This window comes from Chenopodium quinoa, unplaced genomic scaffold (assembly GCF_001683475.1).
Source record: "Chenopodium quinoa cultivar QQ74 unplaced genomic scaffold, ASM168347v1, whole genome shotgun sequence".
NCBI lineage: Eukaryota > Viridiplantae > Streptophyta > Magnoliopsida > Caryophyllales > Amaranthaceae > Chenopodium > Chenopodium quinoa.
In genome coordinates this window covers 3,814,761-3,867,992 of record NW_018743946.1, presented here as the reverse complement: position 1 = coordinate 3,867,992, position 53,232 = coordinate 3,814,761, and the positions used below count along the sequence as shown (strand labels likewise).

Below are 53,232 nucleotides of genomic sequence, written 5' to 3'. Positions count from 1 at the left end.
CCTCCCGTGGGAACCAATACATACTTGTGGCTGTGGATTACGTGTCTAAGTGGGTGGAAGCAATTGCCTCCCCTACAAATGATCACAAGGTGGTGGTGAAACTCTTCAAGAAGATTATATTTCCAAGGTTCGGGGTTCCTAGGGCGGTTATAAGTGACAACGGGTCACACTTTGTGCATGGGGCCTTTCAAAGGATGCTTCGAAATAATGGAGTACATCAAAGGTTCGGGACAACCTATCACCCTCAATCTAGTGGGCAAGCGGAAGTCTCCAATCGACAGATAAAGTCCATCCTTGAGAAGACAGTGGCGAAGAATAGGAAAGATTGGTCCGATAAGCTTGATGATGCACTTTGGGCATACCGGACTGCTTTCAAGACCCCAATAGGCACCACCCCATACCGCTTGGTCTACGGGAAAGCATGTCACCTCCCGGTCGAACTAGAGCACCGCGCTCAGTGGGCTATCAAGAAGATAAATTTTGATCTAGCAAGCGCGGGAGAGCAACGGATGTTGGACCTTCATGAATTGGAGGAGTTTCGGATGGACGCATATGACAGTGCGAACCTATACAAGTCCCGATCTAAGGAGTTCCATGACCGGAAGATAGAGCGGAAGGTGTTCAATGTTGGTGACAAAGTCCTCTTATATAACTCTAGGATGAAGCTCTTCCCCGGTAAGTTGATGTCAAGATGGAGGGGTCCATTCACTGTCAAAGATGTTTTCCCTTCCGGTGCGGTTGAGCTTTATGATTCTAGTGGGTTGCAATCCTTCGTGGTTAATGGGCAAAGGTTGAAGACATACTATGAGGGAGCCCATGTTGGTGTGATAGATGTGTTCGAATGCGGTCACAAGAGTTGAATGTGACCACGTCAAGCTATCGACGTTAAACTTAGCGCTTCCGGGAGGCAACCCGATTTTCTTGCTTTTACTAGAGTAGTTTCTTTTGTTTTGTAGTTGGTTTAGCTCCTAATTTGTGTGAGTTTTGTGTGCTCTTGTGTGTTTTTGTGCAGGTAGAAGATTGGTTAGAAGTCGGAATGAAGAGAGTGATGCGTGCCTTGAAGGAAAAGAAAACCTGCAGACTGCAGCAGACAGCACGGTCGTGCCATCAGACAGCACGGCCGTGCCAGAATCCAGCACGGCCGTGCCACAATTTGCACGGCCGTGCCAAACCTCAAAAGCCCACTGACATTCTATCACGGCCGTGCCATTTTCAGCACGGCCGTGTCAAGTAATAGCACGGCCGTGCTAATTCTAGCACGGCCGTGCCATCTGAAATTCAATTTCGCAAAAAGCCTGCCAAGCCAACACGGCCGTGCCAAATTCGGCACGGCCGTGCCAAACCTCAGCACGGCCGTGCCAGTTATAGCACGGCCGTGCAACGCGGGTTCCGGATAGTTTTTCGTGTTTTTTAAACACGATTTCACTCAAACTCTCTCATTATTCCCCAACTCTCTAACACTCTTGCCTACCCTTTTTCTCTCTAAACTAACCTAAACCCCCAACCTCCTCCCTCAATTCCTCAAATCAAACCCTAATTCCCCATATTCTTCTTTCAAGATCTCGGCACCCTCCTTGCATTGGAGCATTTTTCAAGTGATTGGACGCAAAATTCGGCCCTCTTTGAGCTCGCCACAACTCCACTTCGTGGAGTCCTCGGTGAATTCGTTCTTAAACTCATTGATTTTCGCAATTTTTGTCCAATTTCATTAGTTTTATTGAATATTTGTTGTTGAATTGTGCTTTATTGTTGCAAGTTTGGGTGAACTAGTAGTGTTAGGGTAGTACATTACATGCTAGGATAGTTTCTTGCTTGTTAATTGGTATATTTTTCTTAATTTCTTGAATCAAACATGCCTAGAACAAAGACATCGACTAGGAGACCGGGGTCGGGACAATGCATCCTCATCCATGGTTCCACCCACGGTGGACACCATGGGTATTGTTTTTAATAACCCGTCCTTTTTGGACAAATTTGTAGGATTATCCCACCGACCGATCCGGCCTACCAAGTTCTACGACCCTTTAGCCGCTAGGGCTCTAGGGATCGAAAGCGACATGGTTCAACTATTTTCATTTACCAACTTTGATTCTTTCCTTACCATGCATGCTCTCACTTACAAGAGGCTTACCCTTGAATTTTTGTCTTCTTTGTACGTGCATCGGGATGAGAATAACTCACCCCGGTACTTGTCCTTTCAACTAATGAACTCGGGCACCATTCAAATGTCGGTGGCCCAAGTTAATGCCGCCTTTGGGTGGACATCCGACCTGAAATATGGTCCTAAGGATGGCCACTCAAAACACTACAACTCCGGGTTGTTTTGGCGGCAAATCACGGGGAAAATGGATCGAGATCCCCGTAGGGATAAGGCGACTTCCATTGTCAATCCCGCCTTTCGGTTGTCCCACAGGACCTTCTCCTCTACTATCTTTGCTAGAGGAGATAGTTCGGGTGTAGTCTCCATTAGGGAGTTACAGTTTATTTGGCACCTCACCCGTGGGGACGGGCGTCTAGACATGGGAGCGTGGTTACTAGACCACCTCGACGGTGTAGCCCGGGGTAGGGGTGATATTACTATCGGTGGCATGATCACCATTCTTGCGCAATATAATGGGATTGATTTTTCTGAATTGCAGGCTATCCCAGGCACTACGAGGCTTGATATGCGCACCTTGAGAGCCATGCAGTGGCTTGAAGGGACATCCCAGCCGGATTGCTATTTGTGGCTCGTAGCAGGCAAGCCATACGCCTACTTGCCCGATCCGGAGAGGACGGTGGTTTACAACAAAGACAACTGGATCTTCGACCCCGACTTTGCCTGGCACGGGAACGGAGGCACGGAGTATGTAGACCGCAGTCCCCAGCCTCACCAGGGGGATGAGCAGGCCCACGGGGGCCAAGGAGGTGACGATGCTGATGATGATGATGATGACGAGGAGGGTGGCCCGGATGCGGCCCAGCAGATCCCGGCGCAAGACTTCGCCTGGCTCCGCCAAGGAATGGAAGATTTGAAGCTCGAGGTAGAGGATTTGCGCCGGTCGAACGAGGATATGACCTCCGCCTTCAGAGACCTGAAGAGGAGTGTTGATGATATGGCCTCCCGTTTCCCTTATGGCCCGGGCGGGCCTAGCTCGTGATCCCTTTCCCTTTCCCTTTAGTTACCTCCCTCTCCTTACTATTGTAAGTCCTTGATGTATAAACATTGAGGACAATGTTTGATTCTAGCTTGGGGGGGGGGTCTTACTTGTATTCATTCTAAAAAAAAAAAAAAAAAAAAAAAAGATTTACTGCTTTCCTAGACTAACCTTAACTTGTTTGCTAGTATGTCTTTCCTTTTTGCAGATTGGGAACATTCGAGACACGGCATGAGTTTGAAGAACGATGCTATGGCCGTTAATTGGAGCTCCCGGGAAGCAAATTTGGTGAGATCTTTTCCTTTTTTTTTTGTGCTTAGGATAGTTTAGTTTAGGAAGAAGTTGAATGGTTCGAGGATGTTTGATCGGTTCTAAGGAACCTGGGATCGTTGATGTTGATATCATTCGATCACTTGTTTGTCGATTGGGATTTTATGTGATTTTTATGCCTCGTTATGTGCCTTTCAACTTATTCAGTTGGCTTAGTTGTACATATGTTTGTGTTAGATAGGAAAAGCTTCTGCTATGAGGATGTGCGGTTTAGCTTATATGATATGCCTCGTAGTCTTTTCCTATGTTTTTGGATCATAATAAACTTGTCTAATTGCAAAATTTTGGAATATTGTTCATGTTGGATTCGAAATGTGAATGAATGTGTATGGAATGTCTATTTCCACTTAAGCTAGTGATGAATATACAGTTCGAGTCTATTGTTGATCAATGTAGACGAGTCTAGGCGAAGGGTAGAAATAGAACACTTTTGTCATGTGAAACTCTATGCCTTTGGGCTGTGGTAAGATGGAGTCGCTTCCCATTTGTGGATTTGATCCCCTTAATTGGTAGTTGCTTTGTTTTTGAATCCCGTGAGGTTTTATTGTTCTAGCCTTCATCATTCTTCTTGAGTGGCATATTTGGATCCTTGATTACACATGTTTCGATCTTTGTGTTGACTTGTAGCTCCCAAGACCGACTTGACACTTTTAAGGGAGGAAGAGGGCACCTTTTTCATTTTTCTTATTCTTGTTCCTTTTGTTTTGTTACAAATTAATTTTCTTTTTACATCATCTTACTTGCTAACCATGTTGAGCCTTTAATTCCATTCTTGGTTACCCATGTTACAAACCCGATGGCCGATGTTTTACCAACCCTTAGTTGTGAAGCGTTTACCTCGCAAGGTTTGTTTGAGCTTATTGTGTATAAATCAAGAATAATGATCGATAGTTGGTTTGAGCAAGTTTGAAAGTGAGCTTAATTGTAAAGATGTAATATGAAAATTTGTTTTTGAAAAAAAAGAAAAAAAAAGAAAAGAAAATAAAAAAAAAGGAGAAAAGCCGTCTGAATTGTGAAAAAGGCGAGGACATATGAATAAAAGCTTTGAAGTTTGAAAAAGGTGATTTGAGTGTGTATAACATAGAGAGTTTGGGATGTGTAAAAGTGTGATCAATGTTTATTGTGGAATGTGAATTTCATCTTTTGAACTATTGTTTTTGAGAATTGTGATTCTTGTGCTTCATATAGGAATTAACCCCATTTTTTAAATTGTTTTCACCTACCTTACCCATTGCCAATACATTACAACCCTTTAAGACCCTTAGACTTTAGAGGTGTTCGGTTCTCAAACGGTGGAGGGAGATACCTTTCAACCCTATGGAAAGATTATGCGTAATCGAGATGTCGGGATACCTTTGTTATTTCCTCAAAATATCACTTTTTCCGGTTCCTTCGAGGAATCATGAGGGGCCAATTAGGGTGGTGATTTGAAGCAAAAGGGGAGGACGTGGCCGGTTTGGTTGGGTTTAGAGGGAAGCATGATTTCTTTGTTCTCTATGCTTGGTTTAGGTCTTGTTCGCATTTGATCAACGATATCTTGGATTGTGTGTCTCGTTGCTTGTTTGAGTGAGTTTTCATTCCGTGCATGGTTGTTCTAAGTAGGATCCATTGATTTCATTCCGTGCTTAATTTGATTTGTTCTCAATGGCATAGTTTATTTGATCTTGTGTGTGTTTCCCTTGGTTTTTGCTCGAGGACTAGCAAAAGTGTAGCTTGGGGGGTTTTGACAAGCGCACTTTATGGCGCGCTTTAGAGCATATTTTAGGATGATTTTGGATGTATTTGGGGCCATTTTGGCCGATTATTACCTTGTTATGCTTACGTTCCCCATATTACGTGCTTCACGGGTTTTCGGTTTGTTTTTTATGTGTTTTCAGGTAATATCAATCGAGTTTAATCGGATCCTGAGCCCTTGATGCGTAACGGAGCTAGCCTTGACCGAAGTCCGAGGAGTTAAGGAAGTTCAAGTGCCGTGCATTGATTACATAGCACAGGCAGCACGACCGTGTTACCATAGGCACACCCGTGCTGGCCTATAAGCAAGCAACCCCAGGCAAGGCAGCACGGCCGTGCAAGCCAATAGCACGGCCGTGTCAGTATCCACGCAGCAGCACGGCCGTGCAGGCCATTAGCACGGCCGTGCCAGATGTTGCCCGTGCCAAATTCAGCACGGCCGTGCTGATCCAAGGTTAATTGCGCGCTTGACTTCTCCGAATTAGAAGACGTATATAAGGCCCGACTTTAAGAGGATTCCAGAGACAGTTTTTTAGAGATAGTTTTGAGAGCCTTTGTAGAGAGTTATTGGAGAACGTTCTTAGTATTAGAGATTCATTAGTTTTCTTAGAGATATTTCTAGAGATTTTAGTTTTCTTGGATTGATTTGAAGCAAGATTTGCGAAGATTCTTTGTATTATTCATTGACGACGGATGTCAAAGTTCTGAACTTTTCCATTGATTCGCATCAATACAATTGGTATTATTCATTCTTGTTTATTAATCAAGCTTTATTATTCCTTAATCAGAATTCATGTTTATATCTATTATGCTTTTGGAATTCATTATTGCTTTGATTATGAATATGTGTGAGTAGTCTCCTAGCTAGGGTTTCGGGATGAAACCCGGCCTAGGTAATCTATGTAATTGAGGGTTGATTTTGATAAACGGATTGTGATTAAATTGATTATATGCGATTGCATGTTAATTCATTATAATAGGAGTAGCTAACCTAGAATCTTGAATTTGATTGCATGATATTCTTGATTTGAACAAGAGATTGTGAATTGAGTATTTCATTATTGAATGTGGTTTGATTATGTATCGAGTAATGTTAAGTCATGAGAAATCCAAGCTTAGTATTGCCCGTTGTCTTCCTATCACATGATATTGATCAAACTTATAGTCTTTGCATATCCCGTTTGTCTATGTGATTCCTTGTTGCTTAGTTACCAATGGTTAGGCGGATTCCCGTTCTCCCTAGTGTCTTAGTTTATTGATTTATTCCATCTTATTAGTAGTATTTTAGAACACCATTTTCCATTGATTTCGAACTAGCTTAGGTTTAAGATTGATTTGCAATTACTCTCGTTCCTCGTGGACCGAACCTTTATTTGCCATTGTACTTGGTTATAGGGTGTTCGTATAAGTATTGTTTGATTGAGAGTTAGATTGTAGCGACCGATTTAACCCTTGTCATCTGCGTACAAAGCGGCCCAAGTGATCTTCATACGGGCGTCATTGTCAGCATCACTTTCAGCAACCAGGCGGTTTTGCTCCGCCTCCAGGGTTGCTGCAAAGTTTGTCTGAGCCTGAGCAGCCTCCTTCTCCAGTCTCTCAACCTTGGTCTTCATTTTGGTGTTCTCTTCAGAAACACCTTGAAGTGTGCCAAGGTCCGTCAGGGCCTTCTTGAGCGCCTCATTAGCCTTCTTGAGGCTCTCACCCACCTTTTTCTGGGCCTCCTCCGCTTTCTTCTGGGCCGTCTCAGCATCGCCTGCCCGTTGGTTGGCCGTCTTCAGATTCGCCTCCAGCTGCTGGATTTTTGACGCCTGTGTCATTATGATTGCTTTAGTTTCAAGTTCATTTACGATAGTTGAGTATAAAGCAACATTATCAGCGTCTATGGCGGACTTCTTGGCCCTTTTTACCTCTTCCCGTTTGCGGGAATAAGGACGCTTGAGCCCGTCTACCCGCAGCATAGCCTGCAAAAAAGCAAGCGGTATGAGTATTGCAGGCGGGGTAAAACACTTGGAAAAAATAAAATTGTCAAGTCTCTTACCTCAGCCAGAAGGGATAGAATGAGTTCTAGATTGAACGTCTCTATCCCAGGGATGTTGTCCTTATCCCTCTTCCGGACGGCGTCAAGCATGGCCTTGGCATGCTTTTGGACGTCTGGCCAGCGGGGAGATTGATCTGCACCATAATCAATACGTGATGAGTGCGAAACTAAGGAAGCACCTATCTGTTGCCGACTGTTTGAAGATGACGTCTGTTGAGAGTGGGATTTCACCCGCAAAGGCCACCCCAGCTCAAGCGGGGATTCAAAAGGGTTCTTACCTTCAGAGTCGGCCAAGCGAGAACCGCTTGCAGGCGTGGTGAACCCCCTAGTCGCTGATACGGGGTTGACGAGGTCGAGGCCCAGGCTGCCGCCTACCCTCTCGTTCCGCCCCGCTATCCGCATTTGTTGATTCCCGGCGGAGGCGCCAGGAGTTGAGGCGGAGGTGGATTTTTTGGTTTTGTTGAGAATGGAGGGGGTTTCCTCCCTAGCCCGTTTGAGATTTTTCTCAAACGTCTTTCCAACCTCTCCCCCCTGCGAAAATAACCAAGTTAAAGTTAGCATTCGGGGAAAATAAGCTTTGAGACAATATAAGAAAGGGTCAGGCGTTTTTACCTTGGCCTTGAGTGCGACCGCAGCTTTTTCCGCAAGCTCCTAGCGGATGACTGCAGAGGACCGGTTGGGAGTCTTCTCCGTCTGCAACATATCTAAAGCTTCTTCTGCAAAAAAGAGAAAGATTGGTCAATATCATAAATCAATTCCGATACGAAAGCACTACAGGCCGATATAAATTCAGGCGCATACATCTGGTAAACATGTGTCCTAGCCCACATGCGGCTAGGAAACACTCATCCCTGAGCCAGGCGCTCTTGGGGATCCAGTTCTTGGGAACTTTTATTGTTTCTCCGGTTTACAAGGTTGCGTCTGTGAGGCCGAAAAAGTCCGCCTCAATGATCTTGTCAAAATCCTCCTCTGGGATCCGGGGAAGAGCGCACTTCCTGCCCATCAGGTCGGGCTTCTTATTGTACTGACGGAATTCATAATTCTCCCGCCTGCTGGGAGCTGACATCAGGTATAACCTGTGCTTCCAGCCGTCGAATTTAGAGACCTTGTCCAAGGTCATCATGTATTGGGGATGCGTGGTTAGAGTGTACCACGCCCTCCAGCCGCCTGGGCTTCTGCTAAGATAATGCATACTAGCAAAAGCCTCCCAGCCGGGGTTAAGCCCCTAGAACTTGCAGGCGGAAACATACCCTAAAATGTTTGCCCAAGAATTGGGGGTAAGTTGCCAGACTCCAAGGCCGTAGCCTCTCAATATTGCCTTCACCGCCTGATGAAGGGGGAAGCGAAGACCAGCCTTGAACGCCGCCTCATAACAGCCGAAGTAGCTGTTGGCGTTCTCTTGATCATCCTCCCAGGCGATGGTGCCGTTCTCAGGTGGCACCCGGATTCTATACCCGTCTCCTAACGGGTGCATTTGCGTAAAGTTCTTTAAGTTCTCCTCCATTTGGATCCGGTCCTTGGCGGAGACGTGGATGTTGAAGGGATCGTCCTTCTCGTTCCACTTCTTCCTCTTTTCCTCCTCGCTACCCTCAAGCGGGGGTAGATCGTCGCTGCTCTCAGAGGTGGAGGCGGAGCTGTCGCTCTCCGTCTCCTCCTCATTTTGGGTCAAAGGGGCTGAGACGGCCTCATCGCCGCCTTGGTCGCACTCTTCCAAAAAGGAATCAGCGGGAGTTGAAGGGGCGTCAGGAGGGGATCTCTCCAGAGCCGTCTGGTCTCCCTGACCAGACGTTTCTCCCTCAGGCGTTTGGCCGCCTGAGCCTTCACTTTTGTAGTTCGGATCGGTGGCCGTCTGCATAGTCCGAGCCATTGTGTCTTGCACAGACACACAAATGGTCGGAATCCAAGGAAAAGGGTGGTCCCAAAACCCCGAGACGGCACTCCCAGTCCTAGACTCAGCCGTCCCAAGTGACCGGCTGGACTCTAACCTAGGCTGTGCCGTGTGTGTTGGTGATGCATCCATTTATTGCAAGAAATATGTACAAGCGGTGAAACAAGAAAAAGAGCTGAGAGAGGCAGAGACGGTACCTTTGGATTTGATATCTGAAAACGGACGGGTCCGGCTGGGTTGATGGAGTACGAGCTTCCTTGCTTGCGTCTGACTCAAACGGACGACTTCTGCTCTCTCAAAGTTCTTCCTCTAGAATTTTTTTTTGTAAACGTGCGAAATGATGAGGGTGAACGGCTATTTATAGAGGGTAAATACAGGGGAATTCCCGTAATTTACTCGGAAGGTGAACGATTACTTCTTGATGGTAAAATTACCACCAATCGGAGCGTGACACGTGTCACAGATGCCACGTGGCGTGCCACGTCACATCTGTGAGGGGAAAATGTTTAGGGTAATTTTACCCCGCCACATGGTCCAACCAGAGGACGACACGTGTCAGCTTCAGGTTGGCCCAAAGTGGACCAATATCTGTCTGACACGTGTCACTCCAGAAATTAGGGGGAAAAAGGCGGCATTCAGGCCCAAATCCCGAGAAAGCTGCAAAGCGGCGCAGCCCACCAATGATTAGGGCTCAGTGACCTAATCAGGGGCACAAATCCCAAAGACCCTATAAATAGGGAGATGTCCCTCTTTTTGAGAGGAGGTTTTTACCATTTATTACAAACAGTCCCTGTGATAGAGACATCTAAGTTTGGAATCCGAGCAGATACCCACCTAAATTTTCGCGTCGGAGGCGGAGCACCACCCAACCGGTGTCTCCGTTTGTTATGCAGGTACAGCTCCCGCCGGATTAGTCTTCGTGTTGTAACTCTCCCGAGAGACAAAAACACCCAAAACAAAAAGACTACGATTTTATTTTGGTGTAATTGAAATACTTAATTTCCTTACTTAAATTGCAAGTTACATAATGCATAAAGACATGAACTTTATTTTTTGATAAAGAATGTGGCATGTGGCATATGAGTAATGTGTGGTTTGTGTTTTTAAATACTAAGTATAGATAGATAGATAGATGTGTGATAGATGAAATTGCGCTAGAATCTACAAAACAACAACGAAAAATGACAAAAATGACGATTCTGGAGACATGTAAGTGTTATTTACTCGATTTGAAAGTATTTATTTGATTTGTCATTTGCATTATGGAGTTATGTAATTGTTAATTGATTGTTTTTTAAAAAAAAAAAACAAAAAAACATAACTTGTGTATGAACAGAGATGATGATTATATTTTTATTCAATCAAGAGTGGATACAATACAAAAAGAGCGCTAAGTTAATTAAATCTCATGTAGTTGATCCTCAACTTTTAAAAGCTTTTAAAAAAGACATGTCTGTAATTGCAAAGTAAAATGATCATTTATAATAGACTGTATGTTCATTATTACATGACTTTATTCTTAATTGCCATGTTGAAACCCTATTGAAACACTTGAAAATTGCTTGGAACACTTGGATGACATTGAACATATCTTGGCAAACTCATAGAAACTTGATCAGTTCTTAGAGCACTTGAAGGAACTGGACTTTTCATAGATCACTTGGAGGAAGTTGATTATTTGTTGCAATAATTTGAACACCTTGAACATTTTTTTTAAAAAATGTTCATTAATATAATACAAAATGATCAAATATAAAACATTGACATACATGTTCAATATCTATCATCATAAATGATCATTTATCATTACGTATTTGATCATAATTATTAAAATGAATAACTTAACATTATTAATGAACATGTAGCATCATAAAATTATTCATTTATCATTATCGTTTTGCTTTATGAATATTCATTTATCACGAATAAAACTGAACATTTATCGATTAAAAATTTTCATTTAAAAGTAATAAATTTGATCTAAAAGTATTATGAAGGATCATTTAGCATTATAAATTGATCACAACACAACTATAAAAATAAATGATTGTTTTGCATTTTTATTATTATTTTTTTTTTGAAAAACTTGATCGATCTTTCATTGTACATGATAATCAAGTAAGGATGTTGAAGGCAACATATATATTGTGCTCAAATTGTAATTTTCATCGAAAACACACAAGTATTTGATTAGAGTTGCAACAAGGAGGATATATACATACACACACTTTATTATATTAAATATAACAAATAATGTTTATTTAGCAAGACACATATTATATGTAAATTTTTTGGTTCAATTTCATGTTTATGGAACAATTACATTTAATAGTATAGCTGTATAGAAATGCGTAATCACTGTAATTAAAAAAATTATTTTATGTTGAAAATTATTTGTTAACAACGTTTTATTTAAATAAATTGATATCTAAGACGTATGTATTGACATACATCTAACTATGAAACTTACACATAACTCTTGAAATGAACATTTGGTTATACAAAAATGAACTTCTGTTGTAACACGGATAAACAAAAATGAACATTGAGTGATGCAATATTTATTATAATAAAAATGATTTGAATGCAGTAATCCTTATAAATAAATTTGCTCTCATTTTTATTTATAGAAAATTCTTAAAATTCAATTCAAAATATATATTAATTTGAACAAAAAACTCCTTGTAATAAAAATGAACATTTTATTATACACAAATGAACATTTACCAATACATTAATGAACATTTTATAAACATTTGTAGGTAATGTTCCCTGCCGTGGGTTGTAGGTAAAAATTGGTAAAAATATACTATGTATTTAGTTTCTATGCGATAACTTTGTCGTTATGACCCGTTAACAAATTCCCATAGTGGAGCCCACTCTCCACTCAACAACTTTTTATTGATTTGCGTGTTGGAAATTGTTCCATTAAAGGTTTTGGTGGCTATTTTGGTTCTTAAGAAACCAAATTGAGCTTATATTTGACAAAAAAAAAATTGACGCTAATGTCTCATTTTGCGTATTAAATACGTAAACACGCAAATCGAGACATTTCTTAATACGCAAAACGAGGCATTTATGTTATTTTTTGAGTAGTGCCCAGTTACTCTCGGTGAATTTTTTTTTGTGTTTCTCTCACGTGCCACGTAGCACCAGTTTATATTTTGTGAATGTTGGGGTTAGTGGGGGAAGTATCGACATCAAGTCTTCCTCCCCCCCCCCCCCCCGTCCCCAACTTTGTCGCTCCTCTTCATTCTCTCTTTCACTTTCGCTCCTCTTCACTTGTTCCTCTTTCTTCATTTCATCTTTGGTTGTTGAGCTCGTAGAATCGCCATTTTGCCATGGCTTAGATCGCCATGGATCTGCAGCTGCTGTTAATGGTCGCTTCGAAGGTTAGGTCAAATTATACTAAACTTTAAGTTGTTGAGTAATGAACTATAAATTGTTTCATTTCAGTTACTTGCAAATTTGTGTTTTGAGCTTAATTTCAGTTACTTGCAAATTTGTGTTTTGAGCTTGAATCATAATCAATATGTAGGTTAAATTACCTTTAATAGCCGCATAATATGGTTAAATTGTTGTTATATAGTGTTTTTGATTGTCTGGTGAAATGAGTGTTATATAGTGTTTCGACCGCTTGATTTGTGTATGAAATTAACTGTAGGCTTAAATATACTTTTTTTTTTAATTTCGCTTCTAATTTCTAATATAGCCTTAACGTTTGAACATGTGACAGTAGCACGTTAGTAATTCTCTTACATTTTGTTCAGGGTACTCACAGGTTTAAAGAGAGAATTATTGGGGTGTTACAAAGTGGTATCATAGCCTAAACGTTCCTGGAGTTTACACAGGGATCCTCATATCCCTGCGAGCCTTGGTTTAGGAATGAACCTATTAATTAAGAGTAGGATTAAAATTAACATAGGCTAAACTATTTCAAGAGTGTTTCTCTCTGTATGCTTGTGCTTGTTATGTGTTTTTTATGTCACTAACTTTGAGTTCGGGGACAAACTCTATTTTAAGGGGGATAGTATGTAATACCCCTAATATCTCTTTACTCTATTTATATATATTTTATAAATAAAAGATTGGTTTAGTGTTACTTTCTCTCAAATTTACATGTAAGTTATTTTTCTATTTTAAGTATCGAAGACGAAACTTGTTTTAAGGAGGGTAGATTGTAATACCCATTTATTTTATTATTTATTAAAATATTATTTTATGAGTTTCGTATATTTAAACCTATTTTATTGATAGTATAACTCTTTTATTTTAATCATGTGTATATTTATATATTCATTAATGTAATCCCCCGTATTTTTAAATAATTTATAAATGAAATTTATTTTATTTATAATATTTATTTATATTTTTTTGGAATTTAATTTCAAAAGTTTCAAACTTATTAATTTGGGTCGAAAATTATTTTGTTACAAATTATTTTATGCACTTTCATTCTACAATTTATGTCCAAACAAACAAAGCCTAGTCAATTGTTATTCACTTAATTGGCCCATTAATTTCATAAGGCCCAATCTTCCTACTAGTTCTACAACTCTCTCTCCTATAAATACCCCATACATCCCAAAAATTTTCCTCACACAAAAGTTTAGTCTTTATTTCTTTTCCTCTTATTTTCTCTTATTTTTCCTTTTTTCTTTTTCTTTTCTTTTTCCCTTTTCCTTTATTTTTTTTCTTTTTCCTCTTATTCCTCCTTGCGTGGGACTTCTCACGTTGCTTCTGGTGCTGCTACTGTTCACCACCAGGTGTTGCCGATCGCCAGCACGCCACCACCTGATCTCGGCGCCGCTGCCACCCTGCCGGCAGCCGCCTTTTTTGTCCTCCCTCTGTTGTCTTAATTTGCTTAATATGTATAAAATTATTTTGGATTTGATTTTAATTGTTTGAAATAAGTTTTATTATTATGAAAATTTATATTTTTGTTGTTTAAATTTATAATTTCAGATTATATACATTTTATAAATTTTCAGATTTTGTGATTTTAAAACCTAGGGTTTTAATTTATTTAATTTGGGATTTTAGGGTTCTAATGAGTAATTAATTTGGGGCTTTTGTTCCTACTGAATTTCTACTGATTAATTAAGCATAAAAACATGTTTTTGAGGAAGTTATAATGACTTTTAGATCAGTTATATTGCTGTAAATTTGGTTGTTTGGGTATTGTAGGGAATATTTCAAGCGTTAAGCCCCTAGCTTGAACCCCACTGTGATCATACACTAAAGTATGGTGGCGTCCAAAAGGGAAGAAGATAGAGCAAAAGAGTCGCCAACAAGTTTTTTTTAGGAACTTGTAAACCGTTCACGAGGTTGAAGGTTACGCCTCTTAACGATCCAAGGGATCGTCTACTCCATAAGGTCTTGAACCAAATAGGGTTCGGGGATGAAGGTACAAATCCAACCTAAAAGAGATTGAACCTGCCCTAATAATAGGCCTCTACTTTATTCTGATCGTATTCATGTGCGCTTTTTGACTAACATGCAATCAATAGGTTTAACCCTAGACCTGATTATCTATGTTGGTTGAATTTTAATGCACAAATAAATCTATTATTGGCGATCACTTGAATTATAATCATATTAACCCTAACAAGATTATTAATTATCTTATTAAGCGTGATTGCAAGTACAAATTCCCTTTAAACATGCATAAAAGGCGTGATCAAGCAATAAAAATATATATCAAGCAACATAATAATAATAATCAATAATTATAATAATAACCATAATCATCAATCATAAAAATAATCATAAATCATGTTAAAGCATAATAAAAATAGCAAGATTCTAGGCATGATACTAACAAGATTAATAACAAACCCTAGCATGTCACTAAGCAATAAAAATCATATATTTAGCCCTAACATGATACTAACAAATATAAATATTGGGAAAAACATAAAAGGCATCATACTTTTAATCATAATTGATATTAAAGTTACCTTAGACATGATACTAGGAATCATAATAACAATCTAAGCATGAACTCTATATCATAGCATCAATAAAAACCATTAAAGTACTTACTTGGATGCCTCGTACCTCTTTCTAATAACAAAATACACGTGTTAGTAACTTCAAGGAAAATAATAAAATCAAAACAATTAAATTAAATAATTGAAATAGAGATTTGGGACCAAACCCTCAGAAATTAAACCTTTCACGTCTAGGGCGAAGGCAACTTCGAATATGGCTAGGTGTATATAAATCTAATGAATGCGGAATTTTTATATTTGAGAGAAGCTAGTTTAGAAAAGAGAGAAAGAGTAATCAAGAGAATCTTGATGAGAGTTGGTGAATGAAAACGGAGTTTTTAGTACGTTATTTATAGAGAAAATCAGCCAAAAAGATAAAATATCAAAACAGAGTTCTGACGCACATAAAACTGAATTAGTGCCAACGCTGGCTATTGGCGCCAGGCGCCAACATTAGTGTCAGGCGCCAAGCGTAGCGCCAGGCGCTACAGCTGGCGTTTGGCGCTGATTTGGAAATTCATGCGTTTTCTTAAAATCAGATAAAATTTGCCGTACAGGAAGATAAAATCGTATTTTTCCTCAAAAAATGCTCTTTGATTTTAATTAAAACTCTGAAAAGTCAACAAAAGTCAATTTATCAATGCTAATTGAATTAGGAATGAAAAGAACCTTCTAGAAAAATCTAGAAGACTAAACCATTCCTAATTTCATTAGGAATGATAAATCTATATTAGGCCCTCCTCTAGATCATTGGGCCGCATATAAGGCTCAAACCGGGCCCAGTTTAGTAAATTGGCCATAACTTCCTCAATATTCATCGGAATTGGGCTTATAATATATCGTTGGAAAGCTCTTGTCAAGCCCCATACAACTACATTACTATTGGACCCATATCATGGACCAACCAAACTGGATTGGCTATTTTCTTAAAAATAAGTTTTCAAAACCAGAGAGAAGAGAAAAGAAATTAAAACTATCCGCAACACTAGACTTTCCACACTTTCACTTCATTCGATTATGATTCAACGCGAAAGGTACTCATCACTGGGTTTGGTTTTGGGGAGACACAAATGGGTGTCTACAGGTATTGATTATTGTTTTGTTGTTTGGTTTAGGAGAGGACCTCATAGAAGGTGTTTTTAGTTGGAAAAGCGGTTTACCAATTTGTTTATTCAAGGTACGTACGAGTCACGAAACTTTGCTTTTAGATGCATGTTTAGGGATGTAGTGAGAACATAGTATCATGTATAGAGAAGACTGGGCTTAATTGTTTGGTTATACATTGTGATTTCTGTATATTGTGTATGAAGCATGTTTGAGATATAAGTATATGACTACGGTTGTGGGTGATGTATAAGTGATTATCTTATCAATTGGATATGTTATGATTAATTGAAGGTTATGGATTCTTGGTTGTCTATAAGTGGAATGAATTTTGATAATTGTTCCACGAGGTTAATTTTAAATACTCTTTCTTGAATTAATTATGATTTGAGTAGAGGGAATTTATTAAAGTCTTTTAAGACGAGGTTCGGGATTTGAAGTGCCCTATGAACTTAAGGTGTTTATACACCGAGGTAGTTAAAGGATTCAATACTAAATATTGTTTGCCACTAAGAAATAAAGATTGGATTCAATTAAAAATTTGGATTGCTTGGAATGATGTGATATTTGATTGATTGTATTGTTTTGTATACGAGTCATAACCAGTCTAAACTTGTAAATCACGTAAAGTAGGGGTGGCAATTCAGGTCAGTGGGTCAGGTTCGGGTCAGATTTCGGGTCGATTTTGGGTTATACTTAAAAACAATCAAAAATAGTGTTAAACTAAATATTATTACGAAATATGAAATTTTGGTCAAATCGGGTCGAATTCGGGTTATTCGGGTTCGGGTCGGGACGTGTTCGGGTTTCTCTTAGTAACTTCAGGTCGGGTTCGTTCGGGTTATCGGGTCGGGTCAGGGATTGCCAGCCCTAACGTAAAGTGCAAGATGGATGAGCAATAAAACTCTGGATTGGTGCACATCTAGAGTAATGACAATCAGGTGTTGGGGTACACGGGGTATTATCCGTGCACTTTTTTAGAGGTCGTCTTATGTACGAGTCTCTTATTTCAAATACTCTTCAAAAACTAGGAGTTAGATGAGATTTCATACTAGCTATGGTCACGGAGTCGTGCCCGTGGTCGTTGGATGTTTTATTGATGTTTGCAAAAGGAGGCATGGGGTTTTTTCTTTTATTGATGTTCCAAATAGAGCATGGGATGGAAAACCTTGTCTATTGATTAAACTGAAGACTAAAATGAAATGATATAACTATTATTAACTAATGAAGTCTTAGTGAAGTTGTCAAACGAGTCGTGTGTTGAATCTATAATTTAATTGTGTGCGATGATTGAATGTTAGTAGCCTTAATAGTATTTGGGGCCGAAGGCGAAACCCATTGACGAGAATTAAACAACAACCCCAATTCAGCTAGAACCGAATCAAACCCATAAGCAGAAACCACCAAACAACCCTTATCAAATGCCTGATCATGATATTGAACCTCCATTTTTTTCATAAACTCAAGCTCCCCACAAATTTCCAAGTAATCGGTGCGAGTCTCGAGGCAAGCTCGAACCACTAGATCGCCATGAAGGCGGAAGGGTCCTACACAATTGAGGATGAGTTTAGTTAAGGAAGAAATGTGAAGGAGCGAATCAAAGTTTAAAGTATCTGCAGTGAGGATTGTGATGTTGGGAGGTGGGTTTGGGTGGGATTCCCATGAAAGAGATTGAGCGAGTTTTGTGGGGTTTCGACCTGCGATTGCGAGGGATTTGAGAGGAGAAGAAGGTGAAGAAGAGTTGAGGAATTTGAGGGATTCTTTGAGGACGTATTTGCTTGTAAAACCTGATGCGCCGAGGATGATGATGTTGTATGGCGGTGGTGGGGTTGAGAGGTGGGTTTCTTCCGCCATTGTTGAAGAATTGTCAAGGAAAAAGATGAAGGAATTGTTTTTGTGATTAGTTATTTTTGTAATTGGTTTTTGTGCACGCGTGCGCGCGCACCTTTATGTTGATCCAAATTAGGATTTAGTAAAGTACTAAATAAATATATTTGAATTAGTTATTATTATTTTGTGATTGAATTCAACACCATTTTTTAATCTAAATTAGGGAGCTATTAGTGAATATAAATCTGTTTGGTAAAGTTTTTGTTATTTTGTTCATGAATTCGTAGTTGTATGGAGTATAATTATTGAAATGAGTGTGTAAGATATAATTACTTCATATCAAAATATATTAATGGTAGCAATTGTTTATATCACAAACAATTATAAGCATTGACACTTATGTTGATATGGAGTATAGAAAATTATAAAGGTTAATATCATTGCTTGGATTGGATCACATGTTTGAGCTTTGTCTTGCTTTGTGTTAATTATTTCTCTGTCAGGGGTTACTTGAGTTGCTGCGGTTACTCAAGTTACTCGGTCAAGAATTACTTGAGTTACTTTTTATCGAGTAACTTCTCAAGTAACCTCTGGCCGAGTAACCCCTCGAGTAATCCATGACTGAACCCCTCAAGTAAACCCTCCCCTTCAAGTAACCCCTAATTGAATAACCCCTTACCGAACCCTCAAACAACCCCCGACCAAACTCCTTAAATAACCCCTAACCGAGTTACTCGAGTAACCACTGACCGAGTAGCTCGAGTAACTCATGACTTAGTAACCCTTGGTTGATTAACCCCTAACCGAGTAACCCCTCAAATAACCCTTGACCAAGTGAACCCCTCGAATGACCCCTGTCGGAACCCCTCATGTAAACCCCGATCGAGTAACCCCTCAAGTAACCCTTGACCGACTGAACTCCTCGAGTAACCCTTGTCCCAAACCCTCAAGTAACCTTTGATCGAGTAACTCAAGTAACCCCTAACTGAATAACTTGGGTAACCCATAACAAAATAACTCAAGTAACCCTTGCCACAGTCTGTTTCATAATAATTTCAACACTACTTTCTTTGGTAAGAGTCCACAACTATTTTATTATTTCTATCAAACCAACCCCATTACACCTTTTTTTTTTTTAATAATTATTTCTTATTCCTACGAACAAATAAATATATCCCACTAACTATACTTTATATTATAAAATCACAAATTTTTGTAAGTAGCCTGTTGTACCGAGCAACAAGGGTCACTCGAGTTGCTCAGTATGGGATTACTCCAAGTTGTCAGGATTACTCGAGTTTCTCGGTTAGGGGTTACTTATGATGATGGGGTTACTCAACCCCTGATCGAGTAAACTCTCAAGTAACTCTTGACCAAGTGAACCGCTCGAGTAACCCCTATCCGAACCCCTCAAGTAACAGCTGATCGAGTAACCCCTCAAGTAACCCTTGACCGAGTAAACCCTTTGAATAAACCTTGTCCCAACCCCTCAAGTAACCCTAACCGAGTAACTTGAGTAACCCCTGACTGAATAACTTGGGTCACCCTAACAAAATAACTCAGGTAACCTTTGCCACAGTCCATTTCATAATAATTACCATACTACTTTCTTTGGTAAGAGTCCACAACTGTTTTATATTTCTCTCTAGCCAGCCCCATTTACACCTTTTTTTTTTTTTATTATGTCTCTCTCCTACGAACAAATAAATATATCCCACTAACTATACTTTACATTATAAAATCACAAATTTTGGTATGTTGTCGTTGTACCGTGTAGCAAGGGTTACTCGAGTTTCTTGGTATGGGATTACTCGAGTTTCTTGGTGTGGGATTACTCGAGTTTCTTGTTAAGGGGTTACTCAAGTTTCTAGGGTTACTTAAATTATTTGGTCAGGGGTTACTTGAGTTACTCCTTATCGAGTAACCCCTTGATTGACTGAACCCCTCGAGTAACCCTTACCCTCTAGTAACATCTGACTGAGTAACTCGAATAACCCCTGACCGAGTAGCGTGAGTAACCCATTACCGAATAACCCCTCGAGTAACCCTTGACTAAGTAACTCGAGTAACCGCTGCCCGAGTAACCTCTCAAGTAACCCTTGACCAAGTGAACCCCTTGAGTAACCTGTCCGAACCCCTCAAGTAACCCTTGTCCCAACCCCTCAAGTAACCCCTGCCTTAGTAACTCGATTAACCCCTGACTGAATAATCCGGGTAACCCGTAACAAAATAACTCAGGTAACCCTGCCACAATCCGATTCATAATAATTGCAACACTACTTTCTTTGGTAAGATTCCATAACTATTTTATTATCTCTCTCCGACCAACCCCATTTACACTATTTTTTTATTATTTTTCTCTCCTATGAACAAATAAATATATCCAATTAACTATACTTTATAATATTGCACAAGGAAGACAAAGATAAGAAATTTTTTCCTAATTAACAGAAATGTAGCCTCTAAATGAAGATTAAACACGACTAACAAAAAGAATTTATCAACACAACTATGAGATTATAAGGATTAGAGATGCAAGCACAATCTCATGTTGAGGTGATCGAAAAGATGACAAAATGTGTTTGATTATCAAATCAAATAATCCTACAATTGTCTAAGTTATATGTTATTACTATGTACATTGTCTAAACTATGTACATTGTCTTAGTATCGGCCCACACGATCGTTTTGTGTTTCGATTGTTCTTGTACGTTGAGAAATCGTTAAGTGAATCTAACTGTTTTTTTTTATTGCGTAAAGTGAATCAAAGTAGTGTACTAATTATTACCGTAGTTAGTAATAAAAGGTGATTTTTTTTTAGTGTCCTAATCGGTTCACCCTTTGGACTAATTCAAATTCGGGATCAGTTCAAAGTGGTTAGGTTCCAGTCCCCTAGGTGAATTTATTTATAAGAGTGTTATTGATGTAATATGTAACATATACTTGATACAATTCCCGCTTATTGTTTTTCATTACGACAGTTTTTGTGTAGTAAAAAACTATTGATCTTTGATTAGATAAAAAAAGTAAGCATATTATGATTGGGTCAATTGGAAAGTTATTTTAAGTTGTACAATATATTACTTTGCATGCATAAAATCCTAATTGTTCTGATATTTGGAAAAAAAAAAGTTTCATAGTCTTTCACATTTCACATGCACTGTCAATCTGCCAGGTGAACCATTTTAATGCATTGAGTCTAATTTTGCAGCTCCTATATGATAGAGCCATAAAATCCTTGACATGCTCTTCCTGCACTATCTTCATGCTCATTCCTTTACATGATCCCAATAATACCTCAAACCATATCATTTTTACAATAACATCTAGTGTACCCACTAAACAAATAATTTGAAACACCTTCACAATGTCATATAATCTATAGAGGAGACACTTGTAAACTAAATAGACTAGAAGCCTTGTTTTCATTGATAAGAAAAGCACAATTGTTGTGTTCTAAAGATGTTTATATAGCAATCAAATAAAGCAACAATGTCAAAAATGAATATAACTGAAGAAAAAGAGAGAAATACGCATCGAGATTCAAGAGACGCAAGAAGGATCGATCAACATATGCAATCACAAGGAAGATTCCATTCAATAAAAAATGGACCAAAATAACCAAAGCAAAAATTATGAATTAAAACAAAGTCTAAAATTACAAAATGAAATTAAGACGGCAAATTACCTGAAATTGCAAGAGGATTGAAAAGAAAGAAAATGACAAAGTGTAATCAGTCACCGATCGAAAGATAGAACCCCCAAAAACGATATCATGGAAACCCTAGGAGAGAAATTTTATGGATCAAAATTAGAATCAAATAATATATTTAACGTCAAAACTCAAGGAATAAATATTTCTATTATCATTACAAATAGCAGCTTCACAATTATGACAATTTGTGTATAATTTCTCAACAATAGTATCTCTCCTAACTCTAAGCTCATCTCCATAATAAAGATTGGGACTTGTTATTCATCGCCCGCAAATCTCTACATAAAGCCCACATTTTATAATTTTTTGACAAATTTGCCCTTTTTATAATTTTAACCGAAGATAAATTTTTCGCACTAAAAAAATGTGGAGCAGCACCGGATCGCCGAGGATCACCGGAGAATCGCCGTCGTCATCGGAAAACGAGGTTCGTAACGCATCGTAAGGACGAAATGGTGGCTGGCGCCTAGCCAAAAGGCCATGCCGTGGTTGTGGCGCCTAGCCAGGACGCCGCCACCGTGGTAACGGCGCCTGGTGGAGAAGCCTCGACCATGGTAGTGGCGCGTGGCCAGGACGCCGGAGCCACGGCCAGGGCGCCTGGCCAAGACGCCGCCACCATGGCAGCGGCGTCCTGACCAGGCGCCCCGGCCGTGGCTCCGGCGTCCTGACCAGGCGCCCGGGCCGTGGCTCCGGCGTCCTGGCCAGGCGCCACTAGGGGAATATATTTTTTTTTTTTTTATTTTTTAATTTAATCCCCTTTTTTTTTTTTTTGTTTTGTTTTTGTTTTTTTTTTTATTTGTTTGTTTGTTTTTATTTTTGTTTGTTTTTTTTTTTTTTTTTTTTTTTTTTTTTTAATTTAATCCCCTTTTTTTTTTTTGGTTTTTTTGTTTTGTTTTTGTTTTTTTTTATTTGTTTGTTTGTTTTTATTTTTGTTTGTTTGTTTGTTTTGTTTTTGTTTTTTTTTATTTGTTTGTTTGTTTTTTTTTTGTTTGTTTGTTTTGTTTTTGTTTTTTTTTTGATTTGTTTGTTTGTTTTTTTTTGTTTGGTTTTGTTTTGTTTTTGTTTTTTTTTTGATTTGTTTTGTTTTTTTTGTTTATTTGTTTTGATTTGTTTTTGATTTTTTTTTGCTTGTGGTGTTTTATTTTGTTTTGTTTTTTTTTTTTGGAATTTTTTTGTTTTTGTTTGCTTGTGTTGTTTTATTTCCTTTTAATTTTTTTTGGAGGGAATTAATTTTTTTTTTTAATTAAGTTTTTTTAATGCATCTTTTATTTTGTGTTTGTTTTTGTTTTATTTTGTTTTATTTTGTTTTGTATTTGTTTATTTTTTTTTATTATGGTTTTTTTTGTTTGTTTATTTATGTTTGATAAATTTGAAATGAAATGTGTGTTATTATTTTGTTTTTTAAATGTATTATGCGTTAAATATAAAAATGATATTTAGAAATTTAAAATTTAGAAATTGCGTTTGTGATAATTTTGTGTTAAGTGTATTAATTTAATCTTAATGTAATTATATTTATACGTTATATGTTATTGTTACAGGATTATGGTGGAGACGGAAATGATTACAGTGGGATTTTTGTACATGATGGCCTGTTCGAAGATGCTCAACAAGCGATTGATTGGGCAAAACAGGTTGCAATTAGATCAGGCTTTTGTTTAGTAGTAGCAACTCATAAATCTCAACGGGATGGTAGAATGGATCGCATTTTGAGATGCGACCGTTATCGCAAAAGAGAAGAACGAGATTTCAGTAAAGCGATTCGGTTTGACTCAAAGCGGAAAGGTTGTGGGTGTCAGTTCCGAGTTAAGGTTCGACAATATCAAAGGCGTGACGGTTGGGAAGTGAAGGGTTACGGCAAATGGGGATATCACAACCATGAGCTGATAGCATACAAAGTGGGGCATCGGCAGTTAAGCGGCCTAAGTCCAGCTGCGAAACTAGTTGTAAAAGAAATGAGTGATGCTCAAGTGAAGCCCGCTAAAATATTAGCGTCTGTGTTAGAGAAATTCCCCGAAGACCAGCCAAACCGAAGACACATCTACAACGTCAGACAGAAATTGAGGTTTGAACGGTCAGAGGGAAGGAACCCTATACAGCAGCTTCTGCACCAGGCACAAGCACGTGGTTACCTTTACTGGTTTGAATCTGACGAAGACACATCGGAGGTAACTCATTTGTTCCTTGTCCATCCTGATTGTGCTGATATGATTTCGTCTTGGCCATCTGTGATTTTGATCGATTCAACGTACAAAACAAACAAGTACAAGTTCCCACTGGTTGAGATGGTTGGGATGGCTCCAACGAACCAGAACTTTCTGATTGGTTATGCAGTCATGAAGGATGAGACGGCTGCGAGTTACCGTTGGGTGTTGGAAAAGTTGAGAAACTACATCGGCCCAAATGTACAGCCATCGGCCATCGTAAGTGATTGTGAGGGAGGTCTTTTTGCCCCTATAGCGGAGCTGTTTCCGGAGTCGAGCCATTTACTGTGCACATGGCACATCAACAACTGCGTGAAAGTCAAAGCCTACAATCTTTTCAACAAGAATTTAGTAACAGCAGAGACATTGGTAAATGGTAAGTGGCGGAAGATCATGCAAGCTACCACAGAGGCAGAGTACGATCGAGCCTTGGAAAACTTCAAGGATGCGTACAAGTGGTGCCCGCCAATCGTAGACTATGTGATGCACCAGTGGGTACCTCAGAGGGAAAAGTTTGTCAAATATTGGACGAACCAAGTTCTTCATTTTGGGAACACTACGACATGCAGAGTCGAGAGCGCTCATAGAGCTTTGAAGGACTGGATTGATTCTTCCACGGCTGCTCTGGATACACTGTTCGAGAGAATAAACAAGGCTATTGATACTTAGAGGAACGGCATCAAGAACTATCTCGAGGACTCCAGACGACGACATGGCATGTTGTATGGCCATTTCATATTTAAGATTCTCCACGGTCGTGTGTCACACCACTGTTTGGGGTTGATTCTGAGCGAGTATACCAGGATGAGGGAGTTGGGAGATGAAGTGGCTATTCGGTGCGGATGTGCTATATCAGTGACTCATGGATTACCTTGTGCATGCACCATTCACCGCGTAATTACGCAAGACAGGGCGTCGTTACATGTCGATCAGGTTCATCCATTCTGGCGGACGCTCGTTATCGGAGAGCATGCTGTTCCGCATACGGTTCACCGTGAACAGGAGGAGTTGGAGCAGTTTCAGTTGATGTTTGACCAAGTGTCCTCCAGTCACCCTTCGATCATTCGTAGTGCTACACATATACTTCATGACATGTTCAATACATCGTGTTTGGATACCGAGGAACCGGAAGGGGTCGAGCGACCTAGGGGTCGACAACCACGGCGGAACAAGAGTGCGTTTGAGTACATTCGCGGTCGTGGCCGTGGCCGTGGCCGTGGTCGTACATCCTCATCAAGTGGCAGCCAATCATCGTCGTCGGTGAATATGCCCGGCACCGGTAAGACATTCGACTTCAATTTCTTTTGTTGACTGTTTGATTAGTTTACTGTTGACTTGTTTATTGTGTTTATTGATGTGTGTAACAGGGAGAATGGACATTGAACATTTTCCATATAAGGACAGGATCCCTAATATCATGATGCCATTCTTGGACGGGTGGAATGATGTCATTGCAGATGGTAACTGCGGATTTCGGGTTGTGGCGGATGTGTTTCAAATGGGTGAAGACAACTACGGTTTAGTGCGGCAGTTGATGTACAGTGAAATCGCATCAAACCGAGATGTGTATGGCCATGTGTACGGCGAGGACTTGGATAGGTCTCTGCAGCGTATCCGGTGGGGAGGGGGACCTTGCGATCAAAATCATTGGTTCGATGCGCCACTTGATCTCTTTGCCGTTGCAAACATCTACAAGTGTGCAGTCATGCATTTCGGCCTTGGTTTACATAGTCGAGCCTATTATCCATGTACAACGGTTCTGCCCTGGTGTTCGCGCGAGACCGTCACCAGACCGGTAAGGGACGTTGCTATTGGATTTCTTGGGCCGTCATACAGACATTTTATCCGATTAGACATGTCACCCGATTTTCCGGTCCCACATATCATACCGAAGTGGTATGAAATTCGTAGAGCAAGCGTGGAGGGTTGGGATGCTTTGTACCATGCTCGCGTGCAACAGTGGAACAATTTAATTGCCATGTAGTTTTTGTTGATGTACACCTACCTTTTACTATGAGGCCTTGTATTGTCAATACTATGTCATTTCTATGTGTTCATTTTTAAAAGATAATGTTTCATTTTAAAAACTAACAACAATAATTTCACAATATTACAAACTAAAAAGATAATATTGAATTTTAAAAACTAAGAACAATAATTTCAAATATTACAAACTAAAAAGATAATGTCTAATTTCAAATATCAGTAATCCCTCTGTGACGCCCACTGCCACTGCTCAAGGGTCCGTTCCAGATCGTCAATAACAGCTCTGCCTGATGCACTCGTCATGCAGTCCCTTTCCTCAAAAAGTCGGTGTCCTAACTGCATAATCTTGCCCATCCACTACACAAAACAAAAAACATGAAACGACGTATTATACATATATATATTAAAATAAGAGAACAACAAATAAAAGATGAGACGTACCGCATAAGAGGCAGTGGCAGGTGGCACATCGTCATCATCTGCGTCGTCGATGTCTTTGATCAACCTCGGGTGCGAGTGCCGGATGTACCATTCCATGTAGTGCTGGTCACACATGGCAGTCACCCCACTTGGCGGCCGCTGCAGCTCCGCCGTCCATAGGCGGGCAACCATCGGAAACTGCTCCCACATGGATATCATGTTTGCCGGCCATTGGACGACGTACTCCTTCGACGACGCAGATCGTACCGCCTTACTGGGCCATGCCGGTGGAGGTGGGACAACTTGGACAAATCCAAGCTGCGGCATGTACGCCTCTACGATCTCGCGATACTGAATCAGTCCGGTGTAGAGGGTCCTGGGTACCCTATTACTAGGGTTCTGGCCGAAAGGCATCCAGTTCACCTGCACATTATTTAAAATCAGTAACAGTCATAAAATAAAGCATCAGATTGTAAAAGTAGAAATAATTTAATCACTGCACCTCTAAGGGGGACATCCTGTCAAGCGATAACCGTATGGAGCGCAGGCGGTCAACGGGCTTCTTCTCGACACGCGGACTCCACGCACAGGCACGTGGCTGGCCATCACCAATGGGAACCGGGTCGCGGTGTGGTCGAAACGCAGGAAAATACTCGTATGTCCAGGTCTGTAACAACGTCAGACATCCAGTGATACCTGCTGCATCAGCCCGGCTCGAGAATCCTAACTGGCGATACAGATACGCCAGCGTAGCCGACCCCCAAGAAAACTGGCCTACTCTGTCGGGCTCACACGCGTCAACTATGTCGCGTGGCCTGAGCTTGTTCCCGCTCTTATCCGGAAACAAGGTACACCCGAGAAGAAGAAAAACATATGCAGCCAGCTGTGTGTCCTGCGTCCTACGTGCCGTAGGGTGCAAACATCGCTGCAAGACGGCTGCGATCTTAACGCCGCCGTGATCCCACACACCAAGTGCCGATGTGTACAGCGCAGCCCTATCCACCGCCAACAGCTCCGCTAGTAAATCTGCCTGATCCGCATCAGTGACGACAGATGCTCGGTTTCCCTCCACGGGAATCCCAAGGATGGCCTCGACGTCATGCAACATGATCGTCATCTCACCGAACGGAAGGTGGAACGAGTTCGTATCCGGCTGCCATCGCTCAACGAAAGCCGTGATCAGCGTCCAGTCAATCCTGTCGTGCATGGTGGCAGGAAGGTGACTCACTCTAGTGCCCCTCAATCGCCCGACCATCTCGCTCTCCTCCGGCCAAGCATCAGCCCAGCTGCACAAAAACCTACAAGTCTTTTCCCGGGTTTGGCATTTCAAAATGCCTGTATCCAAAGCCCTCTCCTGGTCCTCCCAAATACGGGTAGCGATGTGTCCTAAAAAGCTAGGAATCACACTTCCGTCTATAGGTCCCCCGGCCACCTCACCCCTCACCATCCAAGAATCATTAACGGCCCTCGACCGTTTTCTGCTACCCGCAGACACAGTGGACGCAGATGATGTGCCAGATCTACTAACAAACCTACCATCTCGACCCTTACGCACATCTACCCTATGCGTCTCATACGTATCATCAAGCCTCTGACTGAATGGACCGTAATCATCATATGGTCCACTCTGATCGTCGACATCCTCATCTGCATCATCCTCGTCCTCGACCTCCTCCTCCTCGACCTCCTCCTCCTCCTCCTCATCATCATCATCATCATCTTGATCGTCCGCAGAACAGTGCACCCGTTCTCTGCGGGCCGAGGCCGAAATACCACGGGATCTAACGTGTCTGGGCCCGAGCTCTCCATTGAGTAGATCGTACTCCTCACGACGTCAATACTCTTCCCCGCACCAGGTCCGAATTGCGATGCCTAACTCCAAGTAAATAACGAAACATAATAACGAAAACAAATTAAAAAAAGTCGAAAATAAACACAAAAGCAAATAAACAAGTCACGGAAATAAAATTATAAACATAAAAAATATAAATATATACAAGACAATATACATATAAACATAAGAAATATAAACATAAACATATACCAAAAACAAAAAATATAAACTACAAACAAAAAAAAACAAACATAAACAAAAACAAAAACAAAAAATATTACCAAAAACAAAAAATATAAATACAAAAAAGGACGAAAATAAACACAAAAGCAAATAAACAAGTAACGGAAATAAAATTATAAACATAAAAAATAAAAATATAAACAACACAATATAAATAAAAACATAAAAAATATAAATATAAACATAAAAAAATATAAATATGAACAAAACAATATACCAAAAACAAAATATATAACCAAAAACAAAAAATATAAACAACAAACTAAAAAATGAAAAACATAAACAAAAACAAAAAATCAAAAATGCAAAGAAAAAACAAAAAACAAAAAACTAACAAAACTTAAAAAATTTAAAATTGCAAAAACTTAAAAAAAGAAGAACATCAAAATTTTAAAGAAAATTTATAAAAAAAAAAGGGAACTTATAATTTTTTTACATACAAAAATATAATTCAAAAAAAAAAAAAAAATACATAGGAACATAAAATTAAAAATTAAAACCAGAAACAATTTTTTTTTTAAAAAAAAAATAGAACATAAAATTAAAACAAATAAAAAAACAAAATTTAAAAAAAAAAAGATAAAAAAAAAAGGGAACATACAATTTAAAAAAAAGAAAAACAAATTTTTAAAAAAAAAAAAAAAAAAAATTCGAAAATAAAATTTAAAATTAAAAAAAAACAAAAAAAAAATTTAAAAAAAAAAAGAGAAGGAGGCGCCTAGGCAAGACGCCCGTACGGTGGTGGCGGCGCCTAGCCCAGACGCCACTACCACGGCCGTGGCGCCTAGCCTATGCGCCGCCGCCGTGGTAGTGGCGTCTGGGCTAGGCGCCGCCACCACCGTATGGGCGTCTTGCCTAGGCGCTTCCTCCGTGGTGGTGGCGTCTCGCCTTGGCGCCCCACCGTCGCCGGAGGTTTTTTTTTTAAAAAAAAAATTACAAAAATTTAAAAAATTACCTTCTGGCCGGCAAACCGCCTTCCGCCCACCGCCGGTGCCGCCACTTCCTTGCCGGGCCGCCTCGACATAGCTCTGGAAATAATTTAGAGAGAGAAAGTGGAAGTAGAGAGTAGAGAGGAAATTGTGTTTTTTAGTTTGAGGGCAAAAGTGTCATTTCACTCTTATTTTGTGGGCTTTATGTAGGAATTTGCGGGCGATATTTAACAGTTCACTAAAGGTTCTACCTTTAGTGCAGTTCTATAATCCCCAAGTACCTAACCCTAAATTTCTCAATTTTGAAATCATCCAAATCCATCTTTACCCCACAACCACCACCCTATTTGCAACTAACACCCACCAACAATATTGGATTATTCTGCAATACTTAGTAATATATAATTAGAAAAAAAAAAAACAATATAAAAAATAATTGGAGGAGCATGGCGAAATACTTCCAAGAGTAACAATTCTCGCCATATCTACACTCGTCCAAAACATCGAACAAATTGCCGCCTTTGAGAAGAAATCTCGAATCCTACTCCCACAACAGCTCATTAGGAAAATACTGACTTGCGATCCCAAATGCTCATCCAACTGTTGCTGCTTCTTCATCCTCGACCTTTGGGCAGATTCACGGTTCGGAAGAATCTATTTTTGCTTTCGTTCATCCTTAAAAAAATTGACAAAAATTAGGAATTAACAAAATTATGAAATTAAAAATATGAGCTTGAAGCTCTTGACAAACCCACATACAATGCTATTGAAGCTTAGATTGTCAATTTTCGAAAACAAACTATTGACGAAGACATTAGAATGGGGGGGGGGGGGGGACCAAAACAAACCAGAGGATCAAAACACAAGCTGCCGTTATAAACGTTAGGACATGCGAAGTAAAAATATCAGATCTATCAAGCAAACACTATTCATGCTAATATCTTAGCACGCTTGCCACAGAATTTAAAGTTCACAGTGTCAATTGAGTTGAAGTACAACATGCTGGACTAAAAACAAGACAAAGGTTAAGCTATAAACCAAATTAAGAGACATCACACTATCTACAGTAAAATGCGTACACAGTTTCACAATATTATTCTAGTTTCTTCGTAAGAATAATAATTTAGTCCGGCTTCTGAAAAACAAAATGAATGCAAAACTTTTACAAGGAAAGATCAGCTATTTGAATGAAGAAGTCATGAACAAAATGTTATAGTTGAAAGGTGACAATTCACAAAATCTATGACAATATTGATCAGATATTGAGCACAATGGTTAATTAGGAAGAAATCCATATAGAGATTTTGAGAGGGGTGGGTGGGGATAAAGTTGAATGCACCTTAATTTGTGCCCTTTGTAAGTGTAGGTGATGTGCACCGATCCATCGCTTGCCTGGATGACAGCTGGATAAGAGAATTCCATGTCTGAAGTATCCTCAAGTGTCAAAACATCAATCCATGAGTCATCATCATCACACGACACATCAACCTTGAGTAATCCCCGCGTTTCAATGTTGTAAGCAAGCACAAGACGACCATCCTTCAACTTCACCCCATCAATTCCTAATAGATAAAAATATGTGGTTTAGGTCAGCAGAAAGGTAGACATACTACCTGAATTCTTAACAAGAGAGTGTTTTTTTTGTTATATGGCCTAAATAAAGTTACAAGTGCAAATATAGATGGAAATTGAGTTAAGAATTTTTAGTTCAATAAGTTCAACTAAACTAAAAAATCTTCTACAAAATGCATGGTGTTATCTTGTTACTGCGTAGATAATTTTTAGCGAACATGTGTCGTGGAGGGCGAGAAGGAATAACAAGGGACTCTGAAGAGTGCTGAATCGCAACTCTCTCACCTAGGTATACCACAGCGTTGTATGTCCCCTGAAAATACCGACACTAGGTGGTGTACTGAACGACTAATGTAGGGAAATCAAAATCAGCCAATGGCCAAAACTGAACATTAGGCTCTCCTACACAACAAACATCCATGAGATCAAATCCTACTAAGGGGTAACACAAATACGAGAGTTAAGAAAACATACCGAGAGAACCAACTCTCGAACACGAGCAATAGCAGTCTGGTCACTATAGCGACCTCCCCAACTGGCATCATTTGGGAGCCCTCAAGGCGAAGGCCTCGCTTGTGAAAAAGACGGAAAATACTCGTAGAACCAGGCCTATGAAACAGAGAAGCGTCAACGAATGCTAGCACAAAAAAACTAGGACAAACTTTGGTTAAAGGCAATAGAGTATACCTCTACGAGTCTCTAGAAACTGGAAAGCGTGACCTCCTCATCAAACCTGCGATGGCGATAAGAGAGTCGCAATCCAAGCAGGAAGTTAGCATAGGCCAAGCTGGCCCAGTCATATGATCCGAGTATCTGACCATACAAAGGTCGTGAAGAGCAGGCAGATAGTAGAGTAGCACTCGGCTACCCCTGTCAGGGGAGAAGGTCCCAGACAAAAGAATTAGAGAAAAGATGCGCACTCGCTGCTCCGGGGTAGTTACACCATCCTGAAAGGCCTCCGCCAGCATGATCCGATGAATACACCGGGCGCAAATCTACGTTGGCCGAGCCTCGCTACGAGCTAGAACAACAATGGGGTTAATCAGTTCTTCTAACTCCGGAGAGAAAACCGTGATGTCGCTGCCAAATGGAACTGCAGCTGACCGAAACTGCAGTCTGGTGATGAGAGTGAAGTCAATAGGAGTGACAGTCATCTCACCCCAAGGAAAATGAAAGGTGTTGGTGGTGTCCCAAAAGAACTCCACCAAAGCTCAAACCAGAGAACGGCTCGACGCAAAAGAGTATAGAGCTCAAAGCAAAGGAGCCATACCACAAGACTCCCATAACTCGCGCTACTCATTGTTGTTGCGAAAGTGAAGGTCGTATAGCTGATTAATGGCCTCGTTGCCTGAGCCGTCCGGTCATCTCGAGTCGCACCCGCTCTAAGATGTGAAACTCAGGCGCAAAGTATAGGGTACGCTCGTCCCACTCGGGGAACTCCCCTAGATTGGTGGAAGACCCCTCGCCTGCGTCAATAGGCTCGTCCTCCCGGTGAGCCTCGGGAGAACGAGAGCCAGAGCCACGACGTCGAGACATGCTAAATTATGCAAATCAACAGTAAATCAATGGTTCTATAGTATCTAAGGTTCGCCTAGCCGCATGATACTATGTTTGAACAAAAACAGAGTACGTAGTATTAAAACAGAGCATAATTTTGATTCGAGCAGAAATAGCATTTTCAAGCAATCAAACAATTTCTTAAAATACTATGAAAATTATTGTGACAAATTAAGCATGAATAGCTAGCAAAAACACGAAGAAGGAGCCACATCGTTCTCACAAACTCAAAGGGTTCAACAATGACAAAATGTTTATTTATTCACCAAATCGAGTCAAACAAGTCTCAAAACACTCCCATGACAATATACAAGCATAAACAAGCAAATTCGTGGCATAAGATTCAACGAACAAAGCAAAATAAGCATAATTGGGTTCAAAATTTTCAAAAACCTGCGAACAAAACACACGAAATTCACAAAAAACTGAGGTGAGTTTGAGTAAAACTTACATAGATCGGGAAATTATAGATGATGAGGAGCTTTTATTTGCAAAAATTTTGAGGGAATTTGGTTGACAAACGAGCGAGAACGAGTGATTCGAAGTTTTTGCAAAATTTCGAGCAAAGAACAACAATGGAAAAATGAGGAAGGAGAAAGGGGTTTTATTCAAAAAACCCGAATCCAGCGCAAAACGAAAAAAATCACGCGATGCGTGATTGTTGTCGCATCGCGACAGCCTCGATGAGCGGCGACAACATGTTATAGCGTGCGCTAGCTCAACGATGCAGCCTGTGGCCCCCATAATGATTTATGCAAACCTATTTCAGCAGTTTAGGTTCCTTGGTACGCTAGTTAGCCCCTAGAAGAAAATTAACATGATTAGTAGTTGGCTCGATTACAATCGCAGTAAGTGATCGACATTGCAACGATCGTCTCACTTAGCTTAAAGCGCCTAGGTATTGGCTCATTGCAAACACCGAGGTAATGGTTCACAAGCAAGAACAAGCGCCAAGATACCGTCCCATTTACAAAAATGCGCCGAGGTACTAGCACAAGAAACAATTGCGGCAAAGCATCAACACAATAATCATTCAAGAGAAGCATCAATAGATAGAGGATCACAAGGCAACGAGGTCTTCGACGACTTTCACTAGGATGAGAAAGTTTTCAATTAAATGATCAAGTCAAGGCACAGATGAGATTTTGGAGACAGCTACAAGCAGCGGTCTTCGACGATGTTCCCTAGGATGTGGAAGATTGTCATAGATAAAATGAAGACAACTACAAGCAGTGGTCTTCGACGATATTATCTAGGATGAAAAAATTGTCACAACAAAGCTGAAGATGGCTACAAGCCGTCACCTTCGACGATGTTCCCTAGGATGTGGAGGATTGTCACAAACAATCGAGGATGGCTACAAGCAGCGGTCTTTGATCACGGTGTTCACGAGGCACTGTGGAGGTTATCACAACAAAATGCAGCAACAAAATCGGTTACCTCAGAGACGTGTGCTCGACGGTGCAAGGTACGCATTTTTTAAACTCTTTTATCTGTTTAACTAACGCTAGTTTGCAGGTATCGGAGTTACAAGAATGATGTGGGGTTGCAGAACGTTCTGAATTATTCCCCGTCCCTATCGCTACTTTGACTTTTGTTTTCGAAACATGCATTTCTCCAAACTCAGTCAAAGTGGGGGCTTTTGTAGACACCCAAATGTGTCTCCTAAAAAACCAAACCCACTGATGAATACTTTTCACGTCATTGATTGTCGAACAAAGTGAAAGTGTGAAAAGTTAAGTGATGTGGTCGTTTTAATAAAACATCTTTCTTTCTGTTTTCGAAAAATCTACTCTATTTATGAAAATAGCCACTCAAATTTCGTTTAATCCATGACAAGGGTCCAATAATACTGTAGTTGGATTGAGCTTGAAAAGAGCTTTCCGATGATATATTATAAGCCCAATTCCGTGAAAGGAATGGTGTCCTTCGAACAAGTGTATTATTCCGATATGGGGTTCGGAATTATTAGAAAGCTAATTATTCAGTGAGGTCAAGTGATCGGAATGCCAAGGTGGAGGCCGCTTCCAATCAGTATTATTAATGTATAATTAATATAACAGCTTAATATTGACTAAACCCTTCAGGTCACACCCAAGCAACTAACGAGCCAAAGCGACGAATTAATTCGGAAGTAATTAATGAGTCAATCGAGTAATTAATATTTAGACGTTGGAAATTTGAGCTTGGAGCGTTGAAACCGAGCGTCGGAACCAAATTCAAATGTCGAGCCAAAATTTAGGAATTGGCGAGACGGGAAAATTCTTCAAGTAACAAGTAAAATTCTAGCCACGCGAAAGGCTAAGGAAGCGCGCTAAATAAGAGCATGCCCCATGGTAGCGCACATGGAAGCACACCATGTGGAAGTACACGTGGCAGCCGCTAAGTGGCAGCGTGCCAAGGTGGCAGCACGCCAAGGTGGCAGCGACATGTGACAAAGGGGGCCGTGGACTGGGGTGACGTGTCATGGACACGGGCTAAAAGGAAGTGGCCCAACCGAACCCAACTTGGGGATTAAGGTTGGGTGACACATGGTTAGCTCACAATGCATGTGAGTTTCCTTAGGGACCAAGTGAGAAAGTGGTTCTCACCTAACCATGTGACACTTGTTACTTGTTCCTTGGTTTATTTAACTAAGGGTTGAATTCATCAATCTTTCTACGTGAGATCTTTTTTTCAAAAAGTCCCACATTGAAAGATGAGTGGAATTTACAAGGAAGCTTTATTTATAAATAGCCAAGGGATGGCTTGGGATTGTTCACTTGAGTAAGTGTTGAAAAAGGCATCACCATTGTGAAAATCTTTGAACACATTAATTACTCGGGTTTTGGTCGGGCCTTGCTAACTCCAAGGCATTAGACCCTTGTCGATGTTCGAGTTGTGGGTGGACTTGTGTTGGAGGTCGTCGTACTTTCGAGACTTGCTTTCGAATTAAGAGCCCCTTGAGGTCAGGAGAAGCACGCGTCAAAGGTATAATTACTATCCTTATCTTGTCATTAAGTTAAATATGCTTTGTGGTTTTATTTATTGCGAGTGCGGTCTTGGTTCGGGTTTCCTTCTACCACTAGTAGAAAAACGTTATGGGAAGTGGTTCAAACCCCCAAATGGGAAGTGGTTCTGAACCGCATGGGTATAGGGGGCTTGCAAATTGCCATGTAAATGGCAAGAGGTTCAGAACCGATTCCCATTTGGGGGGGAATGGCAAGCGGTTTGGCGCCAAAACCGCTTGCCATTTGTATTTTTTTATTTTTTATTTTTTTTATATATATATTAATTAATAATAATAATATTATTAGTGACCTATTTTGATATGCATATTAATCTGTAATTTTAAAAATTATTATTATTATTAATATTATTATTAATTAATATTAATAATTAATAATAATTAATTAAAAATATTACATATTTAAGAATAATAATTCAATAATAACAATAAAATTCATAATAATAATAAAATATATAAAACTCATAAATAATATATAGTACTAATTACAAATAAGTAATATAATGTACATATATATTTTTAAAAAATAAAAAAGATAGTAACTAAATATTAATTGTTCATAATAAAAAAAAAACTCATCAATCTCATTCATTATCTAAATAACACATATATATTACATATTCTACCTAGATGCCATCAAATGTCACAAAAAAAGCCCACATGTCGCGAATTTCATCAACTTCTTCCCTTGTCAAAATGCCTTCCCTTTGAATCTTACAAACCTTTGGAAAGAAAAAAATACCAAACATTAAACATCATTCATATATTACATAAAATTCAAAATAATAATTAAAAAATAATAATGTATATGTTAAATATTTCAAACATCATTCTAACTTGCCCGATTTAGCATTCTACTAAGTTTTAGGACGGCTTTTACCCAAAATCGCCTATTTGACTTCTAACTTGCCCGATTTCTACATTTCTTATCTAATGAACTATTTCTTTATCATAACATGTCAATTATAACTAGTCTTAGGTGTCTAATGTTTGAAATCATAGCAAATTAGCATTCTACTAAGTTTTAGGACGGTTTTTACCCAAAATCGCCTATTTCACTACTACTTTGCCCGATTTCTACATTTCTTATCTAATGATCTATTTCTTTATCATAACATGTCAATTATAACTAGTCTTAGGTGTTTCATGTTTGAAATCATAGCAAATTAGCATTCTACTAAGTTTTAGGACGACTTTTACCCAAAATCGCCTATTTCACTACTACTTTGCCCGATTTCTACATTTCTTACCTAATGACCTATTTCTTTATCATAACATGTAGATTATAACTAGTCTTTGGTTTCTAATGTTTGAAATAATAGCAAATTATCCTTCTTCTAAGTTTTAGGACGACTTTTACCCAAAATCGCCTATTTCACTACTACTTTGCCCGATTTCTACATTTCTTACCTAATGACCTATTTCTTTATCATAACATGTCAATTATAACTAGTCTTAGGTTTCTAATGTTTGAAATCATAGCAAGTTATCATTCTACTAAGTTTTAGGACGGCTTTTACCCAAAATCGCCTATTTCACTACTAATTTGCCCGATTTCTACATTTCTTATCTAATGAGCTATTTCTTTATCATAACTTATCATTATTAAATAGTCTTAGGTTTCTATTGTTTTAAATCGTAGAAAAAGATCATTTTACTCGGTTTTAGGCCGACTTTTACCCAAAATCGCCTATTCCACTTCTACTTGCCCATTTTTTACATTTTATTTCGTTTGAATTTTTTTTTTCTCAAACCATGCCCATAATACCTAGTCTTAGGCATGTAATTTATGATATCACATCAAATGAGCACCCAATTAAGTTTTAGTACGATTTTTAACAAAAATCGGCGTAAGTGACTTATTTAGCTTATACACTAACAAGTACGCAAAAATTACACTAAATAGCATGAGGTGCCATGAATAGGCCAATAAATTACTCCCCGGGCTGCTTTCCATGGCTTTTGGAGTGGCTCGGTTGCTTACACAGCTGCTGCAGCTGCCTTGGCTGCTTCCTGGGCTGATGCAGCAACTACCTTGGCAGCAGCCTGGTGGCTGGTGCAGCTGCTTAGGCTGCTGCTGCAGCGGCCTGTGCAGCTGCCTGGTGGCTGCTGCTGCAGTGGCCTGGCTGCTGCTGCAGCTGCCTGGTGGCTGCTGTGGCTGCCTGGTGGCTGCTGTGGCTGCCTGGGAAGCTGCTGCAGTTGCCTGGGCAGTTTCCTGGTGGCTGCTTGCAGCTGCCTGGCATAACCCGAGGTTGTTGCCTCGGGTGCTGTAGTTGCCTCGGGTGCTCACTTTCCCATTTTCTGCATTTTGTATCAAATGACCTAATTTGTCCTTAGAGCAGACCCATATTAACTAGTCTAAGGTCTGTAATCGCATAAGAAGAAGGTTTTACTAAGTATTTGGACGACTTTTACCCAAAATTGCCTATTTGACTTCTAACTTGCCCGATTTCTACATTTCTTATCTAATGAACTATTTCTTTATCATAACATGTCAATTATAACTAGTCTTAGGTGTCTAATGTTTGAAATCATAGCAAATTAGCATTCTACTAAGTTTTAGGACGGCTTTTACCCAAAATCGCCTATTTCACTACTACTTTGCCCGATTTCTACATTTCTTATCTAATGAGCTATTTCTTTATAATAACATGTCAATTGCAAGTAGTCTTAGGTGTCTAATGTTTGTAATCATAGCAAATTAGCATTCTACTAAGTTTTAGGACGACTTTTACCCAAAATCGCCTATTTCACTACTACTTTGCCCGATTTCTACATTTCTTATCTAATGAGCTATTTCTTTATCATAACATGTCAACTATAACTAGTCTTAGGTGTCTAATTTTTGAAATCATAGCAAATTAGCATTCTACTAAGTTTTAGGACGGCTTTTACCCAAATTCGCCTATTTCACTACTACTTTGCCCGATTTCTACATTTCTAATCTAATGAGCTATTTCTTTATCATAACATGTCAATTATAACTATTATTAGGTTTCTAATGTTTGAAATCATAGCAAATTAGCATTCTACTAAGTTTTAGGATGACTTTTACCCAAAATCATCTATTTCACTACTACTTTGCCCGATTTCTACATTTCTTACCTAATGACCTGTTTCTTTATCATAACATGTCAATTATAACTATTGTTAGGTGTCTAATGTTTGAAATAATTGCAAATTAGCATTCTACTAAGTTTTAGGACGACTTTTACCCAAAATCGTCTATTTCACTACTATTTTGCCCGATTTCTACATTTCTTACCTAATGACCTATTTCTTTATCATAACATGTCAATTATAACTAGTCTTAGGTGTCTAATGTTTGAAATCATAGCAATTTAGCATTCTATTAAGTTTTAGGACGGCTTTTACCCAAAATCGAACCGAAAAAAAGTAAAAACAAGTACCTCCTCAATGTGTTGGGCTTCAGTGCACCTATTGACTATGTCATGCATAAACCTCATCATGTACAGGGCACAATCAACGTCGTTGTCTTGTTGCGCACACTAACATGACACAAAGTTAAAATAGTCATGCATAGCCATAACTCAAGGCAATTTAATTAAATAAATCAATATATCAAGGCTTTACCTTCGAATATTTCCACGTGGGACCCGCAACCGAACGACAATTCAATTTCTTCATAACACTTCACAAAAATAAAAAACAAACAATTTAGAAACATAGCCACTCAATCACTTAGGTGATGATACAAAACAATATATAGGAAGCGGTATGTACCTATTCAATAGGTTATTCACTAGCAACTTCCTTGGTGGCCATATACGAGCCGAGTCAAAGTAGTAGATTTTGTTATTGGAAACACAAATCATCATAAGGCTCCAATGTAGACTACATATATATTAAAGCAAATATTAATCCACCAATTGTTATGCGTCAACATCTATACTTAACAAACAAATTAAGAGTGACATATTTAAACTTACTCCTCAAAGCAAGGGGCTAATATGAACTTGTTTCCCGCACACATTGATTCTCTAATACCCCGCTCAAGGTAATCTATCACATCACGAGGGTTATGCAAGCATTTAGTTACGGAGGTCTGCTCAGGGCATAACCACCCAACTGCTGCTTCACCATCGGGTTTACTACTTAGGAGCTCTTGTAGTGACCTTCAAGAAAGTAATGTGTGCAAGTAATTACTAGTTGCATTGTTTTGGTACGAAAATATCAAAAATACAATATGTTTAGAAATAGTCTCGTTAATTTACCTCATGAAAGTTTGAATGATGGAAATGTTAAGCATGGAAGTGGTTAGAAATTCCATCACATCCTCTCTAGAAATGTATGCGATTGCATCCTCATCATAGTGGAACAATGCCTTAGGCAAGTTCACTTGAATATGTGTACCCGTAGGCAACTCACTAACACGGTTGTGAAGAAAAGTACATGCTTTCAAAAGCGACTTAAGGACATTGGCTTCTACCAGTGGAGTACATGAAGCTCTCGAACTCTTCTTCAACACTTGTCCTTGTTCCATCTTCGGAGGACCTTCTTCCTTGGATTTTGGCTTCTCCACCTTCTTCCTTGGATTTTGGCTTCTCCACCTTCTTCCTTTTAGCGGAATGCTTTTCCATAGCAATCTAGTAACATAAAAGAACATGGTCATTGCACAAAGCACATGTTAATCTAGTTACATACAAGTAGTGTTTACTTACCCCATTCTACCAACCTCAACCGATCACGTGGCTATTGCACAAAGCTCCCGGTCGCGTCACGCAGCTTAAAAAAAATCATATTCCTCTCTAGGCACCGGTAGTGGTAAGTCCTCAAACCCAGCAACTATAGAATTGATCCCGACCGAGATGTAATGGGTGCTAGTATTAGACTTAAAATGGACCTTGTCTAAAGGTTGTGCACTACCATACCCCACCAACTGCAACTGTCCACCAGTGTTTTCCCCGGGGTGAAGAAGCTCACAAGGCGTCTCTTCCTACATATTTGATTAGGAGTTAGGACATAAGTTATGAAATAACAAACGAAATCCTAACATAAGAAAAGTTGATTACGTAGTGAAGTTTACCTTAACATCTGGGAAAGGTTCGGGCATCGGATTTGCTCTCTTCAATGACTCTGCATCCATAGGACTAGGATCCTGCAAAAGTAAAATAATTAAACATGCAAATGACCTCATTTGACGAACTTCATATGACGTAATTCGTCCTTGTACTAAAATTACCTCTCTCTCAACTACTGGATCGTCCTCGGGGCCTCTTGGGTGACTACATGAGTCTACTGGGGTACTCGAGGGAAATGGAAAAAGCGGCAAGTTCATGTGCTTCAGAATGACATTGAATTGACTTTGCATCTATTCTTGCAGCTCCGCGCGTATCTCCGCCTTAATTGATTCCTTTTCCTTCTCATCAATCCGATGTGGCGAATTAACACTTGATCTGATTTTTCCTGATTTGGTGTATTCTGAACCCATCACCTTCTCCCACCCTAGTTGTTTCCCCCCAAAACCAATTACTCGCCCAGGGTGGTATGGTTTTCCCAAAGCGAAGGTGAAAGGATCATTTTCGATGCTTGGAGTCAGCTTGCCTTCAATCACTTCCAAAGTATGCTCGAGCTATACCAACACAAAAAATTATCGATTCTAAGTACAATGAACTTGACAAGGAAATATAATTAATAAGTAGAAAAGTTTGCTTACAAGTGCATTTGCTACTACTTTCTTATCCGGTTGCATGACATACTTGCTGGTTTTCTTGTCCATCCCATGCATAGCACACCACCAGTCAATTGCACGATTAACCAAAGTTGTGACCGTGGAAGAAAGTGGTTTATCTGATGATGACATTATGGATTTTGGGTATAGACCCGCTTTAACCCACTTTGGTCTAGACTCCGCAAATGTCTTACAACCCATATGATGGCTATACAATTTCTATCCGGCATTGATTCTAGCTTGTTCGCTTTTTTACTACACATTCAGAAATATATGTTAGCATCAGTCATTGTAAGAAACTAAATATCAGTAGCCGACTCTATTGATAAATAACTACATACAAGTGCGGTACTAGTGGAAGATTTTTCCACAAACTTCTCCCAATCCTTGATCGTTATTTGTTGATATAATTCCCACGGTTTCTTATCATGTTTCTCCTCTTCTCCATGAGCAGGCACATTTTTCTTTGGTCTTCTCCTTCTTTTCTTATGGATCCATCTCGTCCTCAAGTAACTCTTGAAGTTTTTGAATCTCTCTTGTACAAAAGCTTCAAAGACTTTTCTCTTGGTCGACTCATCAAGAATATGGAACATACTCTGTAATTGGCGCAAACATCCACGTTAGACAAGAGAAAAAAAAATAAATAAAAAAGGAAAAAAAACCCGGGAATCGGGTCAGCACCCAGGCCGCAGCCCGGGCAGCTGCAGCACCCAGGCAGCAGCCCAGGCAGCTGCAGCACCCGCTGCAGCCCCTCGGGTTAGGCCCGGGGGTTGTTTTTGCAAATTTTTTTTATTTATTTTTTTGCCAACATGTATATTAATTAAAAATAAAAGTGTGATTGGTATTAATTAATCATATATATTAATTAAAAATAAAAGTGTGATTGGTATTAATTAATAATATATTAATCACTATATTAAACCCCGTGCAATGCACGATTGTTAAATAATTCTAATGACAATAAATTTTACCAAAAATAATGTATATAAATATTATAAATAGACTTAGTACGTAGTTAAAAGTATGAAATATTATAAATAATTATAATGATACTTACCATTGTATCGTCCCAAAATGTTTGAAGCAATCCGTGAGGTATCTCGGCAAACTCAAGTGTGATTGGTATTTTACGAGTTAGAATGCCAACTTGACTAGAAAATTTGTCGCGCCATTGGCCAGTAGGTTGACCTAACTCATCAAACTCAAGCACCATAGGAACGTCGGGTTTCTTGAAAGCTTTTGTTGCACCCCTACTCCTTCTGTTCACCGGTGGCTTTACCCCTCCACCACCGGTTGTTTTAACTTGGATTTGCATTTGAGTTTCACAATGTGAATCACCTACAACCTCGGAAACCACATTATCCTCAATAGGTGGGACAGTTTCAGCTATACGCTCATATTCATCAAGCTTATGTTGGAACTCGTCATAAGCTTGATCTTCCGGTTCCCCCATATCCGTCTCCTTATTAACATCATACAACTCTTCAACATCATCATCATCCATATCCTCATCATAATGAAGGTTCTCATTAGGATCCATGATATGTGCACAACTACAGTAAACAAGCAAAGCATGTTGTTAGTCATCAGTAATGGAAATCAAATATGAGGCACGAAGAAAGACAAACACTTACCCAACTTCTTTGGTTTCATAACAAATTCACATATAATCCTCTAAACAATTCATATATTTAGTTCATATTACATGCTTATACGTTGAAAATGCAAAAAAAAATAAAACACTTCCTGAAATAAACAAGGTTGTTGGAGCATAAGATATTTAGTAAATAAAACATGCATTAATAAAAGTACCTCATTCGTGTATTCCCTCATTGTGGTCAATTCGAATATAAGTAGCATCATCATCTACATCAGTTGCTACATCAAGTGTAGGAGCAGTGAAAGGGGGAGAATCATCAAATGCATCATATTCTTCCTCGTCCTCAACCTCTCCAACCCCTAAAATTCTCCTTTTGCCAGCCAGGAAGATGGACCATTTTGGATCGGACGGGTCAGTTACATAGAACACTTGCTTACCTTGAGATGCAAGGATGAATGGTTCAAGACTATCCCGCAAGTGGCCAAGATCTACAAGAGTGAAGTCATAATTTCTCATGTTGCGCCTATTATTTCCGACCCATTTACACTTGAATAGACTAACCTTGAAGTCACGGTAATCTAGTTCCCATATTTCCTGAATTCGTCCATAGTATGATAATAGTGCATCAACTGGTGATGTATCCTTCGCACATGCAAACTCTCTTGATGAATCCACAAGAGTGAAACCACTATATTAAGTCGATGAGGATTTCTGATCTTGACTTTCAGTCCAAAATGTGTACCCATTTATGTCATAGCCCTCAAATGAATGAACATCTTCCTTTGGACCATAAGCTAGCCACTTTATTGTATCAGAAACAGTCTCATCCAATTGACGCATCACACGATCATGGAACCACTTCACGAACATCTTATTACGCAAATGCATTAGTGCTCTTTCCCCTTTTGATGGATATTCAACACACAAACTATCCATGTGCTCTTCTAAATATGGGTGAACCTCCGCAATATGATGAAGCACAAATAGGTGAGCTTGCATGATTTGATCTCGAGCAGCCCAGATCCTTTTTTGACCCGATTGTGCCATGACCATCAAGTCTCCCTTCATGTCGGGAAGTGGGAAGTGATTAGGGGATTTTTATCCACCAATCACCGTCTGACAAGTGGACCAACCAGGTTCCGCCACGTGTCCTTCACGAAGGCCAACAGGAGCTTGCCACGTGTCAGTCACAGATACGTCCTCCACGGACCACTTAAGACACGCCACGTGTCCACCCATGCCAAGTGGGACAACCGGCCATCAAGGCCCATTTCAGTCTAGAGGCCCGATCAGCCCTAGGTTTACCTTAAGCCTAGAGAGTTGCACGCTTCCCAAGGCTATAAATACTCGATTAATCCTCATTAATCAAAAAACAAAAAAAACAACCGAATAATTAAGAGATCAAGCAGAGAAGAACAGACTTATTAACAACCGGCTAATCTCGCTAACGACGCAGATTACCAACACTAAGCACTCTCACCTAGAGAGATCTCATTACTTTACTTTCTGTATTGATTACTCCTTAATCAGGTACTAACTTGACCGTTGGAGGCGGAGCTCTCAGGAGTCTCCGTTATTTTGCAGGTACAGACGTCCGGTTCCAGTCTCGGAATTGTAACTCTCCCGCAGGACATCAGAAAACCCCGAAACATTTGGCGCCGTCTGTGGGGAGAGTACTTCAGAGATGGCATCCAAGTCTGTACCGACTCCAGAAGAGAGGCGTCCCCTAGACGACCCTCAAGTTCAGTCGGACCATGATACCGAAAGTGAATTTGAAGTTGAAACTCATACAGCTCCAGACGGGACCCTAAGGGCCCGCCGTACCCGTCATACTGAAATAAGGGAACGGGAGTATCTTCAAACAGGAAGCGAGCCAGCAGGCGCACCGCTTGCTCGGCAACAGCCGACTGATGGGTCTGCTCCCATCACAAGGAACGAACTCATGACCTTCATGAGGGACTTCAAGGGAGAGATCCAAGAGTTGATCAACAAAAAACCGCCTGCTTCAGTCAAAGAGCAGTCGGCCAAGAAACCTTCCACTTCACTGAGGAGGAAGCCAGTTCAAGGGCGAGAGGCGACTCCCCATCCTAAATCCAAGAAGCGGGAACCGTCTGCTCTTGATTTCACAAAATTCCGTTACCCTACGGGAAATAGGAAACCGGTTCGTCATATTCAGGCGGACGGGTCAAAGCAAACGTTCACAGATGCTCGGCACCTGCTAGAGCAGAAGAAGAGTGACCGATTATCAGAGTCGGCTTCTACTTCAAATTTTCAGGACAGTTTGCGAAACGCCTCGATGAGGCCAACTCAGTCGTACCATGAGAGTCAGTCAGGCGGCACCTCCCGTCAGTCCGACTTTCATAGTGCCCAGGCGGTACCAAACTTACCATTTGTGCCGCAACAACAGTATTTTATGCAGCCACCTCCATTTGGTGGACCTGCAGCAAAAAACGTCCAACCTATGGACTGGCAGCTACGGCTGCTTAGACTTGGTGAACAGCCGTCGGCCTTCTCCAAGGAAATTACTGAAGCCGCTCAGCCGGCCAAAGTAAAAAATGTTTTAGTAGGCGCCTATGATGGCACTACTAACCCGGAAGACCATCTGATGGCATTCACCAACCTGATGTACCTTCAAGGGTTGGATGATCCCACTTGGTGCAAGTGTTTCCCAGCGACTCTCAAGGGAATTGCACAGCAATGGTTCGGCAACCTGCCGACTGGTTGTGTAAACAGCTTCAGGACGCTTGCTTACTTATTTGCCTCCAACTTCGCAATGAACATCCCTGCGAAGAAAACGACCCTTGATTTGGGAACAATTCAGCAGGGTGAAAAGGAGGGGCTTCGTTCCTACATCAGGCGGTTCAACCTGATGAGAATACAGATTCAAGGGTTACCGGATGAGGTAGCTTATACTGACTTTTTTAGAGGTCTCAAAGACGGGTCTACCTTCAAATTTGATTTAGTTCGAAAAAGGGTGGCGACTCTTCAAGAGGCCTTGATTGAAGCAGAAGCCTATATACAGGCGACTGATCTGTGTACGATGAAACAGTCGGACGGGAAGAGGTTCGACAATAGAGAGGGACGACAGAAACAGTCGTCCAACAAGGATGAAAAAAGAAAAGGGGTCTGGGCGGCTGATTCCTCTAAACAGCCGGCCCAGAAAAAGAAAAAAGAATTCAAACCATACTCCCCAAAATATGTGTTTAACAAGGATAACCAGTTTATCCTAAAAGAAATAAAGGGACGGCTCTCAATTGAGAAGCCGCTCCCCATGAAGGGTTCTGCGAGCAACCGGAACCAAGACAAAATCTGTGCTTATCATGATGACATTGGTCATCACACCAATGACTGCATCAGTCTCATGCGGTACCTAGACCGATTGGCTGATCAAGGTGATCTTGACACTTATGTCAAGAAATCTGCGGGAAACACTTCCTCAAAAAAGCAGTCGGCCAAAAAGAATCAGCAGGCTGACAGTTCTGATACAGATGATGCAGTCGTCTACACCATTGCAGGCGGCTTCTCAGGAGGCGGCCCCACTATTAGGGGCAACAAAGATAATATAAGGCGGTTAGATGTAAATTCCGTTCACCAAGAACGACCGTCCAAATATACATTTCCTGAGATTGTCATCACTGAAGAGGATCTAGGAGGAATAAGGGGGCCGCATGACGACCCTCTCGTTATTGAATGTAAAGTGGCCAACCAGAGAGTTGGTCGAATCCTCATAGATACCGGGAGCTCTTCAGATCTCATCAGCAGCAAATGTCTATCAAAACTGAAATATCAGACGGACTGCATACATCCGGCCTCCCACCCTTTAATAGGGTTTGGGGGAGGAGTCGTCCACCCACTGGGACGAGTAGATCTACCCATCCGCCTGGGCGAAAAAGGGGAAGGACGACACATGGTAGTCCGGTTCCTAGTGGTAGAGGAACTCTCTGCCTACAACATGATTCTGGGTCGACCAACCCTGAATAATTCCAAGGCTGTTATAATCCCGTCACTTATGCTGCTTAAGTTTGAAAGGGACAATGGAACAGTCGGCTCCCTTAGGGGAGATCAGAGGATGGCCCGAGAGTGCTATCTCTCGGATGTCAAGCCCACTGTTATGGCCACTGGGTCAAGTGGAGAAAAAACAGACCTTGACAATGTCAAGGAAAGTGCGCCTGTTCAAGAAACAGGCGACAAAAAGAGAAAGGCACTCCAGACTGAGTCCGCAAGAAAAGCAAGAAAATAGCAATCATTGGCAGAGGACCGGCCGGATGAGTTCCGCCCTCAGCCGGCTGGTGAGCATGCGGACCTGATATTAGACGACTCCCATCCTGACCGAACAGTCAAAGTAGGGACGGCTGCTCTAAGAAACCTTGGTGCCGACTTTCACAACTTGTTGAAAGAATACAAGGACATCTTTGCATTTGAAGTCCATGAAATGCCAGGCATTAGTCCTGATCTGGCAGTACACAAACTCGCTGTGGATCCGAAAAAGAAGCCGGTACGGCAAAAGAAGCGGAACCATGGTGAAGAGAGAGGTCAGGCGGCAGCCGCCGAAGTCAAAAAATTACTTGATGCAGGGTTCATTCGGCAATGTTACTTCCCAGATTGGGTTGCAAATGTGGTACTTGTTAAAAAGCCGAATGGCACCTGGCGAATGTGTGTAGACTACACAGACTTGAACAAGGCGTGCCCCAAAGATAGTTACCCTCTGCCTAAAATTGATAACCTGGTCGACTCAACAGCCGGCCATGCCTTGATGAGTTTTATGGACGCCTATTCTGGTTTTCATCAAATTCCTTTGTGGAAGAAAGATCAGGAGAAGACGGCCTTCGTCACTGATCAGGGATTATACTGTTACACGGTCATGCCGTTTGGTCTTAAGAATGCTCCGGCTACCTTCCAACGAATGATAAACACAGTGTTCTTTGATCAGATTGGGAGAAACGTCGAGGCATACATTGATGATATGATTGTCAAGACTAAACTTCAGAAAGATCATCTGACGGACCTCCGAGAGACTTTCGCCACACTCAGGCGGCACCATGTCATGCTCAATCCCAAGAAATGTGTCTTTGGAGTTGAGTCTGGGAAATTTCTCGGATTCCTTATCAATCAGAGAGGAATAGAGGCGAACCCTGAGAAGGTGCAGGCGGTCATTGACATGCAGTCGCCTCGTACCGTTCGAGAGGTTCAGAAGTTAACAGGTTGTCTGGCGGCCTTGGGAAGATTCCTAAGCCGATCAGGCGACAAATGCCTATACTTTTTCCAGGCAATTAAGAAGAAGGCAAGGTTTGAATGGGGGCCGGATGCTGAGGCCGCCTTCCAGAAATTAAAGGTTCACTTGCATTCCTTGCCGAGGCTGGTTAGCCCTTTGCCCAAAGAAAATCTCTACATGTACCTGGCCGTCTCTGATCATGCGTTAAGCGCGGTGCTCCTTGCTGAAAGGGACGGCTGTCAACTCCCGGTCTACTTTGTCAGTCACGTACTGAAAAATGCCGAGTTGAGGTATCCCCTAGTGGAGAAATTTGGTCTTGCACTCTTCATGGCTGTTAAAAAATTGAAGCCCTACTTTCTGGCACATGCAGTCGTCGTGTATACCGACCAACCGATCAAGCGGCCCCTTACCACCATGGAGTCCTCCGGACGAATGATCAAATGGGCCATAGAAATGCAGAGTCTCGAAGTTACTTTCGAGCCTAGAAAAGCAGTGAAGGGGCAAGCCTTTGCTGACTTTATCGTAGAGATGACTCGTCCTCCTGACTCTCAAGTTCCAGACCAAGTCTGGAAGGTATATGTGGACGGAAGCTCTACTTCAAACGGTTGTGGAGCAGGCGTCGTATGTCAATCTCCAGAGGGCGACAGGTTCGAGTATGCTCTACGCTTCAGTTTCCAGGCTTCAAACAATGAGGCAGAATATGAAGCTTTACTAGCCGGGATCCGCATGTGTAAGGCGGCAGGGGCAAGGAAAATAGACGCCTGTTCTGATTCACAACTGATAGTGAGTCAGTACAATGGCGAATACGAAGCAACACATCCGGCCATGATCAAGTATTTACAGGCGGTCCGACAAGCAGTCGGCTCCCTTGAGGATTTCCATCTGATCCAAGTGCCGAGATCAGAAAACAACCAGGCAGATGCACTTTCGAAATTAGCATCATCCGCCTCCTCCGATACTCCTCGGACTGTGTTTTGGGAAGTAATGGAGAAGAGAAGCATCGAGGAAAATCCTATTGGAATTCTAGACAGAAGCTCAACCTGGATGGATTCAATCAGGGCATATCTGACAAACGGTACACTGCCGGATGATCCTCAACAGGCGGCAGCACTGAAAAAACGAGCCTCCTGTTTTGAAATTATACAGGGAGAACTTCACAAGAGGGGGCACCTTCAACCCTTCTTAAAGTGTGTTACTCCTGAAAAGGGACGAGAGATACTAGATGATCTTCACTCTGGTTTCTGTGCTTCCCACATAGGTGGTAGGATGCTTGCTCAAAGGACAAGGCGGCAGGGTTACTTTTGGCCTACTTTGGAAGCAGATGCAATGGAGATGGTGAAAAAATGTGACAAGTGCCAAAGGTTTGGCAAATTAATTCACCGTCCGGCTACTGACCTCACTACCATTCACAGCCCACTACCGTTTGCTAAGTGGGGCATGGACATTCTGGGGCCATATACGCCTGCTACAGGCGGCAGAAGGTACATACTTGTTGCCGTTGACTACTTCACTAAATGGGTAGAGGCGGAGGCTGTAAAGGGAATCAAGACGAAAGATGTAATTTCATTCATTTGGAAAAACGTCATCACTCGGTTCGGGGTTCCCATGTCTATGGTTTTTGATAATGGCCCCCAATTTGAGACGCCTGTTCTCAAAAGCTGGTTGGGAGACCAAGGAATTGCACATTACTTTGCATCTGTCGGCCGTCCACAAGCAAACGGCCAGGTAGAAGCCTTTAATAAAATCATCTCAGACGGTCTCAAGAAAAAGATTGAACGAGCAGGCGGCCTATGGGCAGATGAACTACCACATGTTCTTTGGGCCATTAGGACGACTGAAAAAGGGGCGACTGGAGAAACTCCCTTCCTCCTAACTTATGGTGCAGAAGCTGTTCTTCCAATAGAACACTACGAGCCGACTCTTCGAGTAATGCTATATGATGAAGAGGCAAACTGGGAAGCTATGCGCCTGGCATTAGACTCACTTCCTGAAAAAAGGGGCAATGCTGTTTTGCGCCATGAGATCTATCGCCTAAGAATGACTAGATCATACAACAAGAAAGTACACAGGCGTCCACTCAAAGTAGGGGACTTTGTACTTAGAAAAATGGAAGCAGTTGGTAGGGCCAATGAGTCTGGAAAACTAACTCCCAACTGGGAAGGACCCTACCGAATCTATGCGGAAGTCAGGGACGGTACCTACCGTCTGGAAACACCAGACGGACAACCGTTGCCTCGAACCTGGAATGTAGATAACCTTAAAAAATATTTCTTCTGAATGATGTAAAGTAAAGAGCTACTTAATAAAGTTTGCACTTACTATTCAATATTGTATTACGAGGGGCATGCCGTCTGTACCTTTACAGTCGGCTACTCTCCGTTGAGTTTCACTATCTTTAGAGGGGCATGCCGTCTGTTCCTTTACAGTCGGCTACTCTCCATCGAGTATTTTACTCACAATACTTAGCTAAAAAGATAAGGGCCTGGCCGATCCTGTACCTTACAGGCGGCTACCCTTCTTTTACTTAGCACCTACGTTCACCAAGAACTTACCAAGGCCATCGGCCGAATGATCAGACCAGGCGCCAATCCACCTGATCAAAACTAAAAAACTAATTCGACCTGTCCCAACATCATAGCAGGCGTCCGACGGCATCCCTCCGGATGAAATTCGTCGCAGAGAGCAGCTCCCTTTTGGGTGGAACATTGTTCTATAAACTAATTACACGGCACCTATACGACTGTCCCAAAGGGCAACCACGTAGCCGTTTTTGAGACAAGGATAACTCTATCACTAACCAAACCAGTGGTAGCAAATGACATCTGAGTCAGATGACCGCCTGTATTACTTGGGATAAATGCAGGGGGTACCTATTGAGTTAATAGCCAACAAACATTGGCGAATCAAGGGGTCTAGCCGGCCTACGCCGCCTGGTACCTCTACTTCTCAAACAAAGTGACGGCGACTGAGTAACTCCAAAGTTAACTCATAGTCACTCCTTCAAATTTGGTATGGAACCTAAAAGGTTTGAGTCGTCCGCCTGTTTTAAACAAACAAGGGCACTCGAACCCCTATTCCTACTGGATAACCTATTAAGTTAATAGCTTACATTGGTGAATCAAGGGGTCTAGCCGGCCTACGCCGCCTGATACCTCTACTACTCAATCAAGATTGTGACAAAGACTAAGTAACTCCTATGTTACCTTAATAGTCACTCAAACTTAGTGTGAAGCCTAAAAGGTATGAGTCGTCCACTTGTTTTTAATAAACAAAGGCTCTCAACCAATACTCTTGCTAGGTTAAAAAATAACGAGTTTAAAGCCAACATTGGCAATAAAGGGAAACAACCGGTACCCGCCGCTTGTTTTCCTACTTAAAATCCTTGGCTACTAGGTAATTCTATTTACTTGGTCAAATTGAATAAAGAGTTCGAATACCGATTGATTAAATGGCCGACTGATCATCTATCCTGGAAACAGACAACCAGTCGTCCAGGGGCATAGGCGGCATACTTACCTGTCTAAACGTTTGGCCATACACAACAGTCGGTCAAGTGAGCAAACTTCAAATACTTAGACAAATTTGAACAAAAACAAAATATTTGATTAAAATGAGCCGGCCATAAAAGACCAGCAGAATATTCAAAACCCCGGCCCCCTGGCCGGGTAATTACAAAGCAAACGGCACGCAGGCCGTGAAAAGAAAAAAATATACTTAAAGCTTAAGAAGGGGGCAGTTCAGTATCAGCAGCAGCCGCCTGGTCAGCACTCTTCTTGCTGGACTCGGCCTTAGCTGCATCATTTTTTGATGCCTTACCCCCAAGTGGCACAAGCGCCACAACCGGCTCTTCCTCCTCCAACGCAACGTCCATCGCCTCTTCTTCAGCAGCCGCCAGGATCTGTTGATTATATATTTCCGAACACTGGCGGTACGTTCTTTCCCATGAGGCAAAGTCGGCACTGGGGAACAGTCGTTCCCAGGTCATGCGTTGGATTTGGGCGGAGTCTTCCACCATCTCCCGGACGAGCTCTTGTTTCTCTTGCTCGGCCTTGTCCGAGAGCTCTTGGGTAAGACTCTTCTCCTGGTTCACCAGGCGTTCTTTTACGTTAGCCAAAGATTTCTCCATGGCTTCGTAAGAGTGCATTTTTTGGCGAAGGGGTTTCAGCTCGGTTTTAAGTTTGGTGACGGTCCCCTCCAGCTCGTCAACCTTCTTTTGGGCCGTCTCTAGCTGAGCCCGAACAGCGGCGGTCGCCTGCGCCTGATAATAAAGAAGATCAAGGGTCAGTACTTCATTTTGGGCAATTTGAAACATTGCCTTATCACAGCTGGAGGCGGCCATAGCCTTTGCGGCCTTTACCTCTTTGTTTTTCCGATCAATCGGCTTGCGAAGGCTGTTGACTCGGAGCAGGGCCTAAGTACAAAGAAAAACAGGCGTCAGTTTCCAATCAAAAGAGTTAACAGGCGTCCTGGAACTCAAAAGCTCAAAAAGGTGCTAAGTATACCTCAGCTAGGATCCCCGAAATTCCATCGAGGTCAAGGGTGCCGGCACCCTTGACCGCCTCCCTGTCAGATGGAGGAACTATTTTAACCATTGACTTGGCTACCTCAACCAAGTCAAGTCCCTGGGGGCCGGCTGCATTAAGCGAAAGGAAAAAACAAGTTAGACCTAATCAAGAAGGAAGCAAGGGTGAGTTTTTACAAGCAAGTGTCCATACATCTAGGCGGCCCCGCCTGGGTTTTTGAAGAAGTGGCCGGCTGCTTCTCAGCCGCCACTGTTTTCCTGGAAGACCCAGGAGAGCTTGCAACAGTCGTCCTCCGGGCCTTGGGGTCCGGCTGTTGCGAGGAAGAAGCCCTTGGAGTGCCAGACTGAAAACAAAAAGAGTTAGTATATGCATAATACAACTAAAAGGAGGAGTTTTCAAAGCTTACCAAGGGTGCCTCCTTGCTGGGGGAGTCGACATACGACTGCTTCATTAGTGAGACCCGCAGCATGGCTGCCGCAGTCTTAGATGCTGTTATTTTACTCATGGCGTCGGCTGAAAGAAATAAACAGCAAAGTTAGTAAAAATTCCAAGTAAACAAGGCGTGAAAAAACAGAGTATTCGTCAGGCCGGCTACCTCTAGAGCACCGACTGCCGAGGCCACAGGCGGCCAAGAAGTACTCGTCATAGAGCCACTTGAAGCTCGGGACGCAATTTAGGGGTACT

The 53,232-nt window shown here is 41.0% G+C and overlaps 3 protein-coding genes across 3 annotated transcripts; 1 reads left to right on the top strand and 2 right to left on the bottom strand.

Moving 5' to 3' along the window:
* Positions 1-17,490: 17,490 nt before the first annotated feature.
* LOC110688930 (probable mitochondrial saccharopine dehydrogenase-like oxidoreductase At5g39410) lies at positions 17,491-18,078 on the bottom strand. The gene has a single exon (XM_021865679.1). It carries the CDS (start codon positions 18,076-18,078, stop codon positions 17,491-17,493), a length of 588 nt encoding a protein of 195 aa, XP_021721371.1.
* Positions 18,079-24,836: 6,758 nt separating this feature from the next.
* On the top strand, positions 24,837-26,060 carry LOC110689015. Its single transcript, XM_021865765.1, has 2 exons — positions 24,837-25,252; positions 25,341-26,060. Exons 1-2 carry the CDS (start codon positions 25,000-25,002, stop codon positions 25,955-25,957), a joined length of 870 nt encoding a protein of 289 aa, XP_021721457.1. The 5' UTR covers positions 24,837-24,999; the 3' UTR covers positions 25,958-26,060.
* A 72-nt stretch (positions 26,061-26,132) lies between these two features.
* Positions 26,133-26,721, bottom strand: LOC110689016. The gene is made up of 2 exons (XM_021865766.1): positions 26,401-26,721; positions 26,133-26,316 (listed from the first exon to the last, which is right to left on the bottom strand). The coding sequence occupies exons 1-2, from the start codon at positions 26,704-26,706 to the stop codon at positions 26,176-26,178; spliced, it is 447 nt and encodes a 148-aa protein (XP_021721458.1). The 5' UTR covers positions 26,707-26,721; the 3' UTR covers positions 26,133-26,175.
* Between the last annotated feature and the right edge of the window lie 26,511 nt (positions 26,722-53,232).

Coding starts and splice junctions, on each gene's coding strand:
- LOC110689016 (XM_021865766.1), bottom strand. CDS start 26,706: ATGCCGCAGCTTGGATTTGTCCAAGTTGTCCCACCTCCACCGGCATGG. Junction 26,317..26,400: donor CTGCCACTGCCTCTTATGCG/GTACGTCTCATC, acceptor TGTTTTGTGTAG/TGGATGGGCAAGATTATGCA.
- LOC110688930 (XM_021865679.1), bottom strand. CDS start 18,078: ATGGCGGAAGAAACCCACCTCTCAACCCCACCACCGCCATACAACATC.
- LOC110689015 (XM_021865765.1), top strand. CDS start 25,000: ATGTTTGACCAAGTGTCCTCCAGTCACCCTTCGATCATTCGTAGTGCT. Junction 25,253..25,340: donor GGTGAATATGCCCGGCACCG/GTAAGACATTCG, acceptor TGTGTGTAACAG/GGAGAATGGACATTGAACAT.